Raw genomic sequence first — 51,979 nt, 5'->3', positions numbered from 1 at the left:
TCTGTTGAGTTGTGGAAGAGTCAGCGTTACACACACTTGCACAGACTGGAAAAAATCATTCGATGGTGAGTGAGTTGTGCATGGGTTTGCAGCTGTATAGCGATTGGTTATATTTTTGCAAGTCATTCATAGACTTGCAGGTTTCACTCTGTATGGATGGTGACTATCTGATCATAGGTCTCTGCAAATTTGCACAGCAGCGATTAGGTTTGGATCAGGCCCTAGATCGTTAATAAAATCTTCATTAGATAGTCAAAGACTGCATGTTCTGAGCTGGGGCCATGTGGTATCACTAAATTGTACCATAGCAACTGGATTCTGATAGACAAGGAATAGATAGAATATGATTGGTTGCTTTATTTAAAGCATTAGTAAATGTACCACTTATGGAGAAGTACCCAGAGGCGCTGTCGTTCTTGAGATACTCGGTAACCATGGTAAGAATTGCTATGCCAGACTGAAGAGGCAGAAGAATATGGGAAGAGAAAGTGAAATGCAACAGTTTACCTAGTAGGCTGCACTGACAGCCCTCCTTTCTGTAGTCAAGGGGTATACAACTCAAGTCCGCAAGAACCACCAAAAGTTACCGGTTACCAGGTCTCCTCACATAATCACAAGTGAAAGTAGTTGCTTCACCTGTGGCTTTTTTTAAAGGCATCAGTGAGTAATAAGTGTGCCTGTGTTCCAGCTAGATGGTTTTAAAAACAAGACCTATTGGTAGCATTTGAGGGCTGGAGCTGGCTACCCCTGGTGTAATCTGTACACCTCTGTTGCAGACATGGAACCACCACAGTTCTAGTAGTTGGACCTAGTAGAGTTTATAGAATTTCTCCTTTACCTGAAGTTCTTCTGAAATGGGAACTATATTTTACTATATTGAATAATTACCTGGAATACACAGATCATAGTATACTAGATTCAGCACACATCAATTATTCAAACTATAAGGCAACTGAATGTTTGTATCTAAGCAGGGTATGAGGTTTCACATACAGGATTATTTAAATGTTTTTATTACAGATCTGTTGTTTTAGCAGCAAATATAGGATTTTAGGTAAATTTGTTAAAGGCACTCTTACCTCAAAATTGGTATCTGCTTTATCAAGTGAGTGTAGGAGTGAATATATATGACAAACATCAATTACTTCTGTTACCCTATGCATTAATCAGCACTATATCCAGCTGTGTGTTACATTTCAGCCCTTCAGACCCAGGAGCACCTTAGTGATGTCAGACCATGCCCCACTTATATTACTATGCCATTCCCAAGTCCATTCAGCTATGAAAGGATTATCTGAAAGTAAATGATCAGAACGTGGTGGTGTTCATTCTGGGTGCAGGGTGCTGATCAGGGAGAAGGGCATGTTTTCAATTTGAAGGGTAACATTTTCAGTAGCTGTAGAAATAAGTCTAGAATTTACCCTTCAAATTAAGATCTTCCCTTTCAATGATAAGAGCCCTGTACCTTGAGTGAATACCAATGTGGGTATTAAGTTACCCACTGAAATTACAGTAGGGGAGCACTACTAAAGATTATGTCCTAAGGCAGGAAAAATAAAATCCCCAATAAGCACCATGTTTTCACAGCTTCGAAAACACATCGATATGGCAATTAATCCTGGATCCTGTGTGTTTTGTACATTTAAAAAAATGGGTTAATTGAATATATAAATATTTCTGTGTGCAGCCTTAGATAAACACCAGAATATTTGATATAGTAAGTGCAGAAATGCAAAGTGAAATTAAATCAGGGGTTACAGCACATTTAAGAGCCTAGAGAAAACATCCCTTTCATTTTACAAAAATGTATTTAGTTAGATCAATCAGATCCCACCCAGGGCACACAGGAGTCATTAGTTACTCTGATGAAATCATTATGAAAGGCATAGCGAAAATTATAATAATTTAATTCTTTTCATTGAATCATTATAATCATTAGACTTCTTCAAAACAATCCTAAAATAAAGAAAAAAAAACTTAAAAAAAAGTGTTTTTCTTCATTGTAGTACAATATTAAATATGCATCTTTATTCTTTCCAAGTCACTTCTCAATTAAATTGTAGAAAATACTACAATCGCTGTGGCCGGGAAGGAAAAAACTGTTTCTATTAAGCAAGTAAAATTGTATTATTCCGAACAAATTTAAAATCAAATTACAACATGACTACACATTAGATTTATGCATTTAAATAATTCACGCACATTTTATCCTGTGTATTAAAATTTCATAAAACAAAATCAGGGCACAAAAAAATGCTTTAATGTAGTTCAAGAAAGGAAACTGCAGTTTTTCCTAAGTGAATTTTGATGACTATATTCAAGACTGTCCTAGACCTTCTACTGAATGGGAGGCTGCAAGTACCTACAGTAGGTATAAGAACACACAAGCTTAGCGACATTAGGTACTTTTCAGAAATTATTGCACATCATTTGCAGCGGAGTTTCAAATTTTCTATGGCTAAAAATCAGTAAATACTTCAAATGTCAGAACCTGTTAGCGGGATGCTGAAGAATGAGGGTACAAGCGGCAAGTTGACCCAAATGTTTATACTTACCTTTCTAGAAGACAAAAAAATTTGACAATATTACATGGCCGAAGGAGAAAAATGTTCTTAAACATAAAAAAGAAAACATTTCTGCTGAAAATATTTTGACCTCGATAGTGCCTCTTGTTTCTCAACAGTCTCTTTTTAAAATGAATGAAACCTCAGATCACACAGTGACTGTAAAAATGAGGAGGCATTATCCATCCTCTAATTCAGTGTCCCGACACTAATCCTGATAAGTGCTTTCCAATCTCACATTACTTGAGTTTCCAATCTCCGGATTTTTTTAACTACCAGATCAATGTTGATGATGGGGTTGAAGTATAACGCCCAGTAAAACAGGCAGTTGCAGACAAACTGAGGGATTACAGGCCAGAAGATTGCAACAAAAAGTCCTTGTGTTGAAATCTTCCAAAAATGCCCCCACATAAGTCGAGGGAAAGACCTAAAACGAGAAACCTGTATGATTAGAGGGCTCTGTGATCTTCTGTTTGTAACTTACATCATTAAATGAACAATAGTCTGTGTGTGCAGATGAAAGAATATTGCAGTGACTGGAGATAGCAGGATGATTATTTCATTGTTCAAACTCTGGTGTGTTGCATTCGTTATACGCAATCACCTGGGTCAATCTTGGGTCGGCTTGCAGTGTGAAAGGGTCATGTCAAATGTCCCAGGTCCAGTAACCCGACCCGGGTTAAAAGCAGTGTTATTCCCGGGTCGGACCTGGGTTGCTGGGCAGTGTGAACAGGTAACCTGTTTCAAACAACCCAGGTCCCATTCACCAGTGTTGAGCAACCCGCCTGACACACCAGCGCTCTGCTCCGTCCGGATGACATCAGCGACCAGGCAATAAGCTGGGTTGCTGTGAGCAGCAAACATCGTAAATGCCTGGTCGCTCCTAGGACGAACCTGTGTTCAATTTCCCCAGGTGCCATTCGCCATTTACGATGTGAAAGAGGTATACATTAGACAAGGGGTATACATTGGATATTCACCATCCATGTAAAGTTTTAGTAAAGTATTTGTCAAATGTTGGCATCGCACACTGGCAAATTGAAAGACAAATCTACCACAAGGTACTTAAATTGTGCTAGCAATGTGTACACCCCTCAAACTCCGCCATTATAGTACAGGTTTTAAGGCCTAGGTATAGCTGTTTGATTAGAACATCTGTGCACAAGCACGGATAGCCTTAAAACTTGGACTGGAGTGGCAAAGTTTGGGAAACTCTGCCTCAGGTTTACACATTGCTAAGCATGCGATATTAGAATTCAAAACTTTACAGATGTAACTTTGTCCATTCATCTCCAGCACTGTCTTACCTCTACCCCATAGGAAAGAAACACAAACATCTAAAGGTAAATATTGTTATTTCTGGATCTTATAAACTGCTCCAGCCATGGAGTAACATTCTTGGCATCACTATATTGAGGGAAATATGCCAATTATATGTTGAGATCAGAGTGTTGAACTGAATTATGGGAAGAAGCGTGACAAAATCTCTTTTATACGGGACCACAGAAAACTCTGCTCATATTTTTTTTTATTATATCAGATCACTTGTGCCACATTTATCCCCCCAGCATTTTGTAAAAAGAAATATTTTTGAATATCGAGCAATAGTGGTTAACCCAATAATCCACACCCTCATGAAAGTAGCATGGCTCTGTGGAAAGGCTGGCTGTGGAAACATGCAATGGGGCAGGTTAAAAAATAATGGGGCTTCCTCCCCTCCAGAAAGATAGCGCCTGCGGTCAATAGGCAGACGCCAATTGTCTAGGCCGACGGTGAAAAGGTTGTCCGCTATTGGCTGACATTCAAATGGTCGGCACATGAAAAAGGTGGACAGGAAAAGGTCAACCTGAAAAAAAGTCAACAGAAGTTTTTCATGGATTTTTGCAAAACCATAAATAAAATAAAGACTTTATACTTTACCATCCCAGTGGACATGGAGGGGGAAGAGAACAGTGTGCCGAACACAGCGAGGCACCGTGCCTGAATCATGGCAAGTACTTATGCGGTGTCCATGTTGACCTATGTCGACAGACACCAAAAAGTGAAAACATCTGTCGACCTTTTGACCATGTCAACCTAATGAATGCATATTGGTCAACCTATTGACCGTCGACCTTATGACCTCCTGTCTGTTGGGTATGGGTCGACCCTATGACCCATCCCAAGCAGACAGGAAGTACCCACAATCCACCTGTGCCGTTTATGGAATTATGGGGGATATTCATCAAAGCTTGGACAAAGAGAAAAGTGGAAAGATATAAAATAACAACTAATCAGCTCATTATTTTTCACATTTTTCAGTTAGATGCATAGGGTTTTATTTTTATATTACTATTTTATTCTTCCTATCCAGTAATGCTGTGTTTTTTTACAGACAATAATTTTTCCTTTTTTTGCATGAGAACATATAAGATCCAATTGTAGCCCTATGTATTTTCATGACCGCAATCAGGGAATAAATGCCCAATTATCGGGGGATTTGGTTTTGCCTGCCTACTGATAAGTGGCAGCATTGGGGACAACTGTAAAATGACAATTAGATGATTGTTTGAAAATGTTTCTCCTAGCTGTGATAAATCTCCCCCTATATGCTGGTTATTGTTGGATATACTGCTGGTACATACCAATACACTATATAACACTGTATACGTTTACAAATTAACAAAATACTTGAGCAAAAAAAAAAAAAAAAAGTGTGTGTCATAACAAGATCTCTGCAAAGTTGTGGAAGAGCATAGAGTACATACCGTAGCTGGCTCGTTGACCACAAGTTCCAAAAAGAGAACAGTTCCAGCACAGAGAGCAGCATGGCGTTTACAATGATAAATCGTGAGGTCCAGTAATGAACCTCTAGCCAGTCCCAGGCAAACTCTGCAAGGAGCTGATATGGAAGAAAAAAGTACTTAACGATGAACTCCCGCCACTGGGTCCATGTCGGTTCCTGCAGATCCTAGGAAAATGCATGACATAGAACATGCTTTAATGACACCTAATATAGGAAAGCCATATTAAAAGGTAAGTGGGGCCCTGCACCTCCAGTACTGCAGTTATTGCATTACACAAGTGCTACTCAAAGTCTGACTACATTGCTTCACCTTCCTCATGTTCTCCAGGAAAATTCACCCACATTTTATATCAAATGGAAAAGATTTATATGTGTATTTCCTAGTGAAAACACACATAGTTGGAATCTAAAGAACTATCAAATGTTATCTAGTAATTTCCAGTATGCTGGGCACACGCCAACACAATCTACTCATAGATCCTAAGTTTCACAACATCTAATGTTAAGGGGCATACACACAGGGCGATTTCAAAAGGAGCACAAACCGCTGTGTTGATGCGCGGTCCCACACGTCGGTATTGCATGCAGGGAAAGCCAGTGCTTGCACGGTTATTCCTGCTAGATCATGGGGCTTTGCTTACTATAAAAATAGGAAAAGCCCCACTCAGCATGAGCGCTCAGCACAAAGCATTGCAGTGCTGAGCATTCGTGCTGCAGCACATCACTAAGCCAAAAGCTATGGGGCTCAACAGTGCGAGCATCTACAATCATTGCCTAGCTCAATAAAACAAGATGCGCCTGCTGAATTGGTGTTAAGTTCATCCCAATATTACTACAACATGATTGTACAATGTCGGAAAACCAGTCCCTCTAATACTTCTGTCAATGCTCCTCCAACCATGTAGCCACAGATATGTAGCGTGTCACAATCACTTCAGCTAATGGTTTTCATACAGGAGAACAAACAGCAAGGTAGATTGTAATAGTGTGTATGCATGAATCTGCATGGCCATCGGAAAGTTCAAAGGGGCAATTAGAAGAACAATCGCATCTCAGATATGACTGTACACGTGTTTACTGGGATAGGAAAAATAAACTTGGTCAAATGATATAAAGACCATGTACAATGGTTGGGATACATTCCAACAAGTACCCGATTTGGTAAATGAAGGTATTTTTGAGACACACACACACAAAAAGGCTAGATTTGCAACTCTTGAGTGTATGTCATACACACACACACGTGCTGGGAGGGAAGTCTAGATTTGCAACTTTTGTGATCATAAGATTTTATTCCTGAACTATAGAAGAAACAAAAAAGTGAAATAACCACCCACATTGAAGGCTGATTAATCCAGATCTATTGGTGTTATTACCATCTGAACTTCTTAAATTATCTTGTGATCAATTATTTTATGCAACTTCCAAACACGGAATACAATACAACAACTCAACATGTAGATGCCAGCTTATTTACTGCATCATAAATATCTAAATAGGGATTCAAATATTCTTGTTGTAGAAAAACCATTAACCTCTTCTGTGAAATACAGTGATGCATTCAGCATCCCGGTGGTGGACATGCCTTCATTCACAATACCAACGCCGGCATCCCAACTACTGCCATGGAACCACGGCCAGAATCCCGACTGCAGGGATGCAGAGCTTAAGTATGCGTTGCAGGTTAGGATTAGGCAAGGGTGTGTGTGGGGGGGGGGGATTGGGGTTAGGCACCAGGGGGTAGATTAGGATGTGGAGAGGGAGGGTTAGATACTACCAGGGAGGGTTAAGAGTGGGAAGTATGCTTACATGACCCACAACGGGATTCCCTCCATCAAGAATCTGCCGTCCGTACTCTGAATGCCGGCATCCCCACTGCTGGTCATCTGTATGCATCCCGTAATACACATATATTTTTACATTATATCCAAAAGCCCACTAATATTGAATAAATAACAGGTTTGTCCTAGAAGTATAACTTCTCTATGTACAGGACACAAACCAAGGGCAAAACAAGTGATATAACGAGTCTGGTGTTATAACGAGAGTAACATAAACTGGAATGCTTATACCTGCCAGCGTGAGAATGAAGTGTTACGCACAATGAACTGCCTGGGACTGCAGTTGGTTGTGGTCTACCTATTAGAATCAGCAGTCACATAGAAATCAGTACAGGACACATCAAGTTAGTTTTTGTTAGCAATCAGGTCATCCTTAATTAAGGCACCACACTTTGTTAGTCCTAATACTGGCTTACCCGCACTCCAGGACTGCCACGCAATGCACTTAAGGCTACAGAAACCTGCAGATAAATTACACAACATATATCCCTCACTGTCCCTACTAGGAAAATAACAGCATACCTAATTATGCCAGCTTTATTTGTATACATGGTATTCTTCGTAATACAGCACACATTTATTTTGCTTTCAGTTTATCAAATGACTATGGGGTATATCCAATGACTTTTTCAGTATTCAACTGACCCCCTGCACATGCCATTTCCACATCGCTGAGTTTTTGTCAGCAACGCGGAAACAACGTGTCCGGCTGCTAAAACAGCAAGGCTTGTGGAGAAATGCAGCGGGCTTCCTGCATTAGCCGCAAGCCCCACTGTTTGGGGGAATCCTTGCCATCATCTCAACATTGAATACGGTGAGTAGCCGGCGAGGGGGTTAAACGGCGAGGATCTCTTGTTTTAGTCAATCCCCGCCGTCTAACTGCCTCGCCGGCCACATTGAATATGGCCCTAGATCACAAAGGATAAAAACCCAAGTGACTAGTGTCTATACAAGCATGCCTCTCTGCCTAGCTGAAACCACAAACTTGATGAATTTTTTTTTTTTAGGAGGAAACAAATTTGGCAATCCTTACTGCACACAGAAATCAATAAGAAGAAAGTGGGTCCAGTTTAGTTTTGATTGAGATGTATCAAAATGTAAGGAGAAGTCTTATTAGCCTTACATAAACCAGTTTTATAATGAGCTATTCGGTGTGCATGTAAATCCTTTCTCCTGCATCATAGTGTTAATGTGAACATGTATTCTTTATTTATTCTTCCGTTAGGCCAGAGCAGGTAGACCACAACTTCCCGTCACGGCCATTAGACTGCGCCTCATTTCAGTCATACTGTCCCAACATCAGGTGGAAGATGGAGGGGCTGGCAGAAACAGACAAACATTGAGGTGCGTGGAGTGATCAGATTTCAGCATCGGCAACTTGTCGAGGTCTATAGTGATAATGCCAAGTCATCGATACAGCTTTGGGTTTGGTGCAGTGCACCTGTGGTGGATGTCCTCGGTTACACGCCATATTAACTGCTCATTTTGATTTGTGCATCAAACCCAGACCTGTTTCCATGACATGGTGTTATCACCATAGACCTCGACAAGTTGGCGATAAATGTCAACACAGATGTGCTCTTTAGAAGCCGAAATCTGAACACAATACGGACCTCAGTGTTTGACCAGGTTTCCATTAGCCCCAACATCTTACAACTAATGTTGGGACTGTATGACGTATGTGAGGTGCAGTCAAATGGCCGTGAGAGGAAGCTGTGGTCTACCTGCTCTGGTCTGCTGGGAAATTTGAATGAACATTTAGAGTAAGAGTTCTTGTTAACTTACTCAACGAACCACACTTGTTATGTGCATTTTAATTACGTTTTATATAATAAGACAGTGGCACAAGAGGTAGATACCAAAGTTTCAGAGTTTATCATTAGGATAGACAATAAGTAACATGATGAAGAATTAAATAAAACTCAGAAATACCAGATTATTACCTGGTAATGGGTTTTCCTCTACTCCGCCATGGCAGCCATCAAGAATGGGTATCTCCCTGCTGGGTAGTGCTTTGGAAAGGAAAAAAAGACCTCTGGCTCCTATAAGAAGGCTCCTCCTCCGAACACCAGTGTCTTATATTCTTCAGCTTTAAAACAAACGAACATCATTATTCCACATACACCCCCCCTTATCCTGAGCGTTCACTCAAGGGAGGGAAATACCGCTGCCATGGCGGAGTAGAGGAAAACCCATTACCAGGTAATAATCTGGTATTTCCTCTGCCTCCGCCATGGCAGCCATCAAGAATGGGTCGTACCCAAGCAGTACTGTATTTCATAGGGAGGGTATACTCACGTATAACTTAGGAATAGGCCACCGGCCCTATAATGTCTAATTCAAAAAAAAAACGTTTCTTCATTTTCAATCCACTGCTGCGCTCAGGATCTTCCTCCCAAACTTAGCATCTGCGGAAGACCAGACGTCTACTCTGTAATGCTGTGTAAACGTGTGCGCTGAGGACCACCCTGCGGCTTTGCAAATTTCTGTTAGTGATGCAGATCCCTTCTCTGCCCATGATGACGCCATTGACCGCGTTGAGTGTGCTTTAAAACCTTCTGGTGGCTCTTGTTGTCTTATGACATATGCTTGTCGAACACAGCTTTTAATCCACCTTGATAAAGTCTGTTTAGAGGCTCTTTGCCCCTTTCTTTCTCCCTCTGATAATACAAATAGGTTGTCTGTTTTACGGAATTCGGCCGTCCTTTGCTTGTAAATGGACAGGGCTCTGACCAAATCCAGACAATGTAACCTGCTTTCTTTGCTGTTCGCCGGATTTGCGCAGAACGTGGGCAATATGATCTCTTGGTTGATATGAAACTCTGATGCCACCTTTGGCACAAACAGCGGGTTTGTCCTTAAGACTACTTTATCCGTATACATTCTGAAATATGGCTCTTTTATCCATAATGCTTGGAGTTCTGAAATTCTACGAGCTGAGGTCATGGCCACTAGAAATAATACTTTCCACGACAGAAATTTTAAGGCTACTTCTTGTAGTGGTTCAAACGGAGCTTCTGTTAGTACCCCCAGTACTAGATTCAAGTCCCACGAAGGTACCGGACTTCTTACCCTCGGTTTAATTCTTCTTACCGCTTGCATGAATCTTTGTACATATCTATTCCTAGCTATGTCCCAATCCAATATGCATGATATTGCTGAGACCTGTACTTTCAGAGTACTCGGGGAGAGATTCATTCTTAAACCTTCTTGCAAAAAAGACAGTATGGTGACCACACTGCGAGGATTTTTCTTATTCTCCTTCGCCCAATACGCGTACTTCTTCCAAACCCTATAGTATATCTTCATGGTTACCGGCTTTCTTGCTTTCAGCAAGGTTTCCACTACTCCTTCACTGAAGCCTTTAGCTTTCAGACTCCTGACTTCAGCAGCCAAGCCGTCAGTTTCCACGATTCCGGTTGTTCCTTGCATACTTCTCCCTGTACCAGTAGGTCCTTGGTCGAGGGTAACCTCCACGGATCGTCTATCGCCAATTTCTGGACTGTATTGAACCACGCTCTGCGAGGCCAGTATGGTAGGATCGCTATTACCTCGATCTTCTCCCTCTGCAGTTTCTTTAGTAATTTCTGAATTATTGGTATCGGGGGAAAAACATAGGCCCTCTCTACGTCCCAGGGCACCGACAGGGCGTCTATTTGTTCTGCCAGCGGCTCCCAGAACCTGGCAAAAAATCTGGTTACTTTTTTGTTTACCGACGTTGCCATAAGGTCTACCTGGGGGCATCCCCACCTTTGCACCAGCTCTTCGAAGACCTTTTGGTTGAGACCCCATTCTCCTGGCAGACATTCCACCCTGCTTAACTGATCTGCCACCACGTTTTCCTTCCCCGCCAAGTAAACTGCCGTGATGCTTAACACCCAGGTTTCTGCCCACTCGAACAGCTTGGTGGCCACCTCCATCAATGCTCTGCTTCGTGTGCCTCCTTGTCGATTCACATAGGCCACTACCACCTGGTTGTCGGTCCTCACGATTAGTTCTGCACCTTGTAGTTGGTTCTGGAACCACCTGCAGGCTCTGACCACTGCCTCCATTTCTCGCAGATTGGAGTGAGCTTCTTTCCAGTCTTGTTGCCACCTTCCTTGAGCCACCTGATAATTGCAGGTAGCTCCCCAGCCTACTTCGCTGGCGTCCGTGGTCAGCGTCACCTGTGGCCTTATGCCAAAATATCTTCCTGCTGTTAGCCTGCTTTCTGCTGTCCACCAATCCAAGTCTTGTCTGGCCCTTGTTGACAGGATTACTTTTTGGGACAAGTCTTTTGAGTTTTTGTTCCACTGTAAAAGGAAGCAGCTCTGCAGTTTTCTTGTATGGAATCTTGCCCAAGGAACTACCTCTATTGCTGATGCCATGAGGCCTAGCACTTCCATGTAGTCTCGTGAGGATGCAGTGCGTTTTCTTCTTAGGTTTTTTACTTGGTGAATTAGTTTTTCTCTTCTGACCTCTGTTAAAGAGATTTTCTGCTCCTTTGTATTTATCACCACTCCCAAGTATGTTATTTCTTGAGTGGGGGTCAGTTGGCTCTTCCTGTAATTCACCAGCCATCCGTGTTCCACCAGACACTGCACCACTCTGTCTGTGTGTTCCTGGGCTTTCTCCTCGGAATCTGCGACTATTAGAATGTCGTCGAGGTAAGGAAATAATCTTATTCCTGTCTGTCTTAGTGCGGCTATCAACACAACTAGCACCTTGGAAAAAGTTCTTGGGGATGTTGCTAACCCGAATGGTAGGGCGTTGAACTGGTAACTCTTGCCCATCAGCCTGAACCTCAGATATTTTCGATGGCTTATGCAGATTGGGACATGCAAATAGGCGTCTTTGAGGTCTATTGACGTCATAAAGTCTTCCCGACTTAAATCCAGAATTACTGACTTGATACTGTCCATTTTGAAAGATTTCACCTCTATGAACTGATTGAGTCGCCTCAGATCTAGAATGGTACGAAATCCTCCTGTTGCTTTCTTTACAACAAAGAAGCGGGAGAAACATCCCCGAAATTCTTGCCCTTCTGGCACAATGCTGATTACTTCCTGTTCCAGCATTTCTTGCAAACTTGCCACTAAGGCTTTTCTCTCTTCCCTGTTCTTGGGAATTGGAGACTGAACAAAAAACTCTCCGGGAACTCTGTTGAACTCCACTTTGTACCCGGAGGAAATTATCTCTTGGACCCACTTGTCTCCAGTGGTCCTGGACCAGACGCTTGCAAATTTCAGCAACCTGGCCCCTACTGTTTGTGACCTGACGTCACTGTGACTCCTTCTTGGAGGAGAATTTGTCTCGATTTCTTTGGGCCCGAAAATTGCCCCGTGATACCCAGGATCCCCTTCTATAGGGTCTACCTGGTCTATAAGCCCGTGACTCTCTGTAGTCTTGAGGCTGAAATCTCCCGAACTTGGCTGGGGGAACTCGTCTACCCCCTTTATCTTGAGGAAGCCAAACCGACTTCCCTCCTGATATTTTAGCCACAAGCTCGTCCAATTGTTTGCCGAACAAGTAGTCCCCTTGAAACGGCATGGACAGGAGTTTATTCTTGGACTGCACGTCCGCTGCCCATGGTTTCAACCATAGGGCCCTTCTTGTTGCCGCTGTCGCGGCCCCTGCTCTGGCTGACAATCTTACCGCGTCCATAGACGCTTCACAGATGAATTCCACTGCCAGCTGCACATCCTGGACCACTTTTAACAGTTCAGAACTTGCTAGTTCATCCAAAATGTCTCCCTCGAGTTGCTGACACCAGCCTCTTACTATCCTGGAAGTTACCGCCATTGCTGATGCTGCTTTAAGAGAAGCCCCTGAGATTAGATGTTGCTTTCTTAGGCCCAATTCAATTTTACGATCCATTGGATCCTTAAAAGCGTTGGCCTCTTCTAGTGGCAATGTCGTCTTTTTTGACAGCCTTGCCACTGCTGCATCTATCTTCGGTGCCTCCTCCCACGAGAGCACCTGCGCCTTGTCGAAAGGGTACATCTTGTTAACCTTCCCCGGAATAGCCACTCTTTTATCCGGCTGCTTCCATTCCTCTTCTATTATGTCCCTCAGAGTTTGGGACAGGGGAAAAGTTTTAGTTTTCTGCTTTTTATCTTTAAAAAGCATCTCCTGCAAGCTCACATCCTCCTGCTTGTCCTCAATATCCAATGCCTTATAAATCCGGACCAGCAGGTTGTCGACCATGTCGGCATTAAAGTCTGAATCAGATCTGTCTAGACCTGTATCCTCTTCCTCTTCATCATCCAAACCCCCTCCAAGCGTACTAGGTCCGGCCGACTGACCCGGCAAATCAGTATCCTCATTCAACACAAAACTTTTCCGCTTGATGGGCGTCTTAGCTGAATCCTCCTTAGGTGCAAAAGTATCAGCCAGGGCTGTTTTTAGCATCTGTACTAAGCTTGACATTTGAGCCGGGGAAAACATCTGAGACGCTTTACATCCTTCACATATAGTTCCTATATGCTTATCCGGCAGCGTTTTATCACATGCTGTACATTTGCTGAGCACCACTTTTTTCTGCTTGCTTTTCCCTTTGTCCTTACTAGATTCTGACCTAAAATAAATCATCACCAGTCACTACCGTCACAACAACACATAACACCCTGTGGACACCCTACACCATATGCTGCTCACCCTGTTTTCGCCCCAGACTGTCTGTCTTCCTCCATTATGAGTAGTGCGCTTCTGAAATAATACACACCATCCAATTTAGCACTGCTAACCCCAATACCTTAAGTATACCATTGCTAAGCACAACTGCGCTGCCGAGAACCGGCCTTTGTAACTTACCTCCTTAGTACAAAACAGCGGAAAGTACACTTGTAAGCCTCACCGCGCTGCCACACGCCCGGTCTGCTAGCCGCCACTTGCCGTGCCGCCGAGACCTCAGACCAGCGTGACACAACGCCGGCTCCCTAAGACCTGACGCGTACCGGAAGTCGCGCCCTAATGACGCGCTTCCACTGTGTACACGCCGCGCGCACTACTCGGCGCCCGCCCTTAGCACAGAGCCAGGACAGAGGAAGCATGCCGGCCACATCAGCGTCTGACCACCGCATACTTCCCCCCGGACGTCGCCGCATAGCTACCCCATGGGGCCCGCATTCGGCATTTACGGAGTTTACACTCCTTCCTCCTCTGCATGAAGCCAGAGCTGCTGCAGGGAGCGACAGTCTCTACCAGGTGAGCTGGTGTCCACATGCACTGCACTACCCGGAAAGGAAAAAAAGACACTGGTGTTCGGAGGAGGAGCCTTCTTATAGGAGCCAGAGGTCTTTTTTTCCTTTCCAAAGCACTACCCAGCAGGGAGATACCCATTCTTGATGGCTGCCATGGCGGAGGCAGAGGAAACATTGTTATCTATCTCTTGTGCCACGGGCTGAGAGTGCTGCTATTTGCTGTCTATATCTGCTTCTCTGAGCTGTGCACCATGGCCAAAATGTTACCTCGTGACTGGGAGTGCCTGCCAAACTGGAGCATTCCACATATAAAACACAGCAAAAAATGCAGATCCAACAGTCAAGGCTGAGATAAAACATTAATAAAAGCAATGAAGTGTTTAAATCACAGCAAATAATGGAGGGATATCAGTGGGGAGACATACTACATGAAGAGACCATTGTAGATGAACCGCAAAGCAAACACTACAGAAGGGAATTGTCAAGCTAATTTTTTTAATTTCTGATAGTTTAGCGAATGCATTACACTTCCTGTACAATCCCTACTCTAGGGGCCCCTTCCTTTGCACTAGACCGATCACAGAGGAACAGAAGCCTTTTCATAAGGTAGATCGAACAGGGCACAATAAGGCCATCTGCTCTACTTAGTTTTCACATCACATTGGAGGGATGATGTCTTTTTAAAAGAACATTTCAAAGAATGTACAATTAAATAAAAATGATACTACTGGACTGTTACCCGCACCTTAATCACCTTTACTTAATGCCCATACATATGGGGTGACTGCTGAGTGATGTGCTTAAGCACAGATTGCTCAGCACACATGATATGCGCCAGTGATGTCTGTTGAGCGATCTGTTCGGACCAGAGTTCTCTGGTGAAAACATGGCGATATGAATAGTTTCTGACTACTTGCAGTCAAAACCTAGTCATCAGATGGGCGGGATCGCCGTCGCTGGGGGGTATGTATACACACGGAGCGATCTGTGCTTAATAGCCCTGGAATGGTATCTGGACTCATGATAGATTGACTCTAGGTTGATAGTCATAAGGTCGATCACTATTGATCAACAGGTTAATAAGCTCGACATGGATAAGGTGAAATAATAAAGGCCAACATGAGGTTGTTTTTTTTTTTAGTTGACAGGCGGTATGTTATTCCCTACCATCCACTACAGCATGGAGGGAGAGAATATAATAGTGTGCCGAGCGTAGTGAGGTCCCGTCCCTTGCATGGGGAATGCGAGGTCCGCATCCCCCCATGCGAGGGGATGCGGAACATGTAGACTGTGTCCATACCGACCTATGTCGACATAGACACCCCCAAAAATGTGTAAAACTCATGTTGACCTTTATCATGTCGACCTATAGTGGTTGAACTTATGACTGGAGACCTAGACATTGTATATCTAAAATACCATAACCCCCTGGAATCACCCCCTGGAATCACCCTGTGTAGATGGGCCTTTAGAAACATTAGCAGCCAGCAAAACAACACGAGAAGAGGTTTATATTAGCTCATTTTGGAAGGAGCGATTGCAAGGACTGAGTAGTATATTTCTAAAGGTGCCCACACACTAGAAAGATCTGCGATCATAGGATGTGCGCATAAATTAGCCTTCAAATCTTTTGTCCGATCTGGACAAAAGATTTCAGGCAAGCGCACATCTTTACCAAAGATTTTTCTTAAGATCATGTGTGCGTTCCTATGGATCTTTTGTTAAATCTTCTGATCTTTTGTGCAGCACGTAAGATCAGAAGATTTAGCAAAAGATCCACAGGAGCGAGCATCGGCCGATTTTCGACCGATTATAGGTAAATATCGGCCGATATATCAAAAATCGGCCAATCGGCCCAAAAATCGTTCTAGTGTGTGGGCACCTTAAGTGACAACTTGTGCAAGCTGCTGCTTCTTGGCGGGTCTGACCTCAAATTAGAAAGTGCCACTAATAAATGAAAAAAAAACGTAGCCCTTCACATATTGAACTTGAACCCGTCAAGAAATGGTAACGTACCAAAGTCATTGCTTTGTAGAGAAGCCCCTAAAAGTCACTGAGCACAGCTGAACTGAATCAGCTAAATGGCCACATAATTGATTTTTTAGTATAATACACAAACGCAAGTTTCAACTGCAAAATGAAAGGTAAATGGATATCCATTACTTAAACACTGTAGCAAACCACAGGTGAGAACAACGTCAACGATTCAACACTTACAATGAATTTGGTAATAATGTCTTCCTCAATTTCTTCTTGTAAAGGGCACGTTGTGTGGATGAATGGTAAAAAGGTTTCTGTGTAATCAAATAAGTACAAGTACAACATGCTGAGCCGTGGGGAACTCTTCAGGGCATACAAAAGAAAAAGGGATTTTCCAGGGTTCACAGCCTAGAATAAGAAAAAAATAACAAAAAAATAAAACAAATAAGCCTGTATGAGTTCCAGTTATATACTCACACTTTACAAAAGTACAAAAGCTTCAAAAAATATGGAAATTGAATTTGTCAGCTCTGGACCCGGTGTAACATTTTATATGCTTATTCGGGCAAATGTAGTGTTTCAAGGTCTTGAGTATTTAGATCAGGCATGTCCAACGTTGGCCCTCCAGATGTTGTGAAACTACACATCCCAGCATGCTTTGCCACAGTTTTGCTATTAGAGAATGCTAAAACTATTGCAAAGCATGCTGGGATGTGTAGTTTCAAAACATCTGGAGGGCCAACGTTGGACATGCCTGGTTTAGATTATCACATTTTTCTTTCTGGCTGGTCGATGCAACACTTTCTCTTCTTTTTGTTGTTTCCCCCCCCCCCCCCCCTCCTCTTGTTCAATACTTTACGTTTTAGTTAGCTAATAAAATTTATATATTACGAGGTTTTGAAGGTCACCGATGCTTTCATATATCTGTGATGCCTGCAAGCTTTCACTTTTTGATTTTCATGTATTTGTTGCACTTTTTTTCTATTTCTTGTTTGTAGTTGTTTTTTAGGTTATAAAAAGGGGATTTTTGTAAGAAGTTACCATTCAAACCCCTTTCTGAGTCCATCCTGGTAACACAGCTTGACCTGGGATGTAGGAGGGTCCACCAGGAGCCTATGCTAACATCTTTGAGAGGCAGGCTCTTCCCTTCTGCATCCCAGCATTCCTCAGTTCAACTTAGAGAGCACACTAGATTACATTACTCAGTACAACGCTCAACATATTAATATGCACAATCAAATAATAACCATACAACAACACATGAAATGGTATCACTTACGGAACGTAAGGGAGGGATCGCTGTGTCACCAGGATGGACTGAGAGAAAGGGGTTTGAACGGTAAGTTCTTACAAAAATCTCTTTTCTTTTTTGTCCATCCTGGTGACACAGCTTGACCTTGGGATGTTCAAGAGCCAGTACTTTGGGAGGGTATGCTCAGACTCGCAGATCTCAACGCTGCTTGTCCAAATGAAGCGTCCTCCAACGTGAACTCAAGGAACCTGTAAAATTTTGTAAATGTGTGAACAGAGGACCACGTGGCAGCCCTGCACAATTGATCCGCCTTAGCCCCATGACGCACAGCCCAAGAGGAGGCAACGGACCTGGTGGTAAGGGCTTTGATCCTGGAGGGATCTGCCCACTTTCGTGAATGCAAAAGCAATGACCGACCTTAACCACCTAGCAATGGTCTGTTTAGAAGCTGGTTACCCTCTCTTATGTACATCATAAAGTACGAACAACAAATCAGATTTGCTACATTCCTTCAAAATAAATGCGCTAACCACATCCAACTTTTTCAGCTTGTCCCCATTTCTATCCTCCTCTGGAGGATTAAACACTGGAAGAACGATCTCTTCGTTCAAATGGAACACCGACACAACCTTTGGTAAAACTTTTGGTACAGTCTGCAAGATGGCCCTGTCTTCATGAAATACAAGAAAAGGTACCTCGCAAGATAAGGCCCCCAATTCAGACACTCTTCTTGCTGACACAATAGCCATGAGAAAAGCCAACTTCCAAGAAAGGAATTTTAGGTCAGCCGACCTTAAAGGTTCAAAAGGAAGTTTCTGCAGCTCAGACAACACTAATGAGACATATCACTCCCTGTAGAAAAGTCTGAACTTCTGGTGATAATGCCACTCTCTTTTGGAAAAAAAATAGACAAGGCTGATAACTGAACCGTCAACGACTGTAGGCTCAAACCTGCCAAAATTCTATCTTGAAGGAAGTCCAGAAGTCTACTCACTTTAAATCTAGAGGTGTGAACCTTTTGCCTCTCACACCATCTGAGAGAGCTCTTCCATACTCTATGATAATTTGCCACTGAAACAGGCTTGCGAGCACTGAGCATGGTCAATCACAGAACCTGAAAAACCCTTCTTTTTTAACAAGGCGGTCTCAAATTGAGACGACCTAGGTCCTGGTGTAGAAACGGACCTTGTTTAAGTAGGTTTCGGTCATTGTGGAAGCCTCCACGACGCAGTCGATAATCTCAGAATGTCCGAGTACCAAGACCTTCTGGGCCAATCAAGATTACCCTCGCCCCTTGCGTCCTCACCCTCTTGAGAACCCGAGCAATCATTGGAAAAGGTGGGAACACTTAAGCCAGATCGAAACACCATGGAATTGTCATGGTATCCACCGCCCATGCCTTCAGATCCCTGGACCGGGAGCAAAACTTGGGTACCTGACAGTTGTGTCTGGACGCCATAAGGTCCACTTCCAGGAGTCCCCAGAGAGCTACAATTTCCTGGAACACTTCCGTATGTAAGGCCCATTGACCCTCCAGCAGATCCAATCTGCTGAGGAAATACGCTTCCAAATTCCAGATCCCCAGAATGAAGACAGCCGACAGAGCTGGGACATTCAATTCTGCCCACTATAAAATACAAGCAACCTAAAGCATCGCCATCCTGCTGCACGTGCCTCCCTGATGGTTAAGGTATGCCACCGCCATGGCATTGTTCGATTGAATCCGAATGGGCAATCCATTCAGCAGATTCACTGCCTGTTGAAAAGTCTTCCAGACAGCCCGAAGTTCCAGAACATTGATCGGCAGAACAGATTCCTCACTGGTCCACAAACCCTGCAACCGGAGTTGACTTGTGACCGCTCACCACCCCGTGACTGTCATCGGCTGTAACCACCAACCAATCCCAAGATTGAAGAGAGCGACCCAGTTGCAGAGTCTCCAGATCGGTCCACCAATTCAGTGAATCATTTGCTTCCAGAGACAGGACCAAGGTCTCCTGTTTCATGGACTTCGGGGTTTCCCCCTCAAGAGGAAAGGATAACCATTGGAAAGTCCAAAAATGAAACCTTGCAAATTGCAGGGTTTCGAAAGTTGCTACCATTGTGCCAAGAAGCTTCATGCACTTCCAAACTGATGGATTCAGTGACTGATGTGGCAAGCCCAAAAGGGAGAGCCTGGAACTGTAGATGCATATCGCCTATCGCAGCAAAGATTGATAATCTGTGCAGATAGGCATGTTTAGAATGTCCACCAATGCTAAAAATTTTCCTGGTTCCATGCTTAGGAGGACAGTCCTTGGTGATTCCATTTTGAAATGATCCACCCATAAATGTAGGTTTAAGGACTTCAGATTCAGAATAGGTCTAAAAAGACCTGTCTGGTTTGGGAACCAAGAAAAGAATGGAATATAAACCTTTCTTCCAATGGTACTGGGATTAACACATCCTTTTCCAGAAGAGATGTCGCCGACCCCAAAAGGGCTTTCCTCAAACGAGCTTCCTTCAGTAAAGGTATGGGCAGAAATCTCTTCGGAGGTGCTCCTGAGATTTATTCTGTAGCCCCGGGAAACCACATCCTGAACCCAACTATCCTGAGTGGACCTCCCCACTCTGCTCCCAGAACAGGGAGTCTCCAACACGTCATGCAGAAGGCTTCTCCTCACCTATGGAAGATAGGTGAGGCACCAAAACAGGATCTTTGAGCCCTACCTTTAGTGGAGGGTAACTTGCCTCTAACCTATTGTCCTCTGTTGGCCGTACCACCTCGAAAGGAGGGATGAAAGTAGGAACGAAAAACCCCCAACTTAGAGAACTAGGTACTCTTTCCCCCCATGGTTGCTTCATTATAGACTAATTCAGATCCAAAAAGATCACCTTTAAACGCCAAAGCTTCCAAAGACTTCTTGGAGTCAGTGCCAGCCTCCCATGCTTTTAGCCACAAAGCTCTCCTGGTTGTTACAGAAGTGGCGGACACCTTGGAGGCCATCTTGAAGCCCTCTTCGCCAGCCTCACAAATGTACTCAGCTGCACACTTTAGCTTTTCCGCTAAAACAAAAGCCTCTGTATCAGGTTGAAGTTGAGAGCATAGGGAATCAGCCCAGCGAATCATAGCCTTAGACACCGAGGCCAAAACAATAATTGAGTGTAGGGTAAATCCCACCCCTTCAAACACCGCCTTTAGGTAGCCTCCATTTTTTTTGTCAACAGGGTCCTTAAAAGCCCCCCCCCCCCCTCCCCCTTGGAAGGCAACACTGTAGCTTTTGACAGTCTTGCCACTGGGGCGTCCACCATCGGGACCTTCTCCCACAATTTAACCTGTTCCTCTGGCATAGGATACAGGTTTGCAAACTTCTTTGGCATCATAAGCTTTTTATCAGGCGTTTTCAATGCTTCCTCAAGCAGGTCTTTCATGCCCTCAGAGGGAAAAGTAACTGCATCCCTGCGCCGTTTCTTTAACACCCCTAGGTGCTGTATTTTGTCATCTTCTGCAAGATCTAATGTCTGCTTAACAGCTAAGATTAAATCCTCAATACCTGGAGTAGAAGCTTCAAACTCCTCTCCCTGGTCCCAAACCATGTTAGCACATTCACCCTCTTCCTCAGAATCTAAATTAAGGAGAGGAAGGGTGGATAAAGGGTGCCTGGGGGAACATGCCTCAGGGACCTTAGTCAATTGTTCCATGAAATAATTTTATGAACACTCTGGGCAGTATCCTGCATGGCCTGCAGAAACGCTGGGTCCCCATGGGAAGGGGTAATGGAAATCCTCCTTCAAGCTCCGCACAGACGTGGGGAAAAGACCAGAGTTGGGAAGAGACAAAGTCCCTGCTTCAGCGGGGAGGGTCGCTTTTTTGGCACCCTCCCCCTTACAGCCTCTCCCAGCAAGTGTTTCCTCTCCCTTCCAGTGACTCCCATCAGATAAGGGACCACTTGGAAGTGCCCAGCAACGCTCCTGACTCCTGTCACAGGCATCAACTTTTATAATAGGATTTCTGCCTGTAAACCCATCAAAATGGCAGCGCCATCGCAGGGGAGTCAGTCTCCAAGATCCCCCCCTAGCCGGGGAGCCAGATCAGAAAACTCCCCAGGGCCCAGGAGACACCCAAAAGAGGGAGTCAGAGCACTGTGCAGAGAGCGCAACAGCGTCTCTAAGTAGACAGAGAGCTGACAGGACGCGCTTCTGTCAGCCTCTGCTGTGCTTTCAGTGGAAAGAAACTTCTGCTAGAAGTTTCCCACTGTAAACTTGCACCAAATTAAGGTGAATATTAATAAAAAAAAATAAACCCTAGCTACTCTCAAAACGGCTGCCAACCGCAGCCTTGTCAGCATAGCACCCACTCCGATGGGCACCAAAAACGAAACTGAGGAATGCTGGGATGCAGAAGGGAGGAGCCTGCCTCTCAAAGATGTTAGCATAGGTGCCTGGCTCCTGGCGGACCCTCCTACATCCCAAGCTGCCCCTTTTTATCCTTCAGGTAATCTCAACCCTTTTTGATCCTTATTTCTTTGTATGTTTAAAGTGTTCTACTGTCTCAGCCTCTACCACCTCTGATGGGAGGCTATTCCACTTATCCACTACCCTTTCTGTTAAGTAATTTTTTCTAACATTTCCCCTGAACCTACCTCCCTCCAGTTTCAGTGCCTGTACATTGCTTTCATGCCTTTAAGTCACTTGAAATAGTGACTCCTGGATCCCTTTCCTCCTCAGTTGTTTCCATTATAGTACCCTTGATACTATATTGAGCTTATGGGTTTTTGAGTCCCAAATGACGAAAGAGAACGGCTTTACTAACCCATGCCCCCAAAAATCAAAGATCATGGGACACACATATATTCACTCATGCAAAAGATATAAGTAAAACAGCAGTCTGACGTTTTTCTTATAGCTTTTGGATGGGTGAATATAGTCCGCAAATGACAACATGTTAGTCTTGTTAGGGGTCCCGCACCCCCCCCCCCCCACTGAGGCGGCGGGTCTACCCGCACCCCCAAACCCTCCACCGGATCAGCGGGTCTGCCCGCAAACCTCCCCCAAGGTGACATAGTCCACGCACCCTAGATTATCAGAATATTTGTCACGGCAAACCTTGGTGCAAAGTTGCATTAGCCTCTCTGTTTATGGGAATCCGGATTTCCCCGGCACATTGAATACACCCAATAGAGGGACAATAGAACCTGTGGCGAGTGAAGCCACAATACTCAACTATATTTACACACTCTAGGGGGAGCTGTTGCGGAATCAAAGCCAATCCACAATGCTAGCTACTGACAGAGGGTAAATAGGTAGAAAACACAGAAGTAGAAGTAATGCATTGACTCACATTCAAGTAAAAGACCATTACTTGCAGGGTTACAAGAATTACACCCATATGCTTGACAATGCTAATTTTGTACCTTGTATTCCCACAAATTCTGAGGTGGTTTGACTCCCAGTGTTTTAACTCGATCCAGCTCCATGATAATGGCCCTCCTGTGGCTGGTGCTCTCTATACTGTATGGTTCTTTGGAGAATTCCTCCTCTGCAAGTGTCAGCAGGAGCCTGTATCAGTGATTGGTTAAATAGGATGGTAGAAAAAATGTAACATTATCATTATTACTACTACCATAGACGCATGTTGGTAGATCTAACAAAACATTCCTAAATAACTAACAAAAATACATTTATGGTAAAGCCTTCAAATAACACAAAATAAATTAAAAAAATTCCCAAAACTACTGTATATATTTCAACTGGCATGGATTTATTCTAGTTCACTCTGACAAAATCCTTCTTAGATGGACAAAACCATGTGCACTGCAGGGGGGCAGATGTAACTTGTGCAGAGAGAATTAGATTTGGGCGAGTTATTTTGTTTCTGTGCAGGGTAAATACTGGCTGCTTTATTTTTACACTGCAATATAGATCTTACTTTGAAGTAAAACCCCACCCAAATCTAATTCTCTCTGCACAAGTTACATCTGCCCCACCTGCAGTGCACATGGTTTTGTCCATCTAAGAAGGATTTTGCCAGAAAGAGTGAACTAGAATAAGGCCCTAAGTGACATCTTATGTGTCTGCAGCAATGACTGGATGGCGTATCACCTGAAAGGCCTGGGTTAGAGGCACTGTTCTCTTGCCATTCTGCTAGTTGGGGTAAAGTGGCTTTCTATTAAAGTTAGATGTATATTTAAAATATAATTCTCTCACCTTCCATTAACTCTGCCTGATAAAAATCGTTCTTTGTAATGGGAAGCCCACGGACCCAGCTGCTCAAGCCAAAGGACCACCTCTTCAGGGGTCCACTTAGAAACTTGCTTGTGAACCAGGAGGTCATGTTCAGACTCCCGACTGCTCCAATGATAAACAAGTAAAACGACCTGAGACAGAAAAATGACAACTCCAGCATAACAGTGGTGTCCAACTGTATTTCAAATGTTCCTTACTATACATACAGCTGTGTGTGTATCTATCCATGCATCTATATCACTTTCATGAAAAAAAAAAAAAAAAAACAAGCAAAGAACCAGCACCCCCTTTTCTTCAGCTTTTATTTTGAAACACTCACCTGTAGTGATATTTATTGTAAGGATAGTACAATGTGATAGAGCAAACATATTATTTTAATCATATGAAGCTGCACTGGATTGTTCTCTGTTTTTACTCTATAAATATTGCATCTTGGGGGAATAAAGGACATGTATCCACAGTCCTTATAGAATACAGAATGGATGATAAGCCCTAGTACAGTACATGCTAACTCTAGTACAGAGAATCACACAAGGCAGTGATTGTTCCTCTACATGGGAAGTGTATTCACATATTTCCTCCATTGTGTGATGAATACAACACTATATTTGCTTCTGGCTTTTATTCCTGTCAAATGTATTATGATGTAATAAGTAGCAGAAAATAGGAACATTACTTATAGTTATACACACACACACACACACACACACACAGTTCTGAAGCTTCCTATTAACATTAGTGTTCATTCTAGCATCCGCCATCTTTGAAAACCCATGCAGTTCCTCTTGCCTTCCTGGGGTGTTGCCGTCTGCTGTAGTGCTGGTCTGTATATCAGTACTGATATGCAAACCAGACCTGTGTTAGAAACACCACAGCAGACAGCGACACCCCAGGCAGGGAAAAGGAACTGCATGGGTTTTTAAAGATGGCTGGTGCTAGAATGAACACTAAACATTATGACCCCTGGATTCTATATGCTGCCTGCACTGCCTCAGCTAATGAGTACTAGTAAACCTGTGTGAGTAGAGCTGCTGGCACAATGCCTGCCCTAATTCACCTACATAATACTACAGCAGGGAATTGCAGGCAAACAATGCATGGTACTTGTTTGGATACAACATTATAGCATGAATTATTTGGTACTATTCAGGGGATGCCTTCACTACCATACAGGAAGGTCACTTACCGCCACTCCTGTTAGTGCAGTCAGGACCCCTGAGAAGAAGCCACCTCCTCCTCCTCTCTGTGGGTTGGCTCGTCCTGCGCTGGAAGACGTCTGGTTTTGCTCATTCCCATACTTATTAAAGGCCTGCAGGGCTCGGGCAATCTCACTGTTCTGCTCAAGATCCTCATACTTCTCTTTGATTGCATCAGGAAAGAGTTTTTCTATAACATCTCTGTAGACAATCATTAACAAAAAAAGGAGTTCTGTACATGAACAGGAACAATTTATGTATAACACACACTATACACCAATAATCATTCAGCTTCTATGTAAATTATTCTGTGTTTAACATGAATGATGAAACTGAAAAGAGCAGGACACATACAAAATACTGTAACACTGTTTTACAAAACATTTTTTAGAAACAGTGGGTTACCCACTTGAGAGAAGACATGGGGCCCGATGCATCAAACTTCAAAAAGTGATAAAGTGGAGTGATAAACAACCAGCCAATCAGCTCCTGTCATGTTAAATGTAGAAAAATGACAGGTACTAGCTGATTGGCTGGTTATCACTCTCCACTTGACCACTTTTTGAAGCATGATACATCTGGCCCATAGTATTGGGAATAAGTACAGTAAGCAGTTTGGAGAAGAAGTATAGAGTTTTCTCTAAGTAACATGGCTGTGTAGTGAGTATATCAAACCTTCAACTCCTATTTTACTACTGGTAAACTCTGTATAATAATGTATGAGTAACAAAATTACATTAGTAAAACGGTAACACAAGGCATCACCCCCATACAAATCATCACTCTACTTAATTTGAAGGAACAAAATAATATATATATATATATATATATATATATATATATATATATATATATATATATATATATATATATATATATATATATATATATATATATATATATATATATATTTTATAGTTTAGACATTTTATTAAAGGAAAAATCAAAACAATTCTCAACAAGTGACTATTTTTATTAAGTAGTCTTTTCTTCAGTCAGCCACACTTTCATATTTACTAATGCTGGGTACACCCTTACTGATTTACCTGTCTAATCTATCAGGTGAGAACAAAAATCTGGTAATGTATGGACTCATATGAGAACCAAACTTTTGCTCCCAAACACTGAAAAACAGGCACAGCTGCTGGTGCTAACATTACTGTTATGTAGTGCTTATTCTAGCACCCTGCGCCTTTCAAATCCCGTGCTTTTCCTCCTCTCTACCTGAGGTGTCACTCTCTGCTGTGCTGATATAAAGACCACACTGTGCTAGAAGCACCACAGCAGCGAATGAAACCCCAGGCAGGGAAGAGGAACTGCGCAGGTTTTGGAAGACGCAGGTTGCTAGAATGAACACTATGTTTTACCATCAATTTGACAAGCTGGTATATAGTAGTAGAAAAAAAACTGATGTCAGGGGTGTCTGCAATGTGAAAACAGGGCAAAACATACATAAAGAAACTTTTTTTAAAAAAAGTTTCTTCCTCCAATAGTAACTTTTATACAATTAATGCAATTAACCCCTCATTTACTCACAAAATAACATATCTTCTGAGCATAAACATACCAAATAATCTTATTTATCTAAAGGCTTGGAGTAATTATTTTTGCCACAGACACAACAGGTATAGAGGCAGCTTATCAAGCCAGGAAATCCAGTATAAATGCTAAAGACCAGATATTACAGCAGAATGGTGTATAATTACGAAGATCGGAGCTCTATATCAGATGGAATGTTTCTACGGGCAAAAAAAAAAAAAATCAGCTTATATCTATTATTTTCTAGAAGGTGCTAAATAAATAAGAAGTGGGCTCTGATTGGTTGCCCATAGCAACATGCCATCTGAAATAGAACTACCATCTCAGTAAATGACCTCAATGTGTCTAACATGAACACTATAGTCCCTATCCAAGCCCCAGGCACGAGCAGACATGTTGATCAGATATGCACATCCACAAGAATTATGTTACAGAAACATCGCAGAATATCCTGTACACTATTATTGGGTACGAAGTTGGTGGCTGCGAGATATCGGCATTTCTCCAGTCACAAAGCCAACACCTTGCAGCCATCACCACTGACAGAGTTGCCCTTTATGTGACGGTTCCAAAAATGAACAGCAAAACCCGTGATATTACATCACCATTACAGCAGTGCAAGAGAGCCATGTCTGATTACTCACTAATGCTAGGCCACATACCATTCTACTATTGTAAAGTGCAATGGAATCTGCTGCGCTATATAAGAAACTGTAAATAAATAATAAATACGCGCTATCAATTTTAAGTTTTTTTAAAAACAGTGGATATGCATTTGAAAGTGGTTTGTTATGTTTGGAGATCATTGGCTTTTCCCCACTGCTTTTACATGATAAAACAGAAAAAAAATAATACATCATTGGACCAAATCAATTGTTTCTGTGCCCCCTTCAGGAGATCTATAGCAATTGGTGTTTGTGACCGCAGAGCCCGGCACTTGGGGTTAATGGCAGCCACAGCACTGAAGGGGTTAACCCTCTGTGCTGCAGCGCCATTTTGGACAAGGGCACTTGACATGTTTTAAACTGTTTGAGCAGCACTGAGCTGGGACACCATAAATTTTGTATATTGTATTGAGGAATGCATTCTAAACTTAAAATGCACATTGTTAATTTCTGGAGGAAAGGTCCAGCGTCCTCCCAGTTCCACTCTGCCAGCTAACGAAGCAGAGGTCTGGTCTGTGACCAGTGGGGAACCAAACAACGCCAGTCGGCGGGGTGTCAGCAGTGGGTCGACGCACACACTCCAGCAGGTAGAACTCAGGTGCCAGCGTTTGGGCCTGAGGAGGTAACAGTGGTTCCAGGCACCACATAATAGGAGCCTGGTGGTGGTAGCGATATCCCCGCCCACTGTGCAGTGGGTGGAGTCAGTAAAAGGCAGTTACAGGGAATCCCCTATTGTCCAGGTCCCGTGAGACCAGGAACCGCCATTTGTGGACCCGAAGGGCGTAGCAGAGCGTAAGGGCAGGCTTCCGGTCACAGTATTTATGAGAGCTATTCAATAGTTGCTCTAATCAGATGCACATTTGCATTTTATGTGGACCACTACGGCTTTAGCCACGTAAATCTGGGTACTTTAGATGCCCAAACTACAGACTGTAAACATATTTTTTTCTTGTACCAGACAATGTGTGCCTTGTGGGTAATGGACATCTGATAGGAGCAATAACTTGATATCTCTAATAGACCCCATTACTATAGACCAGTGGTTCTCAAACTCGGTCCCAAACAGTTCACGTTTTCCAGGTCACCCTGCAGGTGCACTCAATACTCATTGACATATTTCAAAAGTTCCACAGGTGAAGCTAATTATTTCACTTGATTCTGTGAGACCTGCAAAACATGCACTGTGTCGGGTCCTGAGGAACAAGTTTGAGATCCTGTGCTATAGACAACCAGAAGGCAGTGCAGGAAACAACTGAATCAGCCTGAGTGAGTTCTTAAATACAGAGCACTAACAAACAAATATAACTTTGGTGATAATAAAATAATGATTTCTAGTGTCAGACCAGTTTATATACATTTTACCAACAAATGTTATTAAAATGCATTTATAGAGTTCCAATGTATGCAAGTCCTTACATCCCTATAAAAGTATCTAACAAAAAGCCTAAAGCTGTGTACACATGGAGCAATATGATCGCTAGCAATGTATTGCTCTGTGTCCTGTTTTCATGAAAATGACACACTGCCGGGAGAAGAGGCAGGGGAAGTCGCATGCTCCTCCGACCAGCGACCATTAGAGGGCTGAAACCGGGAGCGCGCACGATTTATCGCTGGTGCACACTCGAATCGCTGGCAATATGGTCGCTCAGCGACCATATTGCCAGCGATTTTTGCCCGTGTGTACACAGCTTTAAAAGATCTGCAGGTGGAGCTAATTATTTCACTTGTGATTCTGTATGGAGACCTGGAAAACATGAACTGTTGGCAGTACTTGAGGACTGAGGTTGGGAGCAATTTTACACAAGTGCTAGCAATAAAATAGGCTAGTTACGCAAACCATGAGCACTCTTTCTTTTTACGTATTACAAGAATTGCTACTTATCGCTGTAAAAAAAACAGTATAAAATGCAGCCATAAAATTGTACTTTTATCTTAAAGGAGGTGGTACTTGTGTATTATCACGGCGCCCATCGCATCGCATACCACTAATTAAGGGTAAAAAAGGCCCGCACTGTACAATAAAATATTGCATCGCATGCCATTAACAATGGTATGCAATGCGATGGGATGCGATTTTAAATTGTACAAGCACCGTGATGGGGGATTACTATGTTAAATACACCCCCATTGTTAACGCCACCCCAACTATCAACGCCAACCAGAAGCGTGGCGAGCCCCGCAAATTACATGTAAAGTAATCCGCGTCCGCTCGCCACGCTTCGGGCTCGTATTACGCATCTGCTCGTCTCACTGCGCTCGCCACACTATCTAAAATCAACTCCACGCCAACGTGGATAGTGGGGGTATGAAAAGGTTGGAGGACGCGTACCGCAGCGCTCGCCACGCTTCGGGTTGGCGTTGATAGTGGGGGTGGCGTTAACAATGGGGGCATTTAACATAGTAATCACCCACCAGGGTGCCTGTACAATTAAAAATTGGGTCAAATAACATTGCATGCCATCGGATCGCATGCGATGCGACCAATACGATGTCGTACGATGGAAATCTTGGGCGCCAAGTACCAAGGAGGTGTCCTCTGTTTAGCAGAAGAAAAAAAAAGACTAACCAGCAACACTCCTCACCTAAGTAGTATATTCACTTTAGGAAATCCCTCCCACTTGTCTCGACACTCAGGACACTCAGTCTTCTTCGAGGACACCCACCAGAGCGCTAGACAGTGCCTGCAGAAGCTGTGACCACAGTTCAATGTGGTGGGGTTTACCAAGATGTCATAACAGCAATTGCAGGAAAACTCACTGACAGATATATTCCGGTCTAGCTTAGCTCCTGAATTGTTCTCAGTATTGGTGCTTTTTAACTTTACATCCTCCTCCATGTCTGCTCTGCGCAAAAAGTCTCAGAGTCAAATAAATGAGCCAGTCTTCAGGGAGACAACTGCAATCCTCCAGACATAATTAATCCTGCAAAACACCATACATCTTATAACATAAAACAATATTAACATCAATTGAATGTGCTACAGAAGCAGTTTAATCTGTTTAACATTTGGTCCACTATTACAAGTATGTCCACCTGTGGCAGGGAGCCGGCAGAGATCTGGCCGATGCAAAAACAGCTTTTGCTGATAAAAATGATTTGCAGCAAGCCTATATTCTGTGTGCGACTGTGGTTGTATGGGTATACTGCAGCCTTACAGTGTCTTCTAGCAAAAGTACTCAGTATTAACCGTACCTGCAAAACAATGTATGTATTTGCTACAGTCATTGCAACATGGTTTATCTGGGCACACGGTTACCTACTCTTTATTCCCATATCAGAATAAGGCCCCATATTCATTATCTTTGACAGTTGCATTTTGCTTTTTACCTAATCCCATTGAACTACTTGGGAATCACTGAAATAAATATTTTTATTAAAGAAGCCTGAAAGTAAACAGTCTGTGTGTATTTATTAAATGGTTTTTCAGGCAGAGATCTAGCCAATGTAGTCGGTGGCGGGGGCTGGAAGATCTGGCAGGTGTAGTGAGTGGAGGAGGGCAAGCAGAGATCTAGCAGGTGTAGTAGTTGGCAGGCAGATATATGTACTGAATAGGCTGTTTTAACCTCCTTCCCTGTGTCGATACATAATCTTCAGGCACTATTAATGTATTCCTGGGAGCAGGCATAGTACCAGCCGATGTAGTCGGTGGCGGGGGAGCAGGAAGACCTGGCAGGTGTAGTGTTTTGGAGATTGCAAGCAGAGATCTGGCAGGTGTAGTGGGTGGCAGGCAGAGATCTGTACTGGGTAGGCTGTGCACAGGTGTAGGGGGGGGGGGGGGGCAGAGATCTGGCAAATGCAGTTGGGAAGGGGGGGGGGGTAGGCAGAGATCTGACAGATGTAGTGGTGAGCAGGCAGAGATCTGGCAGGTGTAGTGGATGGTGAAGTCATCCGTATGGTGCTCAGGGGACGTCAGGCAGCGTTCATGCCGAGATAAAGAGTATAAATAATACCAATTACTCATATTGGGCATACTGCTAGTCTGCAACTTATAGTTCACAAAAATCAACAACAGATCCTCCGTTACCTAGTAGGAACAATTACCTTTTTTCAATTCTCTTGCACCTCCCGAGGGTGCCGCCATTTTACTCAGCGTCAGCTGATGCCATCTTTCCCCTTCCGCCCGGCCCGCACAGCTATTGGCAGCCGTCTGAGCATGCGCCAACTGCGCTGCGGCTGACAGACAGACGCCTGATCCCCGCCCGTGACACTCATGCTCGCCGCTCAGAGGGCTGTCACGTCACGTGATGTGTGTGTATGATGGCTCGGGCAGGAGAAGATCGGGCGGGGGCGCTACAAGGGGAATTAATCAAATAAGAACAATCGATTATCTCACACACACACAACTTTTCCACAAGTGGGGGAGAGGCAGCAATAAACGTGAAACATCCTTATTTTTATATACTGCAAGCCATAATCAGGTGCTTTATAATAAAAGGGCAGCTATTAACTTTGTAGGTTTGCGGCGGCGAAGTGTCGGTAACAGAAAAGTCCCGGACCAGAATAGTCACTGCAGCGACCTCTGCTGCAGCTGAGTGTGAAGCTTTGTGTGCGCACTCGCGGGGCCGGTGGACTATTTCGGTCCCGGATTTCACCTAATCTTCTATCGCTGTACTGGGAGCCTGTGGTTCACTTGCCACTTGCCAGACACAAATATGGCCGTCTCTTACGTGTCACGTGAACCGCCTTGGTTCCCCGCACTGTTGCCTGGCAACCAGTGACAGCGGCGGCCTTTCAACTGCAGAAGAGTTGTCGAGGCGTGTGTGCGGGACGCTATGTAGCGCCAAGGAAGTGCTGTGTGTTTTTTTGTGTCTAGAATGTCTAAGGGCGGTATTCAATGAGGCTGATTCGCCATGTTTTTATGGCGATTTTGTGCTGTAAGGCGAATTTTTGACTAAAACGGTGAATCACCCTATTCAATGACCAGATGGCGAATACATTTCAAGGTTTTTTTCGCCATGATTCACCGAGTAGCAATCAATATCTTTTTATGGTGAAGTGGAATGTGAACTTTTAAAATAAAGTGTTTTGTTTTTTACATTTGGTGTAAAAAAATCAGGAATTTTATTCTGAGGAGGGGCATGCTATTTTTATTCATGTGCTGTAAGCACATGAATATATATTTAATTAAAAAAAAAATATATATATACACAGTAAATTTTTTTTTTTACAGACCAGCCAGCAGGGAGCCGGGAGACGAGCCGCTCATTAGATATTCATATATTCACTTCACCCGATCATTACATATGCATACCTCACAACTTTTGAAGTACCGGAGGAGGGACACTGTTGCTGTGCGCCGGGGGGCGTGGCCTAATTCTGGGGCGTGGCATGCGCACAGCGTTTATTCCCCGCTGCTTAGCAGCCGACAGGGGGGACTCCCAACAGCCCCCCCTCACCGCGGGACACTGCCGGCCGTGGGAGGGACAGCGGGACAGGCCCTGATAATCGGGACTGTTGGGAGGTATGCATATGCACGATCGGGTGCAGTGAATATACCTGCTCCCCTGCTGGCTCTCCCGGGGGGCAGCCTGTGCTGCCTGGCACCCGGGGAACCCACCTCCCCCCCCCACAAACGTTCTGAGGCAGGCAGGGAGACTTCCATCTCCCTGCCTGCCGCCGTCCTCGGGCTCCCTGCAGCATCGCCGCAGGAGTTAAAATTCGCCGGTCAGGGGCAGCGAGCCCCTGACTCGTTGAATACTGGAGCCGGCGAGGCTCCGGAACGCGGCGAGCAGTGGCGAATGTGCAGCGAATCCTAAACAGGATTCGCTGCACATCGCCAAAATGCTCATTGAATACTGGCCTAAGTGTTCCGCATCCCCTCGTATGGCTCTCTACGCCGTGCTTCGGGCTCGGTGCCTCTCTGCGCTTGGCACACTATTAGATTATTCCTTCCTCTGTAGTGGATGGTAGGGTATGACCACCACTGTCTGTCAGCACATGTTGGCTCAAAATTTTGCGGCCGAAAATGGAGTCACGGCTAATTTGCATAAGCTGCACCCTCATTTGCATAGTCCCCACCCCCTTTCCGGGCGAGCGAGTGTCTCTATTCCAGCAGCCAAGAAGTTGGGAGGTATGGAGATGCTAGAACTAGGGATGGCCACTGACCATCGATGAGTTTAAATCATCGATTGTCTACCACCAATGGTAACTACTTTTTAACCATTGAGGGAGGGAACCAGCTGGTTCCCCGCAATTGATGATACAGAGCTATTGAATGTTTTACAACATTCTCCTGGATGTTGGGGCATGGCATAGCTCTGCCCCCTGACACCCACAAAGCCATGCCCCTCTACCCTAATTGGCCTGAAATTCACTAAATATTAAAGAAGGGATTAACATCAGTGGGTAAAACAATTGATGGTTTGATGGGATAACCCACCAATGGCCATACCTAGCTGGAATAGGTATATGGCAGGTATTAACCAGGTCTCTAATAGGAGCTAAGTTGGATACTTCTGTCTCACATCTTGTAGCTGCACAATCTTTTATAAAGAAATAAGAAGGGCCCTGCACATTATCAGTAGTGATCTTGGCTGCCATCTTGGGGTACACCTTGTGGCCTCTGTGAAGAACAGGAAGATTACAGTCTCTTCTTTCAACACCCATTTCCACCAAGACACATCCCCTGTTTTCCACACAGCACAGGACTGTGCAGCCCTGAAAGTTCAAAATAAGGTGGCATAGCCAAAGGGAGGGGGTGTGACAGGACAGGCTGCCTCTTTTCCCAGCTCAGAACACAGCACTGAGCAGTGTGTGTTGAGCTGGGGAGAGAGGCTGCTGCATTGGCACGTCTCTCTCTTGCTCTCTGCAATGTGGGAGGGGGGCCTGGGACTCGGGCCCCTCCCTCAGACTCTGACCTGGGTAAAGTAGGGATGGCCATCGTTGCCATTGCCATTGATGGTTGCCATCGATGGCAATTCTGCAACTGGCCCTCGATAGTGCTAAACTATGCAATGGATGACCATCAATATTTTTACATATCGATGGTCATCCATTGTGTTTGATTGATTGGCCTGTGGAACAATAAAAAAATGGGGGTCGGGGTTTCATAGGTGTCGGGGGGCGGAGCTATGCTCAGTGTCCCAGCACTTTAGAAAAAATAATAATAATGCAAAACATTGTTTGCTGTGCCATCGATAAAGGGAAACCATCTGGTTCTCCCCCATCGATAGCAAAAGTATTCAACATCGGCCATAAACCATCAATGATTTCAAATCATCAATGGTTGATGGCCATCCCTAGGGTAAAGATAAGGTAAACATCCCCCTTCTCAGTGCCACTGGGATTGCGTAGGACCTTATGGTTTACTCCTGTTAAGCTGTGTACACACGGGGGCGATAGGGGCTATAATCGCTGGGAATATGGTCGCAAGCGACCATATTGCCAGTGATGGAAGTGTGCCCCGGCGATAAATCGCCGGGTGCGCGCTTCCGTTTTCAGCCCCATTCTAATCGCTGGTCGCAGGAGCTTGCTACTGCGACCAGCTAATTACCTCTGCAGCACCCCCAGCAGAGGTTCTCTTTCATCAGCGACCATCTCTGGTCGCTGATGAAAAGGAGACACTGAGCAATATATTGCTCAGCAATGTATTGCTAGCAATATATTGCTCAGCAATATATTGCTCAGCAATGTATTGCTAGCAATATATTGCTGAGCAATATATCTCCCCCGTGTGTACGGGACTTAACTCTCTTCCTGTCCCTTTTTCTGTTTAACTCTCCATGTCACTCTGTGCCTCCCTTCTCCTTTCATCCTCTGCCTTTCCATAATACCCACTGGTGTGTGGTATATTATGAACTTGGGGTTAATCAGTGGACGGAGGCAAAAGTATACTTTTGCACTTGGACACACCGCTTACAAGTTCTGCCACTGTTATACCAGGTATTTAAAATGGCAATGTTTTTACTAGCTGTAGCTTTGTCTTGCTAGTAAACACATAGCCCTTTTAAACATCATTCAAAAATAAAAACAGTTATTCTAAATAACGATGGCTATGAGGTCATTTAATAGTTAAAATGCATTTATTTTTCTTTCCATTGTGCATAGAAAGCAGATTTGCAGAGTTGATAGTAGGTGCAGTTTTTAATTGGCTGGTCATCTAATTAGTTATTTTCTATGGGTGGACTTAGGTCCCCAATTAAATAAACATGTGCACAGTGGTTGTTAAAAGAAGTGCTTTCAGGTAAGGTGAGGCCCAGGATTCAGTTGAAATCTTTTAATTTTTGTGTTACAGAAAACTAGTAGCTTTGACATACTTTGCCTTTCTGACTTGTTTATTTATAATCTATGTTTTTAAACTATATTATAAAGCTAATGCTAAAATTAATTAATATAAAATGAATGATTTACTGTATATGTGCACTAGAGTGTGTCTGTGGTGTGTCATCCACTCTTACATAGTGCAGTGTACTGCTGTGTGGAGGTTGTTTTGTTGGGAAAATACTGTAGGTGAACACTTAATGATTCATGGAAAGTGTAACACATTAAACTGTGGATTTATATCAGATTTATTTTCCTCTCAGAAGACATGGGTCTCTGTCTCTGCACAGGAGCCAAACATGGTGAATTTGAAGAAGGAGGAACCTGTTTTCAGGTAAGCATGTTCCACAGAACTAAAGGCCCATACACACCAAGCTGATCTGTTATCTCGTTTGTGCTGCTTCTCAGCTCAAAAGCCACCCAGTGTGTACGGCCTGGCGGTGAGCACTGACGCGTGCTCCCGCAACATCGCCGCTCATCTGCTGGTAGGCTTTCCATAGCGTTCTGCTATAGACAGTCGTCCACCCCCGGGAAAATCACTCAAAAGGGTGAAAATCGCTCAGTGTGTATGCACTGAGCTGGGTTTTTTTTTTTTTTTTTTGCCTTCACATCATCGTTGTCCATACACGCTGGGCAAAATCGCCCTCTGTGTATGGACCATAAATGTTGTAATGTAATCTTGCTCTAATATTTGTGGTACTGAGGCCAGTTAAGTTAGAATTATCACAGTGATCGAAACATGAAGCAATTTATGCAACCTATTTGTTTATGATGGTCAAATCCTGTATATGCCATAGCCCTTTTGGCATATGTACTAAGCCGTGGCAGGAAATAAATGCATCTATAGACCAAGTTGTGGAGAGAGGTAAAGTACCTATGAAGCAGCTCCTGTCCTTTTTCAAAAACAGCCTGGCAGTTATAAACTGATTGGCTAGTACCTTGGGGCAGAGGTATTAACCCTTAACAAGAGACAAATGCAAGGGTGATAAAGAGAGATAACTGTCCAGTCAATCACCTCCTAACTGCCATGTTACAGGCTGTGTTTGAAAAAAGTCAGTTAGGAGGTGATTGGCTGGATGTTCATCTCTCTTTATCACCCTTTATCTCTTATTAAAGGTGCCAGCCCATACACATTGCGATTTTGTGTGCTGTGCGCTTTGTACTGTACAATGGTGCTGTGCGATTTTTCTTCTTCGATGTAATGTGTACTATGCGATTTTAGCTTTTTTTTTTTTTTTTTTATTCTTTTTTTTTAAAGTATATAGTCCCTAATGGCCACTAGGTACATCGCATCGCACTGTACTACAAAAGTGATGCGATGCGATGTAGCACAAAAAGTACTGCCAGCACATACTTTTTGTGCTATACAATATTGTACCAGTGGGGACGCGCATTGCATCGCATCGCTGCAGGTACACTGTGCAATTATAACCACATGCAATGCGTTTTGAACTTTAATCGCAACGTGTATGGGCACCTTTAGGCTTAATACATCTTCTTCATTACTAATGCAACGTTTTTTTTTTTTTCGTTTCGTAGTACAAATGATTTACACCAGTTGTATGGAAACTTGTATTTATTGTGTTGGACATAACATCCTTTTTAGTAAATTAATCAAAGGTACTTGTGTAAATGTACGGCGCCCGGCTACGCTACGTTTTCAGCGTAGGCTAAGCTCCGCTGTCAGCGTAGCCCAAAGGCTGCCTAGCGTATTTAGCGTAGTTAGCGTACTTAGGGCCCTATTCTGATTGACTCGGACGGCTCCGTGTTCGGTCGGACGGCCAATGTTTGCACGTGTGCAGGGGCGTATCTGCGCATGTGGGTCGTGAAGGGCTGTTTGGGCTCATTACCATATGCATACGCTCTGCGTTTCATGGGCATTCCCATGAAAACGCTGGGCATGCAGCCGTGACGCGCGTGTGGGGGGGGGGGCGAACAGTTGACATAGCCAGATGTCAGCTGCCTGCCCATATCCCTGCTTTCATACGGAAACATGTCCGAGTGGTCTGGAGCACTCGTTGCTGCCTGACCAATCGGTCCTTTATTTGATGGCCGGCGACCATCGGAGGATGGGGGAGGTTACCACAGATGGAGGTGTTCACATGAAACATCCACTCGCGGTCCGTTAGCTCGGCGTCTTACCGCGTTCGGACGGTGTGAGCGATCCGTACGGTAGGCGGGGCTAAGAACACTCGGTTCCTGTCTGAAAATACGCATCCGCCTGAGTCAACTAGAATAAGGGCCTTAGCGTAGTGACTCCGTGGCAGCCTGGCTCGGTCCTTGGAACTGTCCCCAGCGTCCATGGCCAGCCTAGTGAGCGCCTCTCACATATATCTGGTAACTGCCAGATCCCCTGCGCTGGCGGGTGCCAGTGGAGAGGCGCTCCAGCTGTCTGAGACGCAGGTGTGTCTCAGACAGCTCCTGCGTCTCAGTAAATATTGCGGCAGGGTATGGCAACCCTGCCCATGTTCGCTTCAGGGAGACAGGGTTAGGGTGTTCGGTAGCACATGCGTCTCGTGCACAAAGTGGGTATGCGGGCGCAAGTGTGTCTTATGCACAATAAATGAGGCTCCATGTTACATACTGGCGCAAATGCCTCCTTTTCAAACAACCACTATCCACGCCAGCTGGAAGCGTGGCGGGCGGACGCGTTGCGTATCCCTTCAACCTGTTCATACCCCCACTAGCCAACTGTCAGCGTGGAGTTGAACGAAGTGTGGCGAGCGTAGCGATGGGATGCGGAATACATATAAAGTAATTTGCGTCCCCTCGCAGGACTCGCTGCACTCGCCACGCTTCGGGCTCGGTGGCTCGCTGCGCTTGTCACACTTTATAAAATCAACTTCAGGCAGATTTGTGGATAGTGGGGGTATAAACAGGTCGGGGGTACTGAGGCGTAACTAATATTGTGGCGCCCCCCCGCCAAAAAATTACCTTACCACTCCGCATGCCGCCGCCGGCCCCGCATTCAGTCCGGCACCGCAGATAGCCTCCGGGCTCCGTCTCCTGCAGTAATGAAAAATGACACGACAAAATGGCTGCCCCCGTACAGCAGACAGTTTTTTTTAGGGATGTTAGAGGAGGCGGCGGCCTCCTCTAGCATCCGTAAAAACTGTCTGCTATTAGGGGGCAGCCATTTGGGGGGGACGTGTAACGTGTCCCTTTGTGGGGCTCGCTGCGATCGCCATGCTTCGGGCTGGTGTGGATAGTGGGGGTGTTTCAGGAATACATTCACACCTGCCATATCATACATCTGAGACCGTAATGACAACATATGTTAACTGGTAACTGGATTTTAGTTAATAATAAACAGTGGTGCAAGTAAGATTTTTTTCTTGGTGGTACTGATAGCCTCCACCAAAAATGGGCGTGGCCATGTGTCATGAGGGGGCGTGGTCACACAAAGCTAGAGGAGTGACTAAATGACAATAGTAGCATGGCATCAGGAGACAAGGAATGAGAAACAACCGGGAATGACTGGGGGTAGGTTGGCTCTTGCTTGGGGGAGAGCAGGACAGCTTGTGCTTACAATTGTGGAGCCTGTTCTTCATGCTGTCAGCACCGCTGATGCCTGTCAGTGTGACAGGCTAAATCAGCAGTAGCCGATAGCTGCATCCATCACCAATCATAACGCTGGGTGGGCGGGCTGCGGATGCATTATATTTAGACTTAAAATAAAAATAGAATTGACAGTGGGTCAGGGGGTAAGTGGTACTGCGTACCTGCAACATATTTCTTACAGGTACTCCGTACCACGCCATACCCCCTTACTTGCAGCACTGATAATAAAGAAGGAAAAAGCAACTTAACAAAGTACAATAATACCAAAGAAAATAATTAAACAGTCATTCTTCTGATTCTGCATTCACAGAAACTGCAGCTGAAGTTGATGCAGTTGTGTCTGCATCTGTGTCCTCTGCTTTGTCCGCCTTTGGGAGCAGAGTAAGAGCATAAAGAATACGCTGGAAAGCGTTTTCTGCGCCGACAATTTTTCACCAAATGAATTCCTGGAGATAGGAGTCCAGATTCTGGCGCGCAGTGGCCCTTTGCCATTTGTTGCGCCACTTACACAATCCCCAAAGGCATTCAATGCTTTGGATATGAACCTCAGTGTCCAGATTAACGAAATTATAGCAGTGGTTCACCCGTGCATGGTGGTGCCCTGCTGCTCCAGCTGTTGCATGCCAGCAATCCGAATATATAGTTGTCACCGGTTCTATATATTTGTTGATGGCGGACATCAGGGTGCTGGCGCCACGTATTTCCACAGACCTTATGGCTGCCTAGGCACTGTGCAGCTTGACGGCGTATATGTTCCCTGTGTGATAACTGTGCTGTCTCTGCTTATATTGTTACCTACCTGGTTGCTGCAATGACCAGTGGTGCCGCTGATGGCTGCCTAGGTGCTGTGCAGCTAGGCGAGTATGTGTTCCCCACATGTAATGTCTTAACAAATGGATGTAATGCCCCCCCACCCCCCCATCCCTGCTTGAAGCTGCACTGTAACCCACAAAAAACTCCTAGTGTGCGCAAGCACACATGGCCAATAAAGTTGATTCTGATTATGAAACAGTCACCAGTGTCTCTGGAAATGCCTCCAAACAGCCACTGTTGAGGTAGCACGCGTCCGACATGTCATTTCCTCTGTACAAACAGACTCTCATCCACCTCACTATTTTTCCCGGACCACCAATCCGGCATTGGGGCTGCGACATTAAGTCCATGGTGGAGTTTTGGTGCTCAGATGCTGCGCTTTGGACTAAGTGGCTGCGGAGTGTATAGGTACACTACAATACCTTAAAGTCACGTCAAAAGGGTTTGGGGTACACCGGGAAAAGTTGTCACTCTGCGCTCGTATATAACTAGAGTAAGTGTATCTGGGTGGGCTTCAAATGAAGATCATGATTCAAGATACTTTGTAAAAAGAAGGGTGATTTTTATTTGTCAATCAATGAGGATAACAAGTTATAATTACATACAATAAAATTTATAAAAACTGTTAGCAGAACAATAAAAAATCGGTTTATGACTCAATGTATACAGAAATAGGGGTAAAAAATATATATAATCAATTAGTTATGATTTGGCATATATACAGTAGAGAGATAATGTCCATTTCTACAGTTTAATCCTAGGGTAAATGTAATTTGCATAAATACATTCGGTTCTTGTGTAGCTTCACGGTGCTACTTCCGGGTTGTGCTCTTGCCAAACTAACTTAACTCCATGCCTCGCAAGGGGACTCAGACGCACAGCGCCGTGAAACTACACAAGTACCATACATTCATCAATCAATTTATGGTGTGTTTGGAGAATATGTATTGCACAGGTTTTTAACCACTAGTACCGGTACACACAGACAATAGGGTGGGTGGGGAACAAGAAGACAAACGTGTTGTGTATGTGTGTGGAACCGGTTAATTTTTGCGGTTGAAGAGTGTGGTCTTCTGGCATAAACGTATATGCTGCTCCATGTCAGAGCCCAAATGAGCATGAGGATGAATGGTACTCGATGGTGTGGCTGAAATGAGCAAAATACCTTGCCTCAAAGAGTAGCGGTGAAGTGTCTGTCCGGCAGACTCCCGTTTTAGCGTTGCTGGTGTGCACTGTGGGTCCAGTAATACTCACATCAACTAGTTTCACCATGTGCTGGCTTCCTCAGGATGTTTGATAGTCACTGGGATTCTCCCCCTCAGGTCTTTATAGGCATCTTAATTAGTGTTCTATGATGTGGGCGGTACTTGCTGGCTGCCGGGGCTTCCGGCCAGTGCCAGTATCGCGTCCCTTCCGCCCTTCTTGTAGTTTGCAGTGGCTGCCGGATACTGCTTCTGGCTGTTCTGCAGTGTGGGCGGTGGTTGCTGGCTGCTGGGGCTTCTGGCCGATGCCAGTGTCTTATCACTTCCGCCCTTCTCCTTCTGTTTCGCGGTGAGCGGCTTCTGCCTGGCCAGATGTTGAGTGCGCCGCATCACTTCCGCCCTTCCCTTCTGTGTGGGTGGCTTCTGCCCTTCTTTTGCGTGTTTGATCGGCGGTATCATTTATATCTATCTATCCAGTGGCATAGCTATAGCTCCACAGCCCCCGCGGTGGCGGGGAGGCGCAGAGAACATATGGGCGCCGGGGGTCTGCGGAGCTATAGTTACCGTACTTACCCGCTGCTGCCCTGCTGTCACGGTCCCGTCTCTCCCGGTGCCGGCTCCTGCAGCTATAATGAAAATGGACACTTAGAAAATGGCTGCCGCCATACTGCAGACAGTTTTCTGTCTGCAGTATGGGGCAGCCATTTTCGCAGATGCGGCCGGTCAGGTACGCCGAGGGGAGGGAGGGGAGGTGGGCGCCGAAAAATCTGCGGCGGGGGGGCGAAATTTAGGTAGTTACGCCACTGTATCTATCTATGTTCAGTGTGTGTAGGTTAGACATAAATTTACAGGACTGGGTGGGAACAATCAACATGAGGGAAACATAGTGATAGGGATGAGTTAAAGGTCTATGCTTTGACGTGGGTGACTGTAGGGTTACCCCTTATGTCAAGGTTAGTGTTGTTCTTAGAGGAACTGTAGGGTCAAGGTTATAGAGCGGTAGTTATCTAAAAGGGTGGTATATTGGGGAGGGGTGGTGGATTTGGAGTATGGAGGGACTGATGGTGTATATTCTACAGGAAGGCCGCAATCTCAAAGTTGATGTTTAGTCCTTTTTGGTGCTAGGGCACCCATGTGTTATATCAGTTTGGTTTCTTCCTTCGTTAGGACTGTTTCTTGATTTCCTCCTCTCCAATATTTACTAACTTTCTTCAGGCCAACAAACTTCAGTGTGTTTGTGTCGCTGTTGTGTTTTTCTTTATAATGTAGGGGGATGCTGTGGTTTTCTTTTCAATTTTTAATATTGCACAAGTGTTCTTGTACCCCTCACATGCAGTTTTCTTTTGGTCTTTCCTATGTACTGCATTCCACAGGGGCATTCTAACATGTAGATGACCCCTGTGGTGTTGCATGTGATGCGATCTTCTATACTATAGTCCTTTCCATTTGATGATGATGTTACTTTTTTTTATTATTTTGGTGTCCCTGATCGACGTCTTTTTGCAGGCTGTACAATCGCTGCACCTTGAGAATCCTTTTGTGCGTGTTATGGATTTGATGTTTCCTTAGCAGGTTTGAGATAGCTGCGGACCAGTGAGTTCTGGCTATTCTTTGTTCTCCTATAAATGACTCGTGGGTGTTTCGGGAAGAATTTTTTTAGTTCTTCATCCGCTTGTAAAAGGGAAAAACGCAAGATTTTGCTGAGGGGGTTTCTGATCATTTTTCACACACATACACACAGTATACATACTGTACTTACATGGCATATTACAACAACATATACATCCACACTGCAGATAAACACATACATAGAGCATACATACTGTACACACACACACACACACACACACACACACACACACACACAGAGCAATAGCATATAAAACAGAAAGCAGTATACACACACACACAGCATATACACACATAGCCTGCATAGACTCCGCATACACACTGATACGCCTATTATATACACACTGACACACACATAGCATACACCCACAACATAAAACACACATAGCATGTATACTTACATACACACTGACGGATACATAGCATGAACACACACCCTCCCTTTTTTATCAAACATCACTTAAGCAAGTCCCTCACCCTGCCAAAATAATAACTGAAGCCTGAGGCATATAACACCTACCTCCTCAGCTTCTGAACATCCCACCCTGAGTGATCAGCCCGGCTGCATGGAGCACAGCCTGCCTGGGAGAAGCGTAGCTGCATGCTGCCTCTGCAGCTACCGTAGCTCCCCCTGCTGTAAGCCAGCAGCCTGTCTCTCAGTCTCAGCTGCTGGGAGCCTAAAAAAAAACTTGTCATCTGCACTGCTGTTTCCCGCGGTGGGCAGGGGGGTTTCTAGATACTCGAAAACCCTGCTGCATGCATGGGTGTGTAAGATGTGCCAATGTCTCTTTAGGCTTTTCTCTAGCCATTAACTTTGTGACGAGTATTCTGAGATGAAGGTGATCTCTTTGTTTATTTCCTTATTGTTTGTTCTTTTCTTTAGTTATTAGAAGATCGTCTCTTCTGATCCCTTCTATCATTTTCCTTTCTTCCTGTAGGAAATTTGGGTCGAAGTGTTTTTCCTTGAAATTTTCGATCCCTTCTGCTGCCTGTACAGAGTAATCCTCCACTCTGGAACAGTTCTTACGGACTCTCCTCATTTGTCCGCCTGGTATGTTTTTTTAACCACTGTTTGTGGTGGTTGCTTGTTGCTTCAAGGTAGCTGTTGCAATCCGTCTCTTTTTATTTAGGTCTTAGTTTATATTTTGCCATTTCTTTTGTAGATGTTCAAGTCCAAAAAGTTTGTCGGTTTTGCTTATGGTACTGGTGAATTTGAGATTGATGGTGTTCTTGTTTATTGTCTCTATGAACTGTTTTAAATATTCCTCTCTTCCATCGTCGATGATTACATCGTCAATGTATCTAGCCCAAAGTTTTATTTGTCCTTTCTCCCGGTTGGACCCCCAGATGGTCTCTGTTTCCCATTGTGCCAAGAAAAGGTTGGCATATGAGGGGCAAATTTTGTCCCCATTGCTGTGCCTCTGCACTGTAAGTAGAAAGTGTTTTCATAGCAGAAGCAATTATGTGTTAAAATGAACTCCATTGCTTCTATAATGACTTCTCTCTGGTCTTGGTTTAGCTTGGTGTTTCCCAGCCTTTTCCTCACATTTTTACAACCGTGTTGGTGGTCTATGCATGTGTACAGTGCTTTTACATCACATATCACCAGTAGATAGGTGTCTTTCCATTCTATTTATTTTAACATTGTCAAAACATGTGTGTGTTGTCTCTGATATATCCGTTTTGTTTTGAGGATGGGATGTAGGAATTTATCAATATACTCCGACAGGTTTGAGGTAATCAACTCAATTCCTGCGACTGTCGGGCGACCCAGAGGGTTTTTGGCATCCTTGTGGATCTTTGGTAGATGGTATATAATTGGTATAATGGGGTTCTTTGATCTCAGGTATTCATACTCCTGTTTGTTTAGTCTCCTCTTGTCATATCCTTTCTTCAATAATGTTTCCAATTCTGCTGCAAACTTACTGGTTGGGATCTAGGATAGTTTATTGTACAGTATGTATTATTATCTGCCAGTTGTTTTATTGTTTCTGCATCGTACATTTCTCTATCCATTACCATGATTGCTCCGCCCTTGTCCGCGGGTTTAATAATGATCGCGTAGTCTTTTTTGAGGGTTTTTAGTGCCCCACCCCCGGCCAATAACAAAATACATAAGAAAGAGGCAAAATGACACCACCGATCAAACACACAGGAGAAGGGCGGAAGCCAGAAGCCGCCCGCACAGTGGTTTTATTCGACAACTTTAGTTGTCGCTCAGAAAAAAATGATATGCTTGTGAGCTCCTCTGTCCATGAATAAATAAAACGGATGAGGGTAAGAAATGGTACACGACACGCCGGGAACCAATGTGCCGCACAGAGACTGACCTTTTTCAATGTGTCAGCGCCACATGCACTCCTTCATACTCAAGCGCATGGGGTGTCCATTAACACAGGTTTGTGTCAGTGGCAGAAAATGGTGCTGCTGAAAAAAAGCCACCGAATCCTCCTCTGTCTGCGGCAGGTTAAACATGCTGAGAGGTTCTGCAGCCGTTCCTAATTAACAGCATCAGAAATAATGCAGTCATTTCACCTTCACCTCTGACTGACTATGCTGGCCTCGGAAACACTACGCTACTTCTGACAGTTGCGCCAACTATGCTAAGCGACCTCGGGAATACTACGTTGATTCTGACAGGGACGCTACGCTAACTTCATAACCGGCACCGTGCTATTACACAAGTACCTAATCAAATACTTTGGGGCCCATTTATCATTCTATATTTGCGGTTAAATATCCGAAAACACACGTTTTCGTAGGTAAGCCACAAATATTAAGTATCCCCCAAATGTTTCAGAAGGGACTGCAGCAGAAATCTCCCATCCCTCCTGCACCACCGACGGCCGCCACCCCCATAGGTTTCTATGGGGGATGCGAAGCTGCCCGATGTATCAACACCTGGCTGCAGTGCAGGACATCCCTGGGCTACCGACATTCTGAGATGGTGGTAGCTCATTGTAGCCACACAGCACTGCTGCCGGGGCAGTGTGGTAAGCGCTAACCGTGTATTAGCAGACCCCCTTGGCACCTGACTCAGCACATCGAAGGGACGGGCTACTTTCAGAGCCCTGTCCCTGTGAGCGGGGGATGATACATCCTGCCGTGATAATAAATGGGCCCCTTAATCCGTTGTTTTATGTATTCAATTCCATTTTTGTCTTACCATTATGGACAATTGTATGCAATAGATGAGAGCGGACACTATGGTTTGGTAATTGTAGATTTGTGCTGCAGCTGTCAGTTTTGGACATTTTGCACGTCTACTATGGTGAACAGTGAAAACTGATGTGGAGCCCTAACTGGTTATCATGGAACTACAGACCACTATTTCAAAACTGAATTTGTTTTCTTCTAGGTTGTAAATGTGAATGACAATGGTGAGAAGATTTGTCCAGGAGTTATGGAGCTTACAGAAACATCTTTAATTTTTCATGTAAAAAGAGGAGGGTTTGTGAAATGGCCTTACATCAGCCTAATGAAATATGGTTACGATTCCAATCTCTTCTCATTCGTCTGTGGAAGAAGATGTCAGACTGGAGAAGGTATATATATATATATATTTTTAAATGTAGAGGCCAGCATACTGTGCTAAATATCAAAGTGCCCTTATACACTATAGTTCATACTTCACTTTCTGATTGTCCGCTCAGGAGCGGCCACCAGGAGCGAAATGGGGGAGGGGGTGGAGCCACAGGAGGGGCTACTTGTTTGGGGGTGTGGACAGTGACAGCGTCATTTTAGCCATGCCCCCCGCCATGCAATGCAGTTATTTCAGACATTGCACTGCGGTGGACGGGGTTAAAAAGACACAATTCGCACCATTTGACCCATGGACCCCCCGCCAAACTTGCAGCGTTCCTAAGCATGACCAAATAGCTCAATCAGTAAGGTGTCCGCTTCCAGGGAAACAGGTCATGGGTTCTTATACAGGGTGTGACACTTACAAAATGCAATTTTAGAATAAAGAGAGGGTGTTGTCTATGTGACTAGGAGAGGGGGCCAGCCACAGAAGCAATATCGCTAGCTTTCAGTTATTGGATTCAAACTCCCAGAGTTACTCCACTGGCTGTGCAGTGTGCCTGTTGGTATTGCAGCAGTGATCAAGGCTGTGGGGGCACTGTGATCTGTAAGGCCACTGATGTTTAGAAGGTGACTAAAATTCCTAATCAGTGACGTATTGGCCTATGTTGCTGCCATACTGAGCACCAGGTGCTGAAATGCTAGCTTGCAGTTTCCTACCTGCATAGCTGATGACCACTGCTCATACATGCTGTGATGCACTGGAAGTACTGTCCAAGTCAGAGTTGCAGAATGTTACAGCAGCTCTGAGCAGTAAAGATTGTCTGCAGTGTTGATCTGTAGCAGTGATGCAGGGTGACATTCCATTCACTGTGATGGCGCCCCTAGGTGCCGATTTTATGTTTTTATGCTGGTGGGTGCTCATGCCAAAAATATAGAGGAGTGTCTTCATCGGGAAGGGGTGTGGCCACAAAATAACTGTGCTCCATAATATAAATTAAAATTGTCTCCAATATTCAAATGACGGCAACAGAGTTCCACATACATAAATTTCCCCCACAGTGCAGGTACATAAATTTCCCCCACAGTGCAGGTACTCAGCGGACAGAATACACTCCTTCCCGGCATACTGTTTCCCAGATGGCAGGTCCGACGATGTGGGTGCTGCAGTCGCAAATTAGCAAGTTAATATGGCGGGACTCGGGCCCGTGGGTGCTCCTCAATTTCTGTGGGTGCTCGGGCCCTTGAGCACCCACAGAATCGGCACCTATGATGGCACCACCCCCACTGCCCTGCTTGACTGCAGCCGTGGCACACCACTAGTTACAGCCCCGTTCCTCCCTCTCCAAGGTAAGAAGGGAGTTGCCGCACCTCAGCATCATCAAAGTAGGGTGACCAGAGGTTTACTACAAACTGCCTCCTTCCATAGTATGACTGGATGATCTTGTTTCACGAATTGATCAGATTTTTGGTTGTACAGTACTGTAGATGGTGGTTTCTCTTCCTTGAGCAACCTGAGTGGGCTTACTACTACACCACTACTAGAAATTCTCTCGCTAGTCTCTCTCTATTGGTCAAGTTGGAGTAGTGCTAACATTACATTAATGAATCTTGCGTTTCAAAAATTCAGCTGACTGTAGAATCTCAGCACTAGGGTAGCCAGTGTTACTGGTTTACTGCATGTTGACTTGATAGTCACATAATTTATTTTCATAACATGACATTTTATTATATTTTGAATGTATTTTGTTATCCCTAAAAACTAGAACAATTTTTTTTTTTTTTTTTTTTAATTTAGGAATATTTGGTTTTAAGTGCAACCATGCTGAAGATCTATTTAACGTATTACAAAGGTGCATGCAGAATAACCGAATAAGTATCGGCTCTGATACAGAATATGAAGCTCCCTTAAGTAAGTACAATGTGTTGTTGTAGAATGATTTGAGCCCTGAGCCATTACGATGCACATTCCTGCATGTCGCTATGTTTAGTGACTGCAAATCTCTGTGAGTGTGTACAGAATGAGAGATAGTGATCGAGATACAGTATCTCATTCTGAACCACTACCCTGCCTTTTTTTTGCTTAAGCAAAATTGCTCAGCACAAATCACTGCATGTGTATGTGCTCTCCGTGGGAGATCTGGACACAGGGAGATCACCTACCATAAATAGCTTAGCACATATCTCTGCGTGTGTATGCCTCTTAACACTGACTTACTTTTGCTAAGATTCATGAAGCTAATTGAGAGTTGCACACAAGTAGGGTGCAGTTATATACCTCACAACTTTGTCCGGGAGCGGGACAATTAGTGGTGGTGCCACAGAAATAGTGCAGAGCCATGGCAAAATGGGGGAGTGGCCAAACGAAGTGACCCAATGTGTACATCATTTCAGTGGTGTGTCCAGCGTTCCCTGAGCACTCCCTGTGCTTGTTACTACAATGTCTGTCCATGCCCATCTGGAGGCTTGTGGTTTTCTAATCTTTTATATTTTCAAAGATTTGAAAACCATAAGCCCCAAACCCCCATGTGGCTCTTGATTGGATACCCAGGAGAAGAGCATTCTCCTATACATTCTAAAATGGAGGCCAACAATACTCCTAAATCTTGTACAAGAATATACCATACCACTATATTGTTTAGAGTGTGCTATTGACAACTTCTGCTTTGGAGAGTTGATATACTTAAACTGTTGGGTTTCATATGGTCTCTTTGACAGGTGTTGAACAAGCTTTACCATACAGATATGAGACCTATCCTTCTTTCCTGGCTGCTACCGCGGTTTTATCATCCTCTCAGAGACCTGAGCCTATTGGGAGTGAGCTTATGTCTGACCCAGTATTCACAAGATCCTCAGAAGATGTGAGACTCCTTTTAATATTTTGTCATCCCATTGGAAATTACATTTTTTTATTTTTGGTCACACCTGTTCTAATGGTTGGTTTTGTCTTTCAGTCTGACACTTCCAACAATGATAAGGATGTGAAAATAGAAGCTGCATACCACTTACCACTAGCAAAGAAGGTCTCTGATGGTGGTGTCAGCCAAGCTTCAATTCGCTGCTTTTTTGAGGGAGAGGAATATCGTGGAGTTAGAGCCTACCCAACATCTTTATTTAGGAATATAATGGAAAGAGAAGATATGGAGAATCTGAGTAGTATACACTCTGGAGACTTAAATGGTGCCATTTGGGATACCGGCTATGACAGTGAGGCCATGTGCATTAGAAAAATGGGATATGAAAATGTTGCAGCCATTCCAAGAGAGTGTGTGCGGTCACGGAGCATGTTGGTTTCAGTGAGTAGCTCAGATTCCCAAAGTAATAACTTTATTTCAACATGGATGTCAACAGGCTGCTTTGGTAGTCAGCCCTCCTCTCCGTCTCTCTTTGAGGAAAAAAATAGCTTGGAACTAAAAACTCCACATGTGAATGAAGAACACCATTTGTGTCATGCAGTCAAACCATATTCATCAAGGAGAGACTCGATGACTTGTCAAGACTGCATGCCTACTTATTTTAACTATGATATGAGACAAGCAACCCATGAATCAAAGACTCTCAATTATATCCAGGTAGAGATGGAGAGCGGCTGCGATTCTGACAACCCCCAAACGCCTCAGAGCATTGACAGCTCTCTGCTGGGGAACACCGGTCACCAGTCTCAATTCTATACAGAGCTGGACTTGAATAAAACTGCTGCTCTATCACTTATTCAAAGGCAGTGGGCAAAAGATGACGGCACTAGGAAAACCAGGCATAATGGCAAACCGTTCCCAGTTTGACCATCAAGGTTTCCTATTTTAAAGACACTTTATTTTGACAAAAACTAGTTTAGTTTAGCATGGACTTAGTCCTGTTTAGTCACTTGTATATTTTACTAAAAACGAATTACCTAGGTTCTTTATGCTTGTACAATCTGGTGAGTAACCTGATCTTACACGTGTATTACCCCCCCCCCCCCCCCCTTTTTTTTTTATATTGACTTGGAATATATCACCAGAAACCATATTTCCAGTTTGTGTAAATTTATCTTTTTAAACTGCAAAATCCATGAACTATCTTATATTAAGAAAATATTAAAGTCCCTGTGGTATCGTCTACAGGCTATGAACATAACCATTTGTGGCCTGATCCAATCCTCCTGAAAGTGCTGCCAGTCTATGCATTAGGCAGAGAACTAGGCTCATTCTTGATGAATGGTACTAATATTTAAAGAACTGGTTAATGGTGAATTGATATGTTGTGCTCTCAAAAATATTGGTTCAACTAACTAGCTGCCTCCAATATGTAGGTAACAAGTGTACTAACACCTCCGTGTTTTTAAGGTCTATGCAAAAATAATGGCTGCTGTAGTAAACATATTTTTTTGTTAATGACCGTGTATGAACCATAACTTTGTTTAATTTTATTACAAATAGTCTGCAAAACTGTTATAAAGTGTTTGTTATTTCTATTAGACTAAACTGCCTTTCCCCACCATACATTTTCCATGCTCCTCCGAAAAGGTTAGTACAAACTTCTGCTGATCAGTTCTTGAGCAATTGGAGACAGTATATATGCTGCATTCAAGATGTATGCAGCATTCAATGTACATTTACATGTCGCAGGTATTGAATATTGTTGGAAGCTTAATTGGCTCTAGATCAATGCTGTTATTTAGTGTCGGAGGCGGTTATTCGGTCGTAAGTATTACATGAGAGTAAGGGTACATAGGTATTATGGCACTTACTTGGTGAGGGTATATGGATACCGTGTCACATACTTGGATGGGCCAGTTCTCAGGAGGCAGGCTATGGAAAGTTGGAAACTAATGAAAAACACATGCAGATCAATGATTTGCTGTAAAAGATCTCAGATAGTGCAAAGCTGAGTGTTGGTAGTCTAAAGGGCCTTACACACACGGACAGATTTGTACCAGAGAATCATGATGGGAGATTCAGCATGAGAGGTTTCCCTTAGACCAGGGCTGGGCAACACCGGCCCTCCAGATGTTGATGAACTACACATCCCAGCATGCCTTGCATCAGTTTCAGCATGGCCACATAGCAAAACTAATGCAAAGCATCCTGGGATGTGTAGTTCACTAACATCTGGAGGGCCGGTGTTGCCCAGCCCTGCCTTAGACTGAATCTCTCAGATAAGTGACCCACACAGTTGAGAGATGGGTGCCACAGATTCATAAAGAGAGATTCAGCATGAGAGATTTAAAATCTCTCACAGAAAGTGTTTAGGCGACTTCAGGGGAATAAAAAAAACGTATTTAAATAATGTGTTGGCATAAAGCCTAGGGGAGTGTCATCTTCAATTGTCTATAATAGAAAAATAAATAATGTAAAAAAAATGGTGTGGGGTACCTCCCCACGAGCATGACTAGCCCCAGGATCTCTGAGCCAATCTTGGACCGGTCCTGATTCACAAAATACGGGGGACAAAGTGAGTGTGGATCCCTTATTATAAGGACCAGCACCAGGCTCTAGAACAGGCCCTGGTTTCCAAAATACAGGGGACAAAATGAGTAGGGGTCTCCCGTATTTTGGGTACCAGCACCAAGCTCTACCAGCCCCCTCAGGGCTGCAGTGGTGTCTTTAACTGGGGGCGACGGCCTTTTCAGCTCTTTTGCATGGCCACCGCCTCCCAGGGCTTGTTCTTCAGGAGCTTTTCTCTGCCATCAGATTGCCTACGAGGACATGGCAAGCAGTCACTGGCTGGCTGCGGACATTATGATTTTTTTTTTTACTTTTGCCGATGGGTGATCATAGGACCCG

At 44.2% G+C, this 51,979-nt stretch overlaps 2 protein-coding genes across 3 annotated transcripts; one reads left to right on the top strand and one right to left on the bottom strand.

The window, feature by feature from the left end:
- Window positions 1-1,890: 1,890 nt before the first annotated feature.
- On the bottom strand, window positions 1,891-31,499 carry BFAR (bifunctional apoptosis regulator). 2 transcript variants are annotated; one of them, XM_083153328.1, is made up of 9 exons: window positions 31,270-31,499; window positions 29,811-30,149; window positions 25,015-25,225; window positions 23,790-23,959; window positions 22,997-23,141; window positions 16,589-16,759; window positions 7,607-7,651; window positions 5,312-5,514; window positions 1,891-2,991 (listed from the first exon to the last, which is right to left on the bottom strand). In XM_083153328.1, exons 2-9 carry the CDS (start codon window positions 30,062-30,064, stop codon window positions 2,799-2,801), a joined length of 1,392 nt encoding a protein of 463 aa, XP_083009454.1. In that variant the 5' UTR covers window positions 30,065-30,149; window positions 31,270-31,499; the 3' UTR covers window positions 1,891-2,798. The 2 variants fall into 2 exon arrangements, with proteins under 2 accessions (XP_083009454.1, XP_083009455.1); XM_083153329.1 differs by lacking the exon at window positions 7,607-7,651 and having other exon boundaries at window positions 31,270-31,468.
- Window positions 31,500-35,355: 3,856 nt separating this feature from the next.
- Window positions 35,356-50,331, top strand: LOC146019484 (fibroblast growth factor receptor substrate 2-like). The gene is made up of 6 exons (XM_083152007.1): window positions 35,356-35,410; window positions 35,751-35,821; window positions 46,051-46,237; window positions 48,013-48,126; window positions 48,933-49,075; window positions 49,169-50,331. Exons 2-6 carry the CDS (start codon window positions 35,756-35,758, stop codon window positions 49,994-49,996), a joined length of 1,338 nt encoding a protein of 445 aa, XP_083008133.1. The 5' UTR covers window positions 35,356-35,410; window positions 35,751-35,755; the 3' UTR covers window positions 49,997-50,331.
- Window positions 50,332-51,979: the final 1,648 nt, after the last annotated feature.

This window comes from Crinia signifera, chromosome 7 (assembly GCF_055691185.1).
Source record: "Crinia signifera chromosome 7, ASM5569118v1, whole genome shotgun sequence".
Taxonomy (NCBI): Eukaryota; Metazoa; Chordata; class Amphibia; order Anura; family Myobatrachidae; genus Crinia; species Crinia signifera.
This window is presented reverse-complemented; position numbering and strand designations above follow the sequence as displayed.

What these genes read in the sequence shown, in the direction of transcription:
- LOC146019484 (XM_083152007.1), top strand. Translation starts at nt 35,756, where the DNA reads ATGGGTCTCTGTCTCTGCACAGGAGCCAAACATGGTGAATTTGAAGAA. An exon ending in AAGGAGGAACCTGTTTTCAG is followed by an intron (nt 35,822 to 46,050) that starts GTAAGCATGTTC and finishes GTTTTCTTCTAG; the next exon opens with GTTGTAAATGTGAATGACAA. An exon ending in TCACAAGATCCTCAGAAGAT is followed by an intron (nt 49,076 to 49,168) that starts GTGAGACTCCTT and finishes TTTGTCTTTCAG; the next exon opens with TCTGACACTTCCAACAATGA.
- BFAR (XM_083153328.1), bottom strand. Translation starts at nt 30,064, where the DNA reads ATGGAGGAGGATGTAAAGTTAAAAAGCACCAATACTGAGAACAATTCA. An exon ending in AAAGTGAATATACTACTTAG is followed by an intron (nt 25,226 to 29,810) that starts GTGAGGAGTGTT and finishes GATTGTCTACAG; the next exon opens with AGATGTTATAGAAAAACTCT. An exon ending in ACATTATTACCAAATTCATT is followed by an intron (nt 7,652 to 16,588) that starts GTAAGTGTTGAA and finishes ATTTATCTGCAG; the next exon opens with GTTTCTGTAGCCTTAAGTGC.